The sequence below is a fragment of the Aquarana catesbeiana genome, linkage group LG05 (assembly GCF_042186555.1).
Source record: "Aquarana catesbeiana isolate 2022-GZ linkage group LG05, ASM4218655v1, whole genome shotgun sequence".
NCBI lineage: Eukaryota > Metazoa > Chordata > Amphibia > Anura > Ranidae > Aquarana > Aquarana catesbeiana.
The window spans coordinates 16,832,302-16,904,390 of NC_133328.1; the positions used below are offsets into that span (position 1 = coordinate 16,832,302).

General features: G+C 44.3%; 2 protein-coding genes across 2 annotated transcripts in view; one reads left to right on the plus strand and one right to left on the minus strand.

Moving 5' to 3' along the window:
• The first annotated feature begins 7,287 nt into the window (after positions 1-7,287).
• KLHL40 (kelch like family member 40) lies at positions 7,288-27,225 on the plus strand. Its single transcript, XM_073629482.1, has 6 exons — positions 7,288-8,578; positions 18,817-18,977; positions 21,161-21,268; positions 22,347-22,532; positions 24,090-24,236; positions 27,058-27,225. The coding sequence occupies exons 1-6, from the start codon at positions 7,301-7,303 to the stop codon at positions 27,167-27,169; spliced, it is 1,992 nt and encodes a 663-aa protein (XP_073485583.1). The 5' UTR covers positions 7,288-7,300; the 3' UTR covers positions 27,170-27,225.
• Positions 27,226-62,163: 34,938 nt separating this feature from the next.
• ZBTB47 (zinc finger and BTB domain containing 47) overlaps positions 62,164-72,089 on the minus strand; it is a 49,457-nt gene continuing 39,531 nt past the window's right edge. The window contains exons 4-6 of the mRNA XM_073629483.1: positions 69,923-70,038; positions 67,091-67,235; positions 62,164-63,657 (exon numbers count right to left, since the gene is read on the minus strand). Coding sequence (XP_073485584.1) covers positions 63,260-63,657; positions 67,091-67,235; positions 69,923-70,038 — 659 coding nt within the window. The 3' untranslated portion in view covers positions 62,164-63,259. The remainder of the gene's footprint in view (positions 63,658-67,090; positions 67,236-69,922; positions 70,039-72,089) is intronic.

Genomic DNA, 72,089 nt, shown 5'->3' on the forward strand with positions numbered 1-72,089 from the left:
ACCCATCACTTCAAGGAAGCCTATCCCACCTCCACCTAACAACTCAAATTTTGATTCTTCCATCAGCTCCTCCCTCACAGTTATAACCTTTTGTACCACTTGCCCCACACTATTAGATTGTAAGCTCTTATGAGCAGGACCCTCTTAACCCTCTTGTATGTTATTGCATTGTAACTGTACTAACTCCCTTTATATTGTAAAGCGCTGTGCAAACTGTTGGAGCTATATAAATCCTGTATAATAATAATAATAATAATAATAATAATAATGGGAAACCTATACAGTATATAAGATCACATATTGGAGTAAAGTTTCCACTGGGACAGTTAATGATTGAATAGCCTTTCTTCTGGTTGTCCCTTGAGGCTCTGGCCGGCAGTGGACAGTTGGGGTCATACACGGTTGACAGACACCATAAGGTTTTTATTGTGAGTGGCTTAACCGCTTAAAGTGGAGTTCCACCCACTTTTACAACTCTTCAGCATCCCTCACTAAACTGCGCACTGTAAACGAATTGGATATTTTTAAATTTATTTTCTCAGCACTTACAGTATATCAGCTGTATTCATTTTTCACTTCCTCCTCCCTGGCCGCGGCCCATCGCATCATTTCCTGTTTGCAATGCCTTCTGGGAAGGGGTGGCAACTTCCTCTGACACTGCCGTTGCTATGGAAACCTGACCTGAAACCTATTACACTGCTTGTGCTGCACTGAGCATGTGCGAGATCTGCAAGGATGAGATCCAGGAAGAAATACAGTCTGGCTTCAGATGCCCACACTTAAGATGGCCACGGCCTGCTGTAAGTTTATAAAATAACAAACTACTGCTATAAACTAACAAAACAGACCTTAGTTTACAGACTAACTTTACTAGAATACATTAAGCTTGTGTATTATAGGGGTATTTTTATTTAAAAAGTATAATTTCGGCCGGAACACCACTTTAAGGACCTTCCAACGTACATGTACTGTGGCAGGGCGGACCTTAAGAGCGAAACCACATACCTGTAAGTTATTTCCTCTTCTGGGTCTGGGGCGCGCATGTGCACCACCGGCGACCCGCTCCCGCTGTAAACAAGGCAGATCGTCGTTCTGTAACAGGAGAAGTCAGAGATATTGTGTTTCTGCTAAGCAGGAACACTGATCTCTGTCTTCTTACAGTGCAAGCACCCCCTCCCCCCCACACACACAGTTAGAAAGCACCCCCTAGAGATACATTTAACCCTTTGATTGCCCCTGATGTTAACCCCTTCCCTGCCAGTGTCAGCACAGTGACAGTGCATATTATTTAGCACTGATCACTGTTTTAGTGTCAGCGGTTCCAAATAAAAGTGACACTTAGTGTCCGATTTGTCCGCCGCAATGTCCCAGTCCCGCTATAAGTCGCTGATCACCACAATTACTAGTAAAAAAATAAAACATTTTAATGATAAGACCCCTTTCATACTGCAACCGCCCCACGCTAGCGGTAAAGCGCTGCTCGTTTTAGCGGCACTTTACCGGCGCTGTGTGGGCGGGAGCGGGGCGCTTTTAACCCCAAAGAAGGTGTTAACAAGCGGTTAGAAGTGCCCATGTCGCGGCGCAGCCCATTGATTTCAATGGCAGGGGCGATTTAGGAGCACTGTATACACGGCTCCCGCACCGCCCCAAAGACGCTGCTTGCAGGACTTTTTTTTTCCGGTCCTGCAAGCGCACCGCCCCAGTGTGAAAGCACTCGGGCTTTCACACTGGGGTCGCTTGAGAGGCGCTTTTCAATCGCTTTATGGGTGCTATTTCTATCCCTAAAACGCCTGAGTGTGAAAGTAACCTAAGACCCCTTTCACACCGGTGCGCTTTTCAGGGGTTTAAGCCCTAAAAATAGCGCCTGAAAAGCGCCTCTTAAGCCATCCCAGTGTGAAAGCCCGAGTGCTTTCACACTGGGGCGGTGCGCTTGCAGGACAGGAAAAAAAAAATCCAGCAAGCAGCATCTTTGGGGCGGTGGGGAGCGATGTATACCCCGCTCCTCCACCGCCCCCGCCAATTGAAATGAATGGGCAGCACTGCCGAAGTGCCGCAAAACGGGCACTAATAAGAGTTAAGAGCTAAAAGCACCTCACTAGCGGCCGAAAATCGCCGCTATAACAGTGGTAAAGTGCCGCTAAAACTAAAACTGTTAGCTTTACCGCTAACAGATCCACCCCCAGGGTGAAAGGAGTCTAATAAATAAGTATATTAATTTTATGATAAAATATTTGGGTAGGTAATTTTAGCTGGAAAAAGTGTAATTGTGTATTTTTCTCGCCTTACAACATGCTGGATCACTAAGGATGCATTGGAGTAATGATGCTATCTATGGAAATAGCTGTGGAATCGAAGCCAGCTAGGTGTAGGAGTTGTCATTAGTGATGGTTCAGTAAATGTGGGGTTCACCGAGTCACCTGGGGTACCAGCTGGGCCATCTGTGTGTAGCATGGGCTCCGGGTGTGTCCACTTATAGACTGGTCCTGGAACCCTGGGTATAGCAGAGACTTCTGCAGTTAAAATGTAACTCCACTTTTGTTGATAAAAATATAATCCACTCTAGATGATCAATGTACATTGCAAGGATTTTAACAAATTTATAGCCCTACATTTTTGTGTTTTTTTTTTTTTTTTTTTAAAAGAAATGGTTGTTTGTTTTACCATGTCCTTTCCAGAGTCTTTTGCTGAATGGGGGTTCTGGTTTATTATAATCATCTGATGCACTCTCAGTGTTTTAGTGAGGAAAGTTGCAGTGTCTGCAATCTTTTAGAAGTACCTTTATACAACCAGGAGCGCTTGGAACTATTTTGGACTTTAGTGCCTAAAATTGCTGTTATTAAGCTTTTAGAAGGGCCTAATCCTTAGGGAGTATTTTATGAAATTTATTTAGTAGGGGATGCTTAAAATTTAACTACTTCAGTCCCTCGGAAGATTTGGCTGCAGAATGACCAGGCCATTTTTTTGCGATTCGGCACTGCGTCGCTTTAACTGACAATATCGCGGTCGTGCGAGATTACACCCAAACAAAATTGACATCCTTTTTTTCCCACAAATAGAGCTTTCTTTTGGTGGTATTTGATCGCCTCTGCGATTTTTATTTTTTGCGCTATAAACAAAAAAGAGTGACAATTTTGAAAAAAAAAAAAACACAATATTTTGTACTTTTTGCTATAATAAATATCCCCGTTCATTTTTTTTAAAAAAAAAAAAGCAAATTTTTGCTCAGTTTAGGCCGATATGTATTCTTCTACATATTTTGGTAAAAAAAAAAAATTCGCAATAAGCGTATATTGATTGGTTTGCGCAAAAGTTCATCTACAAAATAGGTAGATAGATTTATAGCATTTTTATTATTATTATTATTTTTTTTACCAGTAATGGCGGCGATCTGTGATTTTTATCAGGACTGCGACATTATGGCGGACACATCGGACACTTTTGACACATTTTTGGGACCATTGGCATTTATACAGCGATCAGTGCTATAAAAATGTACTGATTACTGTAAAAATGTCACTGGCAGGGAAGGGGTTAACACTAGGGGGCGATCAAGGGGTTAGCTGTGTTCCCTAGTGTGTGTTTCTAACTGTAGGGGGAGGGGACTGACTAGAGGGGATGACAGATCGTGATTCCTAGCTATTAGGAACTCATGATCTGTCTCTCCTCAGAGAACAGAACAGGGATTTGCGTGTTTACACACACACACACACACACACACACGTCCCTGTTCTGCCTCTCGTGCTCGTGGCCGGCGGTCATCGTGACCGTCGGCCACGAGCATCAGCTCCCCTGCGCGCGCGCCTGCTATCCCGCTTAAAGGAGCCAACGTACAGCTACAACGGCTCGCGGGACCGTGCCGACCTGCCGCCGTATAATGACGGCGGCTGGTCGGCAAGCGGTTAAAAAACAAAGAGGAGAGCAGCGCCATCTAAGTGCGGCGTGATAAAAAACATTTTAATATAGGACAGACGATTTTAAACTCACAAGATTGTAGAGATTACAGCGCATGTGAAATGGTATAGGAAGTTCATCCACTCCTGGGGGGAGAAGGCGGTCGGCTCGCAGGTGGAGAGGCAGCTGATGGTTCCCGGCTCTGTTGGTGGCTCCCAACACTTCCTGGTTCTCAGATTCGGCCCGGGGGGGGGGGCGGCTGGACACGTCACTTCCAGATGATGAGAGAGTAGGGAGGAGCGCGCGTTCGGCGCATGCGTGCTCCTTCATCAGGCCAATAGTTGCAGCCATGTTTGGAGAGGTTTTTATAGTCCATTCAGCCAGGGGATGTTGATGCGGCGCCATGGCAACCGCTCTGATTACAGAATGGGCACTGGTGTGTCAGGCTGGATTGGACTGATCGAGGTCATGTGACCAAAGATGAGCTTTTTATACATAGCAATGAAGATAATACAGGGGTAGAAAAGAAGGGGGGGGAGGTTGGTAAGAGTGCATCAGATGATTATAATAAACCAGAACCCCCATTCAGCAAAAGACTCTGGAAAGGACATGGTAAAACAAACAACCATTTCTTTTTAAAAAAAAAAAACACAAAAATGTAGGGCTATAAATTTGTTAAAATCCTTGCAATGTACATTGATCATCTAGAGTGGATTATATTTTTATCAACAAAAGTGGAGTTACATTTTAACTGCAGAAGTCTCTGCTATACCCAGGGTTCCAGGATCAGTCTATAAGTGGACACACCCGGAGCCCATGCTACACACAGATGGCCCAGCTGGTACCCCAGGTGACTCTGTGAACCCCACATTTACTGAACCATCACTAATGACAACTCCTACACCTAGCTGGCTTCGAGCCGGGGATTCCACAGCTATTTCCATAGATAGCATCATTACTCCAATGCATCCTTAGTAATCCAGCATGTTGTAAGGCGAGAAAAATACACAAACAATTACACTTTTTCCAGCTAAAATTACCAACCCAAATATTTTATCATAAAATTAATATACTTATTTATTAGACCCCTTTCACCCTGGGGGTGGATCTGTTAGCGGTAAAGCTAACAGTTTTAGTTTTAGCGGCACTTTACCACTGTTATAGCGGCGATTTTCGGCCGCTAGTGAGGTGCTTTTAGCTCTTAACTCTTAAGGGTTATTAGCGCCCGTTTTGCGGCACTTCGGCAGCGCTGCCCATTCATTTCAATTGGCGGAGGCGGTGGAGGAGCGGGGTATACATCGCTCCCCACAGGAGGGGCACCGCTGGGGACATCTGATGTAAGGGGGGCTCCGCTGGGGACATCTGATGTAAGGGGGGCTCCGCTGGGGACACCTGATGTAAGAGGGGCACCGCTGGGGACATCTGATGTAAGGGGGGCACCGCTGGGGACATCTGATGTATGGGGGGCTCCGCTGGGGACACCTGATGTAAGGGGGGCTCTGCTGGTGACACCTGATGTAAGGGGGGGCTCCGCTGGGGACACCTGATGTAAGGGGGGGCTCCGCTGGGGACACCTGATGTAAGGGGGCACCGCTGGGGACATCTGATGTAAGGGGGGCTCCGCTGGGGACGCCTGAGAAAAGGGGGGCTCCGCTGGGGACACCTGATGTAAGGGGGGCTCCGCTGGGGACATCTGATGTAAGGGGGTTCCGCTGGGGACACCTGATGTAAGCGGGGGGCACCGCTGGGGACACCTGATGTAAGGGGGGCTCCGCTGGGGACATCTGATGTAAAGGGGGCTCCGCTGGAGACACCTGATGTAAGGGGGGCTCCGCTGGGAACACCTGATGTAAGGGGGGGGCTCCGCTGGGGACACCTGATGTAAGGGGGGGTTCCGCTGGGGACATCTGATGTAAGAGGGCACCGCTGGGGACATCTGATGTAAGGGGAGGCTCCGCTGGGGACATCTGATGTAAGGGGGGCTCCGCTGGGGGCACCTGATGCAAGGATGGACTCTGCTGGGGGCACCTGATGCAAGGACGGACTCTGCTGGGACACCTGATGCAAAGACGGACTCTGCTTGGGGCACCTGATGCAAGGACGGACGGCTGGTGGCAGGTGACACGATCAGGGACCCCACTGATTCGGCATTATGGTGAGTTAAATGATTTCATTTTATATTACAATGTAATAATAGAAATAATGCACTTCAATCATCCTGACACCATAACAACCATGGTGCAGGGATGATTGAAGTGCTAACATTTGCTGATTGTTAAACTTTCGAGAATACACATATTTCTATTGTTGTGTAGGATCTGGGGCTGCTGTCCCTTCATCCCTTTCCCCCCTTTCCCTCTCCATCCCTCATTCATCTCAGACTCTAACCACACCCCCTTTCAGCCACGCCCATTTAAGACACGCCCACTATTCTGTGTAAACCATGTCCATTCTTCGTGGGCTTTGCGCGCCGCATTTTTACTTTCCCCATGTGCCACGCACACAAACGCATGCCCCGCCCCCTAATTATAATAAGACTCCTCCTACAGCCAAAAATATGTCCCTAAAATTTTTTTTACAATGTTGGCAACTATGGTAGAGGCAGGTCTCCTGTCTCTTCTAGACGAGAGGGGAAAGCTTAGGGCTCACACTCTCCTTGGACATCTTCCCGTTTGGGTACAAGACAGCCAAGCCACATTCTGCCCTTCCAGACAGACTCTGTCAGTTTGGCTGATACCTGCTGTGGTGCACACTGTTGGCATTTTCAAGTGTTCCCGGTTGGGCCTTCTCCCAATGGGTTTGTTGTTAACTGTCTTGCGTTTACTACAATACAAGTTCTACTAATTTCATCTGGACTGTGTGTATGTGTAATTGCCACCACTCCGCGCTGCACCCACACCCAGATTTCCACAGCTCCAGATTATAGGGGTCATTCAAGCAAATAAACATAACATTGGAATTATTGCCAGCAGGACCAATCGTATTTTTTGTTTATATTAGGACATTGTGGCCAATCACTTTGCTTTTCATAGCCTGGCCCAACTTTCAGGCACATCTGATGGAACATTCAGGATCTTAAAAGAGCATTCTATAAGAGGCTTCTGTTACAAAAGGTGAGAACAGAAGACGTTTCAGCCTTTGAGTCATGAATTTTGGATCAGATCCCTAGAATACTTTAAATGTGAAAACTTGCCACAGCCCTTCTTGGTAACAAGGAGCTGGGTAAGGATGGGGACTTCGAGTGATGAGTCACGCTTGAACAGAGTATGCCTGGTGTTCTCTCCTGCCCAAGGCAGCTGTCCCCTCTAGTTGTCCAATGTGTCACGTCAAGTAGCGATCACGTTACAGTCATAATTCCACTGCTTTGTAATGTTGTTGCTATATATATATATATATAGACAGGCAGCTGATGAGAGTAGTCAGCTGTAAAAGCAAGACTTGGCGTTGGAGTGTCGAGTTAGAGGAAGGAAAGTGCCTTCTGATATTCATTCACATCAGTGGAAAGACCTGTCTGCCCAGGCTCTGTGGGCATAGAGAAGATAACGATCCTTCTTTGAAAATGGCACTTCCCGTTCAACAAGCCGAAGAGCTGAGGCTCTACCAACAAACTCTTCTTCAAGACGGGCTGAAGGATATGCTAGACCACAATAAATTTATAGATTGTGTTTTGCGGATCCAGGGAAAAGAATTCCCTTGTCACCGTCTGGTCCTGGCAGCCTGTAGCCCATACTTTCGGGCCATGTTCCTCTCGGACTTAGAAGAAAGCAAGAAGAAGGAAATCGACCTTGAAGATGTGGATCCGGATGTCATGGGGAAGATCCTTCACTACATCTACACCTCGGAGATCGAGATCACTGAAAAAAATGTCCAGGATATATTTTCGGTGGCAAACATGTTTCAGATTCCTTCCATATTCACTGTGTGCGTATCATTCCTTCAGAAAAAACTGTGTCTTAGTAACTGCTTGGCTATCTTCCGACTGGGCCTTATGTTGGATTGTCCTCGCTTGGCGGTCTCCGCACGGGACTTCTTGTGCGATCGTTTCAACCTGATCACTAGGGACGAGGAATTCAGCCAGCTCTCCCCCGATGAAGTTATTGCTGTTATCTCCAGCGACTCCCTTAATGTGGAGAAGGAAGAGGATGTATTTCAGGTGGTCATGAAGTGGGCAGCTAAGGATAAAGAGAACCGGGTCAAGGCCTTGCCGGTCATCTTTGAAAGCATTCGGTTCCGTCTGATGCCAGAAGACTACATCAAAAACAAGGTGGAGAAACATGAATTAGTCAAGTCAAACTCTGAACTCTTGAAAAAGCTTCAGATGGTTAAGGACACTCCGAAAGGTACACTACCAGTGGTCAAAAAGAAAGCAGCAGAGCAGGGCAAAGATGGGGAGAAAGTTGTTAATGGTGACGTGGAGGAGGAGGAGGATGAAGAAGTCCTACCAGGAATTCTAAATGATACCCTGAGATTTGGCATGTTCCTGAAAGACCTCATATTCATGATCAGTGACACAGGAGCAGTGGCCTATGACCCAAATGCCAACGAATGTTATTTTGCCTCGTTGTCAGCTCAGATCCCAAAGAATCATGTCAGTTTGGTCACAAAAGAGAACCAGATTTTCGTGGCTGGTGGACTTTACTACAATGAAGAAAACAAGGAAGATCCACTGGGATCCTACTTCTTGCAGGTAAGCTTTACAGTGGTGTGCAATGTGCGATGAACTGAAACTCATGATTCTCTGCAAAGCCATTGTCTCTTATACACCCTGGGACTGCATACATGCTCATTGCTCAGTACACATACTTGTGCTTGTGAAATCCCAGTGAACTCCAAAAGTATCCAGAATAAGTTGTGGTACAGGCTGTACTTGTGAGCAGGCATGTGCTGCACAGGAATAATCAGGGTCAATAAGGAACTGAAATGAAAGTGGTTAGAACAGGGTTTCTCAACCAGGGTTTCATGGAGCCCTAGGGTTCCTCCAGAGGTTGCTGGGGTTCCTTGAGCAATGGGCTATCTGTTAGAAGGTTATTCTTCCCAATGACCACAAGTGTAAGGAGCATTCTTCTTCCACCAGAGTTCCATGGAACCATTGGGTTCCTCCAGAGGTTGCTAAGGGTTCTTTGAGCAATGAGCAATTTCTGCCTCTCAGATAAGTTCCTATTGACATCACTGATCTTTTTGGCTATCTGCAAGGGAGGAATTCTTCCCAAGAACCACAAGTGTAAGGAGCATCATTCCCACTGACCATCACACTAATGTATCATGAGTTGTAGATATAGTCATTTTTTAGTAGGGGTTCCCTGAGACCAGAAAGTTATTTCAAGGGTTCCTCTGTGTTGAGACGGATTAGATCAACTGGGTTAAAATATGAGCATGTACAACACCACACAGCAGGCATCATATTTATCCTTCTAATAATTATCGGGGTCCTTTATAAAAGAAGGAAATAAACATAAAGTATAGTTGTTGTCCACAGCAACAAACCAGATCTTAAGCTGACCATACACATGTCAATTTATTAGAACGGTGGAACTTTCAATTCCATTTTTTTGTTGAAATCAAAAAGACAGCAAAACCTAAAATAGTGGTTTCTACGGACCACAAAGGGTGGGATTAAAATCGTTCTGGTAAAATCTGGTTGCTTTCAACTAAATTGCCAGTTTTTTTTCTGTTTTCAATTCATATTGATTCATTATTGCTTAGTTTAGACTTGACAATTGATTTAATTTTGCTGGTCGATTGAACTCATGAATGGTAGTTTCTGGATGAAATTACTTGCAATCATATTTGCAGTGAAAACTGCCATGTGTATGGTCAGCTTCAGTTCCTGTTTTCTGAAATAGAAGGCAACAGAAATTGAGAACCAAGAGATTTTCTGAATCTTTAATCAGCCTTAAAATAAAGCTACAGGCAAAACCTTTTTTTTTTTTGGATAGAGTAAGGATGGGTCATAACATAAGTTTATTTTTGCCATCTGTGTCCCATTGGGGAGATTTCCCTTCACTTCCTGTCCCATAGCCAAAACAGGAAGTGTGAGGAAATCCCTAAAAATTAAGGGAATCCCTTGAGGACCCCCAGGTCACCAGAACTAGTGTCCCCATTGGAAGAATGCTCTCCTTTCAGTGGTAGTGAGAATGCCACCCATGGACAGCTAAAAAGACCATTGGTGGTTTTCAGCTGACTCTACCAAGTGGTGTTGACCCCAGAACCATGTAGGCACCATCAGATGGGAGCTCAGTCAGCCACATTGAAAGGAACCCTTAGCAACCTCTGGAGGATCTCTAGAGTTCCACAGAGCCTGGTGGAGAATGGCTGCTCTAAACATTGCATCATAGAAAATACTACAGATGTGTTACATAATTGCCGGTGTTTTAATATTCCAGGGACACTTTGCTGTCAAGTCTTAGGTCATGTTCAGTAACATTATGGAAGATGGCTACATACTAGAGCGTGGAAAATCTATTTGCATTCCAATCGCTGCCCTTCTTTAAAAGTCAGTTTAAATGAGATATACAGTATCTCACAAAAGTGAGTACACCGCTCGTATTTTTGTAAATATTTTCTTCTATCCTTTCATGTGACAACACTGAAGAAATGACACTTGTCTACAATGTAAAGTAGTGAGTGTACAGCTTGTATAACAGTGTAAATGTGCTGTCCCCTCAAAATAACTCAACATACAGCCATTAATGTCCAAACCGATGGCAACAAAAGTGAGTACACCCCTAAGTGAAAATGTCCAAATTGGGTCCAAATTGTTAATATTTTGTGTGGTCACCATTATTTTCCAGCGCTGCCTTAACCCTTTTGGGCATGGAGGTCACCAGAGCTTCACAGGTTGCCACTGGAGTCCTCTTCCACTCCTCCATTACGACATTATGGAGCTGGTGGATGTTGGAGACCTTGCACTCCTCCACCTTCCGTTTGAGGATGCCCCACAGATGCTTAATAGGGTTTAGGTCTGGAGACATGCTTGGCCAGTCCATCACCTTTACCCTCAGCTTCTTTAGCAAGGCAGTGGTCTTCTTGGAGGTGTTTGGGGTCGTTATCATGTTGGAATACTGCCCTGTGGCCCAGTCTCTGAGAGGAGGGGATCATGCTCTGCTTCAGTATGTCACAGTACATGTTGGCATTCATGGTTCCCTCAATGAACTGTAGCTCCCCAGTGCTGGCAGCACTCATGCAGCCCCAGACCATGACACTCCCACCACCATGCTTGACTGTAGACAAGACCCACTTGTCTTTGTACTCCTCACCTGGTTGCCCCCACACACGCTTGGCACCATCTGAACCACAGGAAATGGTTCCAGTAATCCATGTCCTTAGTCTGCTTGTCCTCAGCAAACTGTTTGAAGACTTTCTTGTGCATCATCTTTAGAAGAGGCTTCCTTCTGGGATGACAGCCATGCAGACCAATTTGATGCAGTGTGCGGTGTATGGTCTGAGCTCCGACAGGCTGACCCCCCACCCCTACAACCTCTGCAGCAATGCTGGCAGCACTCATACGTCTATTTCCCAAAGACAACCTCTGGATATGACGAGCACGTGCACTCAACTTCTTTGGTTGACCATGGCGAGGCCTGTTCTGAGTGGAACCTGTCCTGTTAAACCGCTGTATGGTCTTGGCCACCGTGCTTCAGCTCAGTTTCAGGGTCTTGGCAATCTTCTTTTAGCCTAGGCCATCTTTATGTAGAGCAACAATTCTTTTTTTTCAGATCCTCAGAGAGTTCTTTGCCATGAGGTGCCATGTTGAACTTCCAATGACCAGTATGAGAGAGTGAGAGCGATAACACCAAATTTAACACACCTGCTCCCCATTCACACCTGGGACCTTGTAACACCCAATCCCAAGTATGGAGATAGGAATCCAGTCATGAGGTATATATGATGTATGGAAGTCCAAAAAAAAAAAAATATATGGTATGTGATGTACGGCCCTCGGACCTAAGCAGCCTGTAGTGGGAATATTGATTAGGGTGATAGCACTGGATCTCTTCTATCCTCATGTAACATGTTCCCTAGTCTCGTATTGACTTCTGCGGTGTCCCCTCCCCCCCCACCAACAATGTATCTGTCCTCTCTCTGACCCTCATTTCCTCTATTAGGGCTGCAGTCTCTATATTGAACATTATGTGCAGCCCTTTGGTGATGTCAGGGGCCGCATTTGAGCCCCCCCTTTTTTGTACACTCTTCCCCGCACACTCTGGCCCCACCCACTTTTCCGGCTTGTTTTGTGCTCTAATACAGAACTCTGAGAGTTGCTTAGTAGACATGTGCGGTTTGTTTCATTCCGAATAAATATTTGGACAAATTTTTCGACATTCGGAGATTCAGATATATCCAAATACCCAAGTTACAGTATAAACAAAGTTTTACCGAATGCTCCGAATAATGAAACGAAATTCGTCCGAATTTCCGAAATCGGAATTGAAATTCGAATCAAATTTTACAGCGAATTCCAGTCGCATTTGAACTGTAAACATGTTACTGAAATCAAAGACTGTGTGTGTTATTAGAGTACCATTTCAAAATAATGCTGTTTTAGTCAAGCCAAAGGTGATTTAACCGCTTCATCCCCGGAAGGATTTGCCCCCTTAATGACCAGGCCATTTTTTGCGATTCGGCACTGCGTCGCTTCAGCTGACAATTGCGCGGTCGTGCGACGCTGTACCCAAATAAAATTGATGTCCTTTTTTTCAAACAAATAGAGCTTTCTTTTGGTGGTAATTGATCACCTCTGTGATTTTTATTTGTTGTGCTATAAACAAACAAAGAGCTATAATTTTAATTTAAAAAAAAAAAAAAAAAACAACATTTTTTACTTTCTGCTATAAAACATATCCAAAAAATATATATAGATAAAAAATGTCTTCATCAGTTTAGGCCGATATGTATTCTTCTACATATCTTTGGTAAAAAAAAATCGCAATAAGCCTTTATTGATTGGTTTGCGCAAAAGTTGAAGCGTCTACAAAATAGGGGATAGATTTTTGGCAATTTTTATTATTTTCATTTGTTTTACTAGTTACGGCAGACAGATCGGACATGTTTGACACTTTTGGGACCATTGACATTTATACAGCGATCAGAGCTATAAATAGCCACTGATTACTGTGTAAATGTCACTGGCAGGGAAGGGGTTAACACTAGGGGGCAATCAAGGGGTTAACTGTGTTCCCTGGGAGGTGTTCTAACTGTAGGGGGGATGGGCTGCCAGGGACATGACAGAGATCACTGTTCCCGATTCCCTGTCATGCCCCCTGTCAGAACGGGGAATCGCAGTGTTTACAAACGCAGTTTTCCATTCTGCCTCTGTAATAGGCGATCGTGGGTCGCCGGCGGACATCGAGTCCGCCCGAGCCGCGGGCACGCTCCTGCCCTCTATCACTCCTGTGCGAGCCGCCGTACAGCTACTGCAACTTGCAAAGGAGAGCCGACCTGGCGTCGTATAGCGACGGCGGCTGGTCAGCAAGAGTCATTGTAATCGTTTGATGAAGATTTTTCTTTTGTTTGCTCAGTTTGCCACATTCGAATCGGAAAAAAAAACAAAAATAAAACGAAAGTTTTCGATTCAGCCGATTAAAAATGTATTGATTCAAATGTTTTGAATCTAAAAAATCGTTAAATTAGAAGAAAATTCGAAAAAGACCTAAAACTGAATTCAGAATACGAATTCAACGAATCAACCGAATTTAACAAACCTAAATAACTAGATTAGCGAATCTAAACTAAACTAAATTTTTTTCGTCATGCACATGTCTACACAGTAGTCTTAGCAAAGCAGTTTATTTTGGGAATCACCCGAAAAAAATGTATAACAAAATACAGACTTGTTGGGAAACCACTTTGATTTTTTTTTTTTTAACCTCTTGCTTACTGAGCACCTAAACCCCCTTCCTGCCCAGACCAATTTTTAGCTTTTAGCGCTGTCACTCGTTGAATGACAATTGCGCGGTCATACAACACTGTACCCAAATGAAATTTGTATCTTTTTTTTCCCACAAATAGAGCTTTCTTTTGGTGGTATTTGATCACCTCTGGGTTTTTTATTTTTTGTTAAAAAAATCAAAAAAGACCTAATTAAAAAAAAAAATACAAAACCGTTTTATATTTTGTTAATAAATTTTGCAAACAGGTAATTTTTCTCCTTCATTGATGTACGCTGATGAGGCTACATTGATGGACACTGATAGGCTGCACTGATGGGCACTGATAAGGCGGCACTGATGGTCACTAATAGGCGGCATTGGTGGGCACTGATGAGGTGGCACTGGTGGGCACTGATAGGTGGCATTGGTGGGCACTGATGGGCATTGATAGCTGGCACTGATAGGCGGCACTGATAGCTGGCACTGATGGGTGGCAGTGCTGGGCACTGATCGGCACTGCTAGGTGGCACTGATGAGGCACTGTTTGGCACCACTGGTGGGCATTGATAGGTGGCACTCATGGGCATTGATAGGTGGCACTTTTATGTACTGGTGGGCACTGATTTGTGGCACTGTGGGCACTGGCAGGTGGCACTGGCAGGCGGCACTGGTGGGCACATATGAGGCGGCTTCAACAGAAGCCAATGATCGGCTTTTTTTCTCCTCACGCTGTCAGCGTGAGAAGAAAAAATAACGATTACCGATCTTCTGTTTACATCACGTGATCAGCTGTCATTGGCTGATAGCTGATCACGTGGTAAGGGGCCGGGATCGACCCCTTACTCCGATCTGTGATCAGTCTCATTGACTCGGTGATCACAGCGCGTGCCGCGCACGCCGTCCGGGGTGGCATGCGGAGCGTGAAAAGGGGAGGACGTCTAATGACGGCCTCCCGGCAAAGCAGATCCATGCTGTAGCTGTCATTCTGCTATAGCGCGGATCTGAAGGGGTTAAGAAAGAACTGGGCTTTCCCTTTAACTGCTTGCCAACCAGCTGCTGTCGTTATACGGTGGCAGGTTGGCTCTCCTGCAGGAATCGCTATAGCTCTACATCGGCTCGAGCAGGCTCGGGCGGGGGCGTGCCCGCGGGTCGAGCAGACTCGATCTCCGCCGGCGACCTGCGATCGCCTAGTAGAGAGGCAGAACCGGGATCTGCCTTTGTAAACAAGGCGAATCCCTACTCTGACAGGGGACATGACAGGGATCTACTGTTCCCAGTGATCAGGAGCAGTGATCTCTGTCATGCCCCTGACAGCCCATTCCCGGCAGCCCCCCCCCCCCCACACAGTTAGAACACACCCAGGGAACACAATTAACCCCTTGATCGCCCCTTAGTGTTAACCCCTTCCTTGCCAGTGTAAATTTTACATTGATCAGTGCATTTTTATAGCACTGATCAATGTAATAATGTCACGGGTTCCCAAAAAGTGTCATCTGGGGGTCAGATTTGTCCGCCGCAATGTCGCAGTCCCGCTAAAAATCGCAGATCGCCGCCATTACCAGTAAAAACAATAAAAATACAAAATCTAAATCTATCCCATGGTTTGTAGACGCCATAACTTTTGCGCAAACCAATCAATATACTAGTGTTTTGGCTTTTTATTTTACCAAAAATCTGTAGAAGAATATATATTGGCCTACACTGATGAATAAATTAGTTTTTTTTATATTTTTTTGGGATATGTATTATAGCAAAAAGTAAAAAAAAAAAAGTTATTCTTTTTCAAAATTGACGCTCTTTGTTTGTTTATAGCGCAAAAAACAAAAACCGCAGAGGCGATCAAATACCACCAAAAGAAAGCTCTATTTGTGGGAAAAAAAGGACGTACATTTTTGTTTGGGTACAACGTCGCACAGCCGCGCAATTGTCAGTTAAAGTGACGCAGTGCCGTATCGCAAAAAAAACCCTGGTCATTAAGGGGACAAATCCTTTTGGGGCTGAAGTGGTTAGTCTGAAGCGAGAGAAATATGGAGGCTGCCATGTTGCTTGGCTGTCATGGTGATCCAATGGCCTTGGTACTTCCTGAGTTGCTGTCCTAGAACAAGCCTGCAGATCAGCCGTCCTGACTTCACTGTCATTTTGCATGCCACATGCCTGTTCCAGCTCAGGACTTGCTGAACTCAGGGGGCAGCCAGGAAATTGGCATTTTTAAAAAGAGGTCTGCAACTGTGATTCATATGTATGCTTGAGTGCAGCTTCCCTTTAAGAGATTCTTTTTTTACATGGAAATCTTTAGCCTTGGGGAGAAGTTGGGAATGCTGCGAGGTGTCAATGCTTAGTCAGCGGATTTGAGACCCATGGAGCAGAAGCGCTGGCAGGCGGCCATGATGCACATTCAGCTTTCTGTGGAACGAGGGGGAACTCTTGATCCCTTGCAACAGCTGAGACCGGGGCGCGGTGACAATGAGCACAGCATGGGAGGGGTGGGGGGGTGGGGTCACAGCAGTCACAACAGCTGCCAAAATACAGGCCAAATTCTTCTCAGCGTCTAAAGGGTTAATCTTTTCATAACCATGGAAATGAATATTCCAGCTGCCACTAAATAACAGATTTAGCGGGGACGCGAATGATCATGTGGTTGCGCAATTTCTTCTTCATCTGGTCAGCTGACATGGGTCAAAGGTCAGATTTATAGGCACACACCTGACCCCTATCCAGGATCCACCATCGGTAAACCTCACCCATGATGACCTGTGTCTAGATCCTTTGCCATATTACATCAGAGGGTGACTGGAGATGTCACTATGTACAGATGTTGCGTAGAGAATTCCTTCTAGACCTTTTCGCTCCCGATATACTGAGCAGGCGGCACGTGGTTTAATGGTGGCCTGGTCTCGCAAATTGTTTCATAACCACTCTGTCTCCCAGACTACAGGACACGGCAAGGTGCATGTTGCTATAGGCTGCTGCCATGTTCCAAAATAGAATTGGGTACTGCTTTCAAGGAACAGAAGACTGCTAGAGACTGCTTTCGTTACAGAAGACTGCTAGGAATGTCTTTCAATACAAGAGGCTGCTGGAGGCTGTTTCCATTACAGGAGGCTGCTGGGAAATGTTTCCATTACAGGAGACTTTCAGAGATCTTCCATTACAGGAAGCTGCTATAAAATTCTATTACAGAGGATCAAAGGAAAAAGGAGACTGCTAGAGAAGGCTTAAATTACAGGAGACCACCAGAGACTTCTTCTATTAGAAGAGACCGCCGGAGACTTCTTGCAATGGAGGAGACCATCAGAGACACCTTCCGGCAGATCACCAGAGGTTGCTTCCATCACAAGAGACTGCCATAGACTGTTTTCATCACAGGAGACCACCAGAGACTGCTTCCATCCAAGAAGACTGCCAGATTGTTTCCATCACAGGAAAGAGACCCCCAGAGACTGCTTCTATCCCAGGAGACCCCCAGAGACTGCTTCCATGCCAGGAGACCACCAGAGACTGCTTCCATCCCAGGAGACCACTTCCATTACAGGAGACCACCTTGAGGCTGCTTCCATCACAGGAGACCACCAGAGACTGCTTCCATCCAAGAAGACTGCCAGATTGTTTCCATCACAGGAGACCTCCAGATACTGCTTCTATCCCAGGAGACCCCCAGAGACTGCTTCCATGCCAGGAGACCACCAGAGACTGCTTCCATCCCAGGAGACCACTTCCATTACAGGAGACCACCAGAGACTGCTTCCATCACAGGAGACCACCAGTGACTGCTTTCATCCCAGGGGAACATTAGAGACTGCTTTCATTACAGGAGACCGCCAGAGACTGCTTCCATCCCAGGAGACCACCAGACACTGCTTCCATCCCAAGAGACCACCAGAGACTGCTTTCATTACAGGAGACCGCCAGAGACTACTTCCATCCCAGGAGACCACCAGAGACTGCTTCCATCCCAAGAGACCACCAGAGACTGCTTCCATTCCATGAGACCCCAAGAGACTGCTTCCATCCCAGGAGACCCCCAGAGACTGCTTCCATCCCAGGAGACCACTTCCATTACAGGAGACCACCAGAGACTGCTTCCATCACAGGAGACTACCAGTGACTGCTTTCATCCCAGGAGACCACCAGAGACTGCTTCCATTACAAGAGACCACCAGAGACTGCTTCCATCCCAGGAGACCATTAGAGACTGCTTCTATTCCAAGAGACCACCAGAGACACATTCCATCCCAGGAGGCCACCAGAGATTACCTCTCTCCCAGGAAACCACGAGAGACTGCTTCCATCCCAGGAGACCACCAGAGACTGCTTCCATCTCAAGAGACCATCAGAGACTGTTTCCATCCCAGGAGACCACCAACAACTTCTACTCACATAAGACTGCTCATAATACAAGACAGTTCTATAACAGACAGTTCTTTTTTTCGACTTGCCATGGGGATTCATGCCAACTAGCGAGTTGGAGTGTTTTAGGAAGGCGGCCATGCTGTTTTTTTGAGGTGTAAAAAAACCTGAGTAGATTACACCACTTCTGTGTCAGTACAAGAGCAAGGCTGTACTTTGTAAGTGTATCACCCCAGGGCAGGGCCTGCAGAACACCTCCTCATCTCCATAATATAGTGGAAGGTGTTCTGTAGCACCTGGAACAGACTATCAGAGATGGTTGAGATAACACTGCAGAGTGTATAGGACATCACTGGATTTTTGATAGGTTCAACTGTTTATTTTTAACCTATATAACCTATATAACAAAATACTTTCATCAATATTTTTCCTTAATCAAAAAGGGGTAAATAAGAGAAGTTTATTGTTTGGGTTTACAAACCTAACTATTTGTTCAGTAAAGGTGCTGACTATACTGCTTTTCATAGATATCCACACTTTTATATGAAATGCTATAATTATACAAATATAAAACAACAGAAATGTAAAAATGTGTGCCGGCAATTGTTTGAGGTGTTAAAAAAAGGAAGTTATTGGGGAAGCTGTATTGTTGCCTACCTGATAAATATCTACGTGGTTCCATTCTAACTCTGGCTCTCTTCTCTGACAGTTTGATCACCTGGACTCGGATTGGCTGGGAATGCCGCCCGTTCCATCCGCGCGCTGCCTCTTTGGTCTTGGGGATTCGGAGAATTCCATCTACCTGATTGGTGGGAAAGAGCTGAAGGAAGGAGAGCAGACCCTGGACTCGGTCTTGTGTTACGACCGCCCGTGAGTAGTCATATACGAGTAGCCGTCGGTAGTTATCAGTCTATAGAGTGCTGGAAGGATGTGAGCGCCACAACTGTAAGATAATTCTAGCAAAATATTTTATTAAACACAATGCAAACATAGAATGCCAACGAGTTTCGGGTGCTCACATCTACTTCATCAGTGGTTGTTTGCTGGAAGTGAAAGAAAAATGTGTTCTGGATTTCAAATCTGTGCTTGGACGTAGCTCTCTGTTTTTTGAGATATCCCAAGAGGTCCCTGGGGGATCTATGGAGCACTGGAAGGATGTGAGTGCCACAACAATAAGATAATTCTAGGGAAAGCTTTTATTAAATATGATACAAACAGAATGCCAACGTGTTTCAGGTGCTCACATCTCCTTCATTAGTGGTTGTGTGCTGGAAGTGAGAGAAAAATGTGTTCTGGATTTCAATTCCTTGCTTGGACGTAGCTCTCTGTTTTTTGAGACATCCCAAGGGGTCCCCGGGGAGGGATCTATAGAGTGCTGGAAGGATGTTAGTGCTACAACATTAAGGTGTTTCTAGCAAAAGCTTTTATTAAACACCATAACCAACATGTTTTGGGTGCTTACATCTCCTTCATCAGGGGTTGTGTGCTGGCAATGAATAAAAAATATGTTCTGGACTGCAATTCTGTGTATGGTGGTAGCTCTCTGTTATCTGGAACATCCCACGGGGTCCTCTGAGGAGATCTATAAAGTGTTTGAAGGATGAGAGTGCCACAACTATTAGGTAATTCTAGAATTCTAACGTGTTTCGGGAGCTCATATCTCCTTCATCAGGGGTTGTGTGCTGGCAATGGTTAAAAAATGTGTTCTGAACTGCAATTCTGTGTATGGTGGTAGCTCTCTGTTATCTGGAACATCCCACGGGGTCCTCTGAGGGGATCTATAAAGTTTTTGAAGGATGAGAGTGACACAACTATTAGGTAATTCTAGAATTCTAACGTGTTTCGGGAGCTCATATCTCCTTCATCAGGGGTTGTGTGCTGGCAATGGATAAAAAATGTGTTCTGAACTGCAATTCTGTGTATGGTGGTAGCTCTCTGCTATCTGGAACATCCCACGGGGTCCTCTGAGGAGATCTTTAAAGTGTTTGAAGGATGAGAGTGCCACAACTATTAGGTAATTCTAGCAAAACTTTTATTAAACACGATGCAAACATAGAATTCCGACTTGTTTCGGAAGCTCATATCTCCTTCATTAGGGGTTGTGTGCTTGGCAGTGAATGAAAAATGTGTTCTGGATTGCAATTCTGTGCTTGGACGTAGGTCTCTTTTTTATTTGGGACATCCCAAAGGGTCCCTGGGGGATCTATAGAGCACTGGAAGGATGTGAGTGCCACTACAATAAGATAATTCTAGGAAAACTTTTTATTAAACACAATGCAAACATAGAATTCCAACGTGTTTCAGGTGCTCATATCACCTTCATCAGGGGTTGTGTGCTGGCAGTAAAAGAAAAATGTGTTCTGGATTGCAATTCTGTGCTTGGACGTAGGTCTCTTTTTTATTTGGGACATCCCAAAGGGTCCCTGGGGGATCTATAGAGCACTGGAAGGATGTGAGTGCCACTACAATAAGATAATTCTAGGAAAACTTTTTATTAAACACAATGCAAACATAGAATTCCAACGTGTTTCAGGTGCTCACATCTCCTTCATCAGTGGTTGTGTGCTGGCAGTGAATGAAAATGTGTTCTGGATTGCTAATGTGTAAAGAAAATAGGTGGTGGAGCAGTCGGGCGTCAGTGTGATAGCTTTACCACTGGCGCCTGTCCACTCCACTATCTGTTTCCTTCACAGAATTGCAATCCAGAACACATTTTTAATGCATTGCCAGAACACCCGGTGAAGGAGATATGAGTCTGTGACTGTAGGGGGGGACATTAGAGTGTAAGCTCCTTTGGTGCAGAGAGTAATGTGACTGGCTTGGTGTTCTTTATACAGCACTGTGGTATATGCCAGAGCTATAGAAATGTATAATTATAATAGTGTGTGACTGTGTGGGAAAATAGAGTGTAAGCTCCTATGGTGCAGAGAGTGATGTGATTTGTCTTCTGCGATATATACTTAATACATTTTTTTGCAGTTATAAAAATGTTGCCTTTAAATAATTCCATTTATTTTTGATGTCTCATTAATGTCTCTGTTAATTATTTTCAGGTCCTTTAAGTGGGGGGAGTCGGACCCCCTGCCCTATCAGGTGTATGGACACTCTGTGGTCTCCCATGAGAATCTGGTCTATGTGATTGGAGGGAAGGGGAGCGATAAGTAAGTAACACATTGATATCCGGCACAGGCTATGGGAGGCTCCAGTGTTATACAGGATCAGCCTGCTTTCCTTCCAGTCTTGTACTTCACATGCCTCTGCCAATGGTTCTCACCAACAAATGATATTCCATTTTGGGTGGGGACCTGTGAGAGGAGCAATGCAGAAAATGTCTGCAGTTTCCCTGCTGGAGCTTGTGTGCCCATCCCCCGAATAGCCATATTGAAGTTTGCGCTCTTTCGCAGCAACAGAAATTGTGCGAGGGTGACACCATCATTTGGCTTTGTTGCGGCCTCAGTGGTTGGGGGGGGGGGGGATTTCCAGGTATACTGGTGGACACCTCACCATCAGGGTCCCCAAGAACTGAAAGGAAGCAGTGTTAGAACTAACGTGATGTGAAATAACAGTTCTGGCATACGGTATAACTGAAGACAAAAGAATAAATAAAAACATGACAGGGGTTATAACCCTCCCTTACTCTATCCAAAATGAGGGGAAAAGATATTTTGTCTATAGTTCTAGCATCTGCTTTGGGAGGAAGTGAACAGGCAGCAGCTTCAGCTGCCCACAGTTAAAATGGTTGCAGCCAGCCTCAGTGGAGGGAGATTTCTGACACATATTTGGCAAGTACAGAAATCACTAGTATGCAAAGTGGTTGGAGGGAAGCTTCAGAATGGCAAAAGTTATTCCAAATTATGTGAGCAGACTAAAGTTCCTCTTTCAGCTCCCCACCCCCTGATTTCTGAAAGCTCAGACAAGCTGTATAAATTCTGCACCTCAAATGGCTGTAGAGAAGAGAGGGCTGCAGATAAACAGGTGCAACTTACGTAGGAGGATTTGTTTCATCTCTGTGTATCACCTGAGGCCGGTCACTTCACTGGATGTATGGAAGGGTTTACATCCACTTGAATTGCACTCCTCTGCAGTGCAGGTACTGAGGCACGGTGTCATCCTCTACAGGGGAGTGGAATTCCGCTGACCTGCTACTTTGTTGCTCTCGGTTCCTGACCCCCCCCCCCTCCCCCGTTGAACAAATGATACAAAAACTCTGCTGACCTCGGCGCTCTTCACTCTCTGCAGGAAATGCCTGAACCGTCTTTGTGTCTACAACCCCAAGAAGTTTGAGTGGAAGGATTTGGCTCCCATGAAGACGGCGCGCTCTCTGTTCGGTGCCACCATTCACAACGGGAAGGTCCTCATCGCTGCCGGAGTCACCGACACGGGGCTCACCAACACCATCGAGGCCTACGATATCAAGACTAACAAGTGAGCGACACCAAACCATCATTCTATGTCTAAAGAGACCCTGTGGCCAAACTAAAGCAAAAAAATGTCAGCCCCGCCCTCTACCGGCGCCGCCATCATGGCACATGCGCCAAAGGGCTCTTCCATGGCTTTGGGGGGGTCCTGGCAGGAAGAACCCTTTGGCACATCTGCAAGTGATTTTCCACGCATGCGCAAAGACGGGAAAGGTTCGGGACTTCCATGGTAGATGCTTTTGCGCATGCGTGGGAAACCCAGTGCGTATGTGGATGGTCACGGGGCCACAGGGCTCACTTGGGACCCGAATCCCTGATGGTACAATTATACCATCTGCATATTAGTTGGGCAACTAATACACAGATGGTATAATTGTACCATGTTACAAATTCTTTGTGTGACTAGAGCTAATATATTTTTGTCTCTGACTATTTTAAATACCTTTTGTAATAATAAAAAATATTTTTCTATATTGAGATTGTTATCCCAAGTACTTATGGTACCATTAAAGTCCATTATTTTTATTATTTATCCTTTTATTATATTTATTTTATTATTTATTTATTATATTTTATTATTTATTATACTGTATATGTTTAGGTATTATATAAATTGTTATTATTTATTATTATTTTATTTCTATATTATATTTTATTTTGCTGTTACCCTGTTTCCCCGAAAATAAGACCTAGCGTGATTGTTGGTGATGGCTGCAATATAAGCCCTACCCCCCAAATAAGCCCTAGTTAAAGTCCTTGTAGGTCTTATTTTCAGGGTAGGGCTTCTTTTCGGAGAAACAGGGTAGGGCTTATTTGGTGGGGTAGGGCTTATATTGCAGCCATCATTGACAACCATGCTAGGTCTTATTTTCGGGGAAACAGGGTATGGGAAAGTTCCCCCAGAGGGGTTTTTTTTAGCAGCGAAGTTAATAAATAGTAGATGTAATTGGAAAAATACGTTCTTTATTAAAAAATTAATGGCGTATAGTGTTTCCACAAAAGTTAAAATATGAGCTCTAAAGGGGGCATGCTCCAAAGTGCAGAGAATGCAAACACAAATTTGTACATAATATTTTATGACAACATGTCTAATGTAAGACAAAGACTGACACGTTTCGACCCATTTTGTTGGGGTCTTCTTCAGAGGATAGGTTTGCTGCAAAGAGACTACATTTAGCACATCAGGTTGAAAGATGCATGAAAGGCTACATGTGCATAAAGTGGCCATTTCACATAGTTACCAATATATGCGGTGGGGACCTCCCAACCAAGATTTCCCCACCGCATATGGGTTGCAAGACCCCAACAAAATGGGTCGAAACGCGTCCGCCTTTGTCTTACATTAGACATGTTTTCTAATTGTAGACATGTTGTATTTTTTCCAATTACATCTACTATTGATTTACTTCGCTGCTAAAAAACCCCTCTGGGGGAACTTTCCCATTGCATATTATCCGGGGTGCGCAGCACTACTACCTCTCCTTATATGTGCCTTTCCCATGCTATATTTTATTTTGCTATATATTTAAGAGTGGTCTGTTGCTGACCCTCTCTGGTTCCTCAGGTGGGAAGATTTCACGGAGTTCCCCCAGGAGCGCAGTTCCCTCAGCATGGTCAGCATCGGTGGAACGCTATTCGCTATCGGAGGATTTGCCACGGTGGAGAATGAGAGTGAAGAATTGGTGCCGACAGAACTGAACGACATCTGGAGGTGAGAAAAAAAAAAACTGGTGGGGCAATCTCCGCCATCAACATCCCCTGAAACAAAAATGTTTTTTTTTTTTTTTGCATACGGTCATCTTTTTTTCTTTTTGAAAAACATATTTGTTCTATATTATACAGGATTTATATAGCAGCACCAACAGTTTGCGCAGCGCTTTACAATATAGCCTTTTACATCCAGTTTTGTCGTTTTTGGGTGGATATGCTCTCATTGACAGCTATTCTTTTAACCACTTCAATACCGGGCACTTTCACCTCCTTTCCTGCCCAGGCCAATTTTCAGCTTTCAGCTTTGTCACACTTTGAACGACAATTGCGCCGTCATGCAACACTGTACCCAAATGAAATTTACATAGGCGGGCGTGACTTACATATGCCTTCGTTTCTGTGCACGAGCACGGCGGGACGGGGCGCTTTACATTTTTTCATTTCTTTTTTTCTTATTTATTTTATTTTTTTATTTTTACCCTGTCCCTTTAAAATAATTATTTTTGGATCACTTTTATTCCTATTACAAGGAATGTAAACATCCCTTGTAATAGAAAAAAACATGACAGGTCCTCTTAAATATGAGATCTGGGGGTCAAAAAGACCTCACATCTCATATTTACACTTAAAAGCAATAAAAAAAAGTATTTTTTTCTTTTCAAGAAAAAAAAAAAAAAAAAAATGATCCCTTTAAGGCCGTTGGGCGGAAGTGACGTTTGACGTCGCTCCCGTCATCCAATGGCATAGAGTCGAATGGGGGCTATCGTTCCCTCACTCGACTTCCTGCCTATCAGAAAGCATCGGATGGTTTCCGCCGCTACCGACGGACTGGGACGCGACGGGAGGGGGTGGGCATCTCTCCCGCCACCGATAAAAGTGATTTTGTGGTGATTGCGCCACGGAGACCACTTTTATCATAAAGAGGACCGCTGCCATAACAGCGGTATTTAACATCAAAGTAGTGATGTATATCCACGGTGGGCGGTCCGTAAGTGGTTTTAAGGGTCCATTTGCACCTGTGCGTTTTGTCATGCGACCCTGAACATCAAAGTCACATGACACGTCGCACCCCATTCTTTTCAATGGTACCCATTCAAACCAGCGCGACTTAGAAAAGGTGCCGGCATTACTTTGGTGAGACTTTAATCCACAGAATGGAAACTTGGATCAAAATCGCACCAAAAGTCGCATCAAAGCTGCGCTGGAAATCGTGAATGGAGCCCAAATCCATTTTAATTTCACACTAGAAAAGGTTTAAGAGAAAGCACTGCGTTTCCCCTCTATCATCTGTTGCAGATTAACCACTTGCCGACCGCGCAAAAGCCGAATGGTGGCTACAGTGCGGACGGCTAGTTCTGGGAGGCCGTCATATGACAGCCTCCCATGATTGCACCCGCCGCATGCCTGCTGCAGGGCACAGGCGGCGTGCTCTGTGATCACTGGAGGACACTGCTGCTCACAGATTGAGGTAAAGAACCAATCAGCGGCTCTTTACCACGTGATCAGCTGTGTCCAATCATAGATGTAAACACAAGCCGGTTGTCGGCACTCCTTTCCTCACGCTGACAGCATGAGGAGAGGAGAGGAACCAGCTTCTGTAAAAGGGACATGTACACTGATTATCAGTGCAGTCCAATCAGTGCCCACCAGTGCTGCCAATCAGTGCCCATCAGTACCCCCTCATCAGTGTCACCTATCAGTCCTCAATATCAGCGCCCATCAGTGCCACCTATCAGTGCCCACCAGTGCTTCCTCATCAGTGCCCACCAGAGCCACCAAATCAATGCGGTCTATCAGTGCCCATTAATGCCTCCTTATCAGTGCCCACCAGTGCCACCTCATTAGTGCAGCCTATCAGTGCCCATCAGTGCAGCCTATCAATGCCCATCAGTGCCACCTCATCAGTGCTTCCTTATCAGTGCCACCTCATTAGTGCAGCCTATCAATGCCATCAATGCAACCTCATCAGTGCAGCCTCATCAGTGCCCATCAGTGCACCTCATCAGTGCTTCCTTATCATTGCCCACCAGTGCCGCCTCATTAGTGCAGCCTATCAGTGCCCATCAGTTTAGCCTATCAATGCCCATCAGTGTAGCCTCATCAGTGCCACCTCATCAGTGCTTCCTTATCAGTGGCGCCTCATTAGTGCAGCCTATCAGTGCCCATCAGTTCAGCCTATCAATGCCCATCAGTGTAGCCTCATCAGTGCTTCCTTATCAGTGCTGCCTCATTAGTGCAGCCTGTCAATGCCCATCATTGCCGCCTCATCAGTGCCCATCAGTGCAGCATCATCAGTGCTTCCTTATCAGTGCCCACCAGTGTCGCCTCATTAGTGCAGCCTATCAGTGCCCATCAGTTCAGCCTATCAATGCCCATCATTGCCGCCTCATCAGTGCCCATCAGTGCAGCCTCATCAGCGCAAATCAGTGAAAAATTACCTGTTTCCAAAATTTTATAACAAAAATTTGTTTTTTTTTCATAATTTTCAGTCTGTATTCGTTAATTTAGCAAAAAAATAAAAACCCCAGTGGTGATTAAATACCACCAAAAGAAGGTTTTATTTGTGTGAAAAAAATGATAAAAATGTCATATGGGTACAGTGTTGCACGACCGCGCAATTGTCATTCAAAGTGTGAGAGTACTGAAAGCTGAAAATTGGCCTGGGCAGGAAGGGAGTAAAAGTGTTCCGTAGGCAAGTGGTTAAAACAGGTCAACATTACCAGTTGCCACCGGGGGGGGCACTTAGCACCAGCCCAGCGTGGAAGCGTCAGTTCCCCGCACCGCGCCCACATTGACATGTTTTATGTATGTTGCCCCTCCAGGTATAATGAAGATGAGAAGACGTGGGAGGGAATGCTGCGCGAGATCCGTTACGCTTCTGGAGCGACTTTCCTCCCCGTGCGCCTCAATACACTGCGGCTGACAAAAATGTAACGGGATTCCGCCATCAAGAGCTGGACGTGATGCGTTAAGGAAAACGGGGGGAAAAAGATAAAAGATTGAAAGAGCTGAACTCAGGACGTTACACGGCAAAGTGAACCTGACCTCGGAATGAGGGGAGGGGCCACAGAAAGTTTATTGAACGTTAATATTTGAAATACATAATTTTACTCATTATATAGTGCCAACATATTCCACAGGACTGAACCATTCACACCCATCTGTGTCCCCAGAGGAGCTTACAATGCAGTGTCCGCAGCACACTATTGGCTCCTGTAAACATGACCGCACCTTGCCTTAGATCTTCTTTCACAAGCCCTTGCGTAAAATTGAAGAACACATATCTGGCATCCCTTTAGCTGTGCATGCTCTTCCCTGCTGGACGCTGGGTGCTGCAGACTTTAGCTGCTGTACAATCTGCTGGTCAGTTGCTTGAGTACAGTTTATTACAGTGTTACCAAGCAACTGATCAGCCGATTGCAGAACTAAAGTCTGCACCACCCAGTGGCCATCAGAGAGGAGCATGTATGACTAAAGGGACGCTGGGGATGTGTTCTTTCATAATGCTCAGGAATAGCAGTACAGTAACTGACACCAGCCCCAAAGATCATGCCCATACATAATGAATGATAGAAGTAATTATAGGCTGAGAAAATGAAAGTCTCGCTCCTCCAGGTGAAGAAGACAATTCGTGCAGGGACATTGATGGCAAGGAGTGCTGTGCTCAGAAAAATAAAAAGGTTTTAGGGATGGGCCGTGGTCACTATGTCTTTATAAATGTATTTTGAAGGGTGATACAAGAAGTGTCCAGGTGTCTGATCTTAGTTTAGGGAAGATCCCCGTTTTCGGAAGGACAGGACGAAGTTCCGGCTCTGCAATCATTCTTCAACAAGAGGACTTTGCCAAGAAAAGCAATGAAGGTGTTCTGTGACCATTAGATGTCTATGTATGGTGTAGAATGGACATAGCTCACCTCAGCTTCATTCTTCAATGGTTTTCCAGAAGTAATAATCCGATGATGTCTACTAAAAACATATTTTTTTTCTAACACAATCAAATTGTATGTTGGGGGGGGGGGGGGGGATGTGATTTTTGTCAAAATGTTTCTGCTAATAAAATTAAAACTTGTTTTGGAAAAAAAAAAATATTTTAGAAGTGCAATTCCATTATTTAGTAGTTAAACACAAAGAGGACTGAGGGGAAAAACATGCAAAACAAACTCAAACATAGACGGGGATAATGCCGCGTACACACGAGCGGACTTTCTATCCTACTTGGTCCGGCACACTTTCCGACGGACTTTGTCCGCCAGGTGCGCCGGACTTTAAAACGGACGGACTTGCCCACACACGCCGGGACTTTCCGGCGGGCTAAGTCCGCCCGTCTTTCCGACGGACTTTCGCCGGAGTTCCGGCGGACTTTCAGAATGAACGGACTTGCCCACACACGGACAAGTCCGTTCATTTTGAACGTGACTCAGGTGCGACGGGACTAGAAAAGGATGTCAATCTTGCCGCTTTTATCGGCGAGATTGACACCTTACTAGCCCCGTCGCGGGGCATACCAGGCCCTTAGGTCTGGTATGGATTATAAAGGGGAACCCCGCTACGCCGAAAAAACGGCGTGGGGTCCCCCTAAAATCCATACCAGACCCCGATCCGAGCACGCAGCCTGGCCGGTCAGGAAAGGGGGTGGGGACGAGCGAGCGCCCCCCCCCCCTCCTGAACCGTACCAGGCCGCATGCCCTCAACATGGGGGTGGGTGCTTTGGGGGAGGGGGGCGCCCTGCGCCCCCCCCCCCCAAAGCACCTTGTCCCCATGTTGATGAGGACAAGGGCCTCTTCCCGACAACCCTGGCCGTTGGTTGTCGGGGTCTGCGGGCGGGGGCTTATCGGAATCTGGGAGCCCCCTTTAATAAGGGGGCCCCCAGATCCCGGCCCCCCACCCTATGTAAATGAGTATGGGGTACATGGCGTAGGGGCTTCCCTTTATAATCCATACCAGACCTAAGGGCCTGATATGCCCCGCGCTCGCCGCAATAGGAAAATGTGTTTTTCCTATTGCAGCGAGCGTGAGATGCAATACCCTGCCCTCGTGTTGCATCTGGTCCGTCGGACCAGCATACACACGAGCGGGCTTTCCGTCGGACCAGCACACACACGAGCGGACTTTCCGCCCGAAACTGAGTCCGGCGGAAAGATTTAGAACTTTCTTCAAATCTAGGTCCGGCGGGCTTTTGGGAAAAAGTCCGCCGGAAAAGTCCGCCGGTGCCTACACACGGGCGGATTGTCCGGCACACTCTGGTCCGCCGGACCAAGTATGCCGGAAAGTCCGACCGTGTGTACGCGGCATAACCCTTAGTACACCTTTGTTGCAGCTACAGTGTTAGGATTTCACTATACTGGGACCCCAAGTGTTAGGATTTCACTATACTGGGACCCCTAAGTGTTAGGATGTCATTATGCTGGGACCCCTAAGTGTTAGGATTTCACTATACCGGGACCCCCAAGTGTTAGGATTTCACTATACTGGGACCCCTAAGTGTTAGGATTTCACTATATAACGGGACCCCCAAGTGTTAGGATTTCACTATACTGGGACCCCTAAGTGTTAGGATTTCACTATACCGGGACCCCCAAGTATTAGGATTTCACTATACTGGGACCCCTAAGTGTTAGGATTTCACTATACTGGGACCCCTAAGTGTTAGGATTTCACTATACCGGGACCCCCAAGTGTTAGGATTTCACTATACTGGGACCCCTAAGTGTTAGGATTTCACTATACTGGGACCCCTAAGTGTTAGGATTTCACTATACCGGGACCCCTAAGTGTTAGAATGTATGTATATTGTTGGCAACTTCAAGTGTTAGGATGTCAGTATACTGGCCCCAAAGTGTTAGGATGCTACTATGCTTGGACCCCTACGTATTAGGATATCATTAGGCTGGGATCCCCTAGTGTTAGGATGTCACTATATGGGGACCCTCAAGTGTTAAGATGTCATTATATTGTCCCCCAAGTCTTAGGATGTCACTATACTGGGACCTCCAAGTGTTAGGGGCCAGTATAATGACATCCTAACACTTTAGGGGTCCCAGCATAGTTACATCCTAACACTTGGAGATCCCAGCATAATGATGTCCCAACACTTGGGGGTCCCAGTATAGTGACATCCTAAGACACGAGGGTCCCAGCATAATGACATTTCAACACTTTGGGGTCCCAGCATAATGACATCCCAACACTTGGGGGTCCCAGCATAATGACATCCCAACACTTGGGGGTCCCAGTATAGTGACATCCTAGGACTTAGGGGCCAGTATAATGACATCCCAAGTCCTAGTGTTTGGATGTCATTACACTGTCCCCCAAGTGTTGGGATGTCATTATGCTGGGACCCCCAAGTCTTAGGATGTCACTATACTGGGACCCCCAAGTGTTGGGATTACATTATGCCGGGACCCCAAAGTTTTAGAATGTCATTATGCTGGGACCCCCAAATCTTAGGATGTCCCTATACTGGGACCCCCAAGTGTTGGGACGTCATTATGCTGGGACCCCCAAGTGTTAGGATGTAACTATGCTGGGACCCTCAAGTGTTAGGATTTCTTTATAATGACCCCCAAATGTTAGGATGTCACTAACCAGGACGCTCAAATCTTAGGATGTCACTATACGGGGACACTCAAGTCTTAGGATGTCATTATAACGGGACTCACAAGCGTTAGGCTGTCATTAAACTGGGACCCCTAAGGGTTGCGATGTCTTAATGCTGGGACCCCCAAAGAGTTGGGATGTCATTACACTAGGACCCCAAGTGTTGGGATGTCATTATACTGTCGCAAGTGTTAAGACGTCATTATGGTGGGACATATTTGAAGAACACCTGTACCATGGAAGATGTACCCAAAAAAATTCAAACGGAGAACAAAGGTCACTAGTCACCAGTATTGTCTGTGGGCAACTTACAGCTGATCTTTTCTCTAGTATTGGTTTAACATGCCCCTTTCTACACTGTGTGGAGGTGGCAATCTTGGTGGAGGCAAGGCTTTACTTCCTCATGTCTCCCTGATGACCGGTAGGGTAGTGATTAAGCAGCAGGAGGGGAAGAAGCACAGATCCACAGAATGGATGAAGCAGAATCAGGGAGATCATTGCTCTGCAGGTCCTCAGATACAGCTTCCTCTCCAGCTAAGAGAACAGTTATCAACACAGCAGTGACCTACCCAGAGCTCTGGAAACTAGCAGTCAGAGGCAGTGCCTTAATGCCTTAATCAGGGGTCTCCAAACTTTTCAGCCCGAGGGCCACATTGTAGATTTTACAAATATTCGCGGCCCAAAAATAATTAGTTATTTACAAATGAATAAATAAAATTTAATTGTCCCTATCAGAGACTTTCTACGCATCTGTGTCCCCATCAGAGTCTCCTTGCACATCTGTGTCCCCGTCAGAGCTTTCCACACATCTGTGTCCCCATCAGAGCCTTTCTGCACATGTGTCCCCATTAGACATGTGCAATTCGTCTCGTTCCGAAAAAGTTTTTTAACAAATTTCGACAAATTCGTTAATTCGGAAATATCCGAATTAACGAAAACCCGTTTGACAAATTTTTCCAGAAATTCGAAAATCCAAAAATCGGAAATAATAACTAACTATAAAATTATAGGTATTGGAATTTCCTTTCAAGTTTGGCTGCGAACGCAACGAATACGAATTTATCTGAAGTTACGAATTATGCGAAATAACAAATGCCGCATCTAAATGAATGGATTTAATGCATTAATAATAAATAACAATAATAATAATAAAAACCTTTTATTATTATTATTTATTATTAATTTGTTCGGTTCCATTTTGTTTAGAAGCGACATTCATTATTTCGGATAATTCGTAACTTCGGATAAATTCTTATTCGTTACAATCACTAACAGCCAAATTTGAAAGGAAATTCCACTACCTATAATTTAATAATTAGTTATTATTAGTTAGTTAGTTGTTATTTGTAATTTTCTTTCTTATTTTCGAATTTATGAATTTTTGAATTTACATATTTACGAATTTTTTAATTTACGAATTGCGATCATAACGAAAGACCCAAAAAACGAAAAAAGAAAAAATGAATGAAACGAAAAATATTTTTTTGGCAGTGCACACGTCTAGTCCCCATCAGAGTCTCCTTGCATAACTGTGTCCTCTATTATAGTCTCCCCCACATCTATGTCCCCTATCATAGTCTCCCCCACATCTACGTTCCCTATCATAGTCTCCCCCACATCTATGTCCCCTATCATAGTCTCCCCCACATCTATGTCCTCTATCATAGTCTCCCCCACATCTGTGTCCCCTATCATAGTCTCCTCCACATCTATGTCCCCTATCATAGTCTCCTCCACATCTGTGTCCCCTATCATAGTCTCCTCCACATCTATGTCCTCTATCATAGTCTCCCCCACATCTATGTCCTCTATCATAGTCTCCTCCACATCTGTGTCCCCTATCATAGTCTCCTCCACATCTATGTCCCCTATCATAGTCTCCCCCACATCTATGTCCCCTATCATAGTCTCCACCACATCTATGTCCCCTATCATAGTCTCCACCACATCTATGTCCTCTATCATAGTCTCCCCCACATCTATGTCCCCTATCATAGTCTCCACCACATCTATGTCCTCTATCATAGTCTCCCCCATATCTATGTCCCCTATCATAGTCTCCACCACATCTATGTCCTCTATCATAGTCTCCTCCACATCTGTGTCCCCTATCATAGTCTCCTCCACATCTATGTCCCCTATCATAGTCTCCACCACATCTATGTCCCCTATCATAGTCTCCTCCACATCTATGTCCCCTATCATAGTCTCCCCCACATCTATGTCCCCTATCATAGTCTCCACCACATCTATGTCCCCTATCATAGTCTCCACCACATCTATGTCCTCTATCATAGTCTCCCCCACATCTATGTCCCCTATCATAGTCTCCACCACATCTATGTCCTCTATCATAGTCTCCCCCATATCTATGTCCCCTATCATAGTCTCCACCACATCTATGTCCTCTATCATAGTCTCCTCCACATCTGTGTCCCCTATCATAGTCTCCTCCACATCTATGTCCCCTATCATAGTCTCCACCACATCTATGTCCTCTTATCATAGTCTCCCCCATATCTATGTCCCCTATCATAGTCTCCACCACATCTATGTCCTCTATCATAGTCTCCCCCACATCTATGTCCCCTATCATAGTCTCCACCACATCTATGTCCTCTATCATAGTCTCCACCACATCTATGTCCTCTATCATAGTCTCCTCCACATCTGTGTCCCCTATCATAGTCTCCTCCACATCTGTGTCCCCTATCATAGTCTCCTCCACATCTATGTCCCCTATCATAGTCTCCTCCACATCTATGTCCCCTATCATAGTCTGTGTCCCCTATCATAGCCTCCCCCACATATATGTCCCCTTTCATAGTCTCCTCCACATCTATGTCCCCTATCATAGTCTCCTCCACATCTATGTCCCCTATCATAGTCTCCTCCACATCTGTGTCCCCTATCATAGCCTCCCCCACATATATGTCCCCTTTCATAGTCTCCTCCACATCTATGTCCCCTATCATAGTCTCCCCCACATCTGTGTCCCCTATCATAGTCTCCTCCACATCTATGTCCCCTATCATAGTCTCCTCCACATCTATGTCCACTATCATAGTCTCCTCCACATCTGTGTCCCCTATCATAGTCTCCTCCACATCTGTGTCCCCTATCATAGTCTCCCCCACATCTATGTCCCCTATCATAGTCTCCTCCACATCTGTGTCCCCTATCATAGCCTCCCCCACATATATTTCCCCTTTCATAGTCTCCTCCACATCTATGTCCCCTATCATAGTCTCCTCCACATCTATGTCCCCTATCATAGTCTCCTCCACATCTGTGTCCCCTACCATAGTCTCCTCCACATCTGTGTCCCCTATCATAGTCTGTGTCCCCTATCATAGCCTCCCCCACATATATGTCCCCTTTCATAGTCTCCTCCACATCTATGTCCCCTATCATAGTCTCCTCCACATCTGTGTCCCCTATCATAGCCTCCCCCACATATATGTCCCCTTTCATAGTCTCCTCCACATCTATGTCCCCTATCATAGTCTCCTCCACATCTGTGTCCCCTATCATAGCCTCCCCCACATATATGTCCCCTTTCATAGTCTCCTCCACATCTGTGTCCCCTATCATAGTCTCCTCCACATCTGTGTCCCCTATCATAGTCTCCTCCACATCTATGTCCCCACTGGCACAGTACAGAGCACCTGCACCTCCCAGCTCCCGCCCGCTGCTATACAAGCAGGCTAAATGCAGAAGGATCACTAATATAAAGTGCAGGCGGAAGCTGGGAGGTGCTGCACTGATGATGTCAGCACAGCATGACATAGCGGGAGGGGGGAGTGGTTTTGACTGCTGTTTGCTGGGACTTGCTGTTGAGAACAGTGGGGGCTTAGAAAAGCAAGCCAACCGGCAGTATCTGAGCGAGTCGGATGTGGCCATTGGGCCGGGGTTTGGAGACCTCTGCCTTAGATGATCTCACTCTGCAGATATACAGCTATGGAGGTCCAAGACAGGAGTGTCCAAGCACAGTCAAACAATGAAGGGCACTGCTATTTTCCAGGAGGGATTCAAAGTAAAGGGTAGTGCTTAGCCACAATTGTTATTTCTATAGGTTTCATATAACAAAGCAAAGCTTCATTTATTCTGTTCAGGTCCACTTTAACTGATACCACCAGAATAAACCCCTTTCCAAAAACGAATGGTAAACTGGGTAATCTCTGTGATATGAGGAATCCGTCTTGCTTTGCAGGCAATGTTTAAAGTGGGAGTCCACCTTAAACAAAAAATATTAAAAGCCAGCAGCTACAAATACTGCAGCTGCTGACTTTTAATAAATGGACACTTACCGGTCCCAGGGTCCAGCGATGCCGAAGCCGATCGATCGCTCGTCTCTCGGCTGCCCCCACCGCCATCCTCGGTCAGGGAATCAGGAAGTGAAGCGTTGCGGCTTCACTGCCCGTTTCCCTACTGTGCATGCACGAGTCGCGCTGTGCGTCTACACTGGTCCCCGTTGTGTTGTGGGAACTGTGTGTTTCCCACAACACAACGGGGGGGGGGGGGGGCATTTGCGGCTAGCTATTCCCGGAAGTGGGTGCAGATACCTGTATTATACAGGTATCTGCACCCCCCTCCCCCCTGAAAAGGTGCCAATTAAGGCACCAGAGGGGGGGGGGGGGGGGAATCCGATGAGCGGAAGTTCCACTTTAGGGTGGAACTCCGCTTTAACCAGTTGCCGACCACCGACCGCAGATGTACTGCAGCAGGTCGGCTCTATTAAGTGAAACCACTTACATGTGCTTCATTTCATGCAATAGATACTAGGGGGTACGCGCGTAGTGCGCTGATTGGACACAGGGGATGTCAATCATCGGGTTCGGCGATCGTTCCCGGAGAGGCAGAACGTGTATCTGCCTATGTACACAAGGCAGATTGCAGTTCTGACGGGAGAAGATGGAGATCTTGTGCTCCTGCTAGGCAGGAACATTGATCTCCGTCTTCACCCAGTCAGAGCCCCTCCCACACAGTTAGCAAGCCCCCACTAGGTACACAGTTAACCCTTTGATCGCCCCTGGCGTTAACCCTTTTCTTTGCCAGTGTCATTAGTACAGTGACAATGCATATTTTTAGCTCTGATGTGCTAGGTGACACAAATGTCAGTTGAGTGTCCAACTCGTCCGTCGCAATTTCGCAGTCCTGCTAAAAAATCGCTGATCGCCACCATTACTAGTAAAAAAAATAAATAAATAAAAATGCCATAAAATTATCCCATAGATTGTAGATGCGATAATATACGCTTACTGGGTTTTTTTTTTTTTACCAAAAATATGTAGCTGAAAACATATTGGTGAAGAAATTAGATTTTTTTACATTTTTATATTGGGTATGTTTTATAGCAGAAATAAAAAAATGTTTGTTTTTTTTTCAAAACTGTTGGTCTTTTTTTGTTTATAGCGCAAAAAATAAAAAAAACCCAGAGGTGATCAAATACCACCAAAAGAAAGTTCTATTTGTGGGGGAAAAAAGGACGTCAATTTTATTTGGGTACAACGTCGCACGACCGCGCAATTGTCAGTTAAAGTAACGCAGTGCCGTATCTCAAAAAACGGCCAGGTCATTAAGGGGGTAAAACCCTTCGGGGTTGAAGTGGAGGAAATCTTTTGGCTGGCAACCCTCTGACTTCAGTACATTAACCACTTGCCGACCGGGCCATAGTCGAAAGACGGCTGCAGCGCGGTCGGCTAGTTCTGGGTGGACGTCCGTGGGACTGCTCTTTCGGCGCGCACCCGAGAACTTCCGTGACCGCCGGGTCCATAGGACCCGGCGCATCACAGATCACGGTAAACGGCCGCTAATCGCGGCCGTTTACCATGTGATCGCTCCGTCAAATGACGGAGCGATCACATGTCAACAGACCGGCGTCATGTCATGACGCCGGTTCATCCCTCCCCTCTGTGTACCGATCGGTACAGTGTGAGGGGAGGGGGGAGGGATCGGATGGCAGCACCGCTGTGGGCTGCATGTGTAGTGCCCACAGCGGTGCTCAGTGACAATTGCTGTCACATCCATCCATCCCTCCATGCTCAGCCATCCCTGCAATACTCTGCATTATACTCTGCATAATACCCTGCAATACTCTGCATAATACCCTGCAATACTCTGCATAATACTCTGCATAATACTCTGCATAATAGCCTGCAATACTCTGCATAATACTCTGCATAATAGCCTGCAATACTCTGCATAATACTCTGCATAATAGCCTGCAATACTCTGCATAATACTCTGCATAATACTCTGCATAATACTCTGCATAATACCCTGCAATACTCTGCATAATACTCTGCATAATACTCTGCATAATAGCCTGCAATACTCTGCATAATACTCTGCATAATAGCCTGCAATACTCTGCATAATACTCTGCATAATAGCCTGCAATACTCTGCATAATACTCTGCATAATACTCTGCATAATACTCTGCATAATACCCTGCAATACTCTGCATAATACCCTGCAATACTCTGCATAATACTCTGCATAATACTCTGCATAATAGCCTGCAATACTCTGCATAATACTCTGCATAATAGCCTGCAATACTCTGCATAATACTCTGCATAATAGCCTGCAATACTCTGCATAATACTCTGCATAATACTCTGCATAATACTCTGCATAATACCCTGCAATACTCTGCATAATACTCTGCATAATACCCTGCAATACTCTGCATAATACTCTGCATAATACCCTGCAATACTCTGCATAATAGCCTGCAATACTCTGCATAATACTCTGCATAATAGCCTGCAATACTCTGCATAATACCCTGCAATACTCTGCATAATACTCTGCATAATACCCTGCAATACTCTGCATAATACCCTGCAATACTCTGCATAATACTCTGCATAATAGCCTGCAATACTCTGCATAATAGCCTGCAATACTCTGCAATACTCTGCATAATACCCTGCAATACTCTGCATAATACTCTGCATAATACCCTGCAATACTCTGCATAATACTCTGCATAATAGCCTGCAATACTCTGCATAATAGCCTGCAATACTCTGCATAATACTCTGCATAATACCCTGCAATACTCTGCATAATAGCCTGCAATACTCTGCAATACTCTGCATAATACCCTGCAATACTCTGCATAATACCCCGCACTACTCTGCAATATACCCGGCACTACCCTGCAATATACCCTGCAATACTCTGCAATTTTTAACCAGTTCCCGCCCACAGTCATATGACGTCCTTGACTTTGTGCGGGGATATCTGAATGATGGATGCAGCTACAGGCATCATTCAGATATCAGCTTTTTCAGCCGGCGATTCCCTACACCATAAGAATGATCATAGCGGCTGTTCCACTGCTTGATCGTTCTTATGGGAGGCGAGAGGGGACGCCCCCCCCCCTTCCTGCCACCCTCCGGTGCTTCTACCGACTCACCGCTAGATCGAAGCCAAGATCGTTTTTTTTTTTTGTTTTTTTTTCAGGCTTCCCAGCCTAGAGGTGAGATGTGGGGTCTTATTGACCCCATATCTCACTGTAAAGAGGACCTGTCATGCCATATTCCTATTACAAGGATGTTTACATTCCTTGTAATAGAAATAAAAGTGATCAAAAATTTTTTTGGGGGGAAAAAAGTGTCAAACTAAAATAAATAAAGTAAAATAAACAATAAAAAAAAAAAAAAAAATTTTAAAGCGCCCCTGTCCGTTTGCTCGCATGCAGAAGCGAACACTTACGTAAGTCCCACCCACATATGAAAACGGTGTTCAAACCACACATGTGAGGTGTCACTGCGATCGGTAGAGCGAGAGCAATAATTTTGGCCCTAGACCTCCTCTGTAACTCAAAACATGTAACCAGTAAAAAATTTTAAAGTGTCACCTATGGAGATTTTTAAGTAGCGACGTTTGGCACCATTCCACGAGAGTGTGCAATTTTGAAGGGTGACATGTTAGGTATCTATTTACTCGGCGTAACTTCATCTTTCACATTATGCAAAAACATTGGGCTAACTTTACTGTTTTGTTTTTTTTTAAAGCACAAAACAGTTTTTTTTCCCCAAAAAAAGCGTTCGAAAAATTGCTGCGCAAATACCGTGTGAGATAAAAAGTTGCAACAACCGCCATTGTATTCTCTAGGGTCTTTGCTAAAAAATATATATATATAATGTTTTGGGGTTCTATGTAATTTTCTAGCAAATAAATGATTATTTTTACATGTAGGAGAGAAATACAAGAATTGGCCTGGGTGCTCCAGAACGCCTGGAGGTGTTCCGTGCATGTTGGGCCTCTGTATGTGGCCACGCTGTGTAAAAGTCTCACACATGTGGTATCGCCATACTCGGGAGTAATAGCAGAATGTGTTTTGGGGTGTAATTTGTGGTATGCGTATGCTGTGTGTGAGAAATAACCTTCTAATATGACAATTTTGTGAAAAAAAAAAAGAAAAAAAAAAATCTTGATTTTGCAAAGAATTGTGGGAAAAGATGACAATTTCAAAAAAACTCACCATGCATCTTTTCAAATACCTTGGAATGTCTTCTTTCCAAAAAGGGGTCATTTGGGGGGTATTTGTACTTTTCTGGCATGTTAGGGTCTCAAGAAATTAGATAGGCCGTCAGTACTTCAGTTGTGATCAATTTTCAGATATTCGCACCATAGCTTTTGGACTCTCTAACATTCACAAAGACCAAATAATATACACCAAGTTGTACTTATTTTTACCAAAGATATGTAGCAGTATAAATTTTGGCCAAAATTTCCAAAGAAAAATTACTAATTTGCTAAATTTTATAACAGAAACAAAGAAAAATTCATTTTTTTACCAAATTTTCAGTCTTTTTTCTTTTATAGCGCAAAAAATAAAAAACCCAACGGTGATTAAATACCACCAAAAAAAAGCTCTATTTGTGTGAAAAAAAGGACAAAAATTTCATATGGGTACAGTGTTGTATGACTGAGTAATTGTCATTCAAAGTGTGAGAGCGCTGAAAATTGGTCTGGTTAGGAAGGGGGTTTAAGTGCCCAGTGGGCAAGTGGTTAAAGGGGTTGTAAACCTTCGAGGTTTTTCAAAAACCTCCTCTAATGCTGCAGCCCTGTTTTACTTACCTGTACCCCCTCTATCACGTCCCGGGGACGAGCACACCAGCAAAAGCCGGTGTCTCGGGTCCTGATTGGATGGATTGATAGCAGGGTAGCCATTGGCTCCCGTGGCTGTCAATCAAATCCAATGACCCGGGGGGGCCAAGTCATTCATTCCGCTTCTATGGACGCCGAATGAATGACTCGGGAGTGCACCTGCAAGGTAACCCCTCGGGAGATCGCTTCTCCCAGGGGGTTATCTAATGTGGGGAGGAGCGGTGAGAGCCGCCAAGGGCCCCAGAAGAGGATGTTCAGGGCCACTCTGTGCAAAACGAGCTGCACAGTGGAGGTATGACATGTTTGTTATTTAAAAAAACAAAAAATGAAGCTTTAGTGTCACTTTAAGTCACTGACCCAAAATAAGGACTTCTGGCTTTGCTCTGACTTTCCTGATCTTAGTTGCTTGGTCCAGGTCAAGGCCTCAAAGTATCGAAGCCTGAGGATTAGTACAACAGCCAGAGAGCTAGGATCTTTGGAAGGTCAGGGAAGGTTTCCTATAGAAAACTAGTCTAGTCCCGCCTTTTTCAACCTCTTTAACATGAAGGAACCCTTGAAATAACATTCTGGGCTCAGCGAACCTCTAATAGCAGTAATTATATCTACAGCTCATGATATATTAGTATGATGGTCAATGAGAAAATTGCTCCTTACATTTGTGGTAATTGGGAGGAATTCCCCCCTTACAGATAGCTAAAAAAGATCATTGGTGACAGAAGTTACTCATCTGAGAGGCAGAAGTTGCTCATTGCTCAAGGAACCTCTACCAACCTTCGAAGGAACCCTAGTTGAGAAAGGCTGGTCTAGTCTATCAATTTGCTTAAAGCTGGTGACACCGGGCCTTGTTTGTTATACCCCTATTAAGTAAACTTGACTCTTCCTCATCACATTGCAGAGAATTAATCACATCAGTTCTGCTGCCCAAAAAGGTCTAAAAATAGAATAAAGGGCTCATAGCAGTCAGGCACTTTCCTTCCCCTGATACTTTACTATGGGGCAACACGTGCAGCTGTTACGCCATTCCCTTCTATGAGGGCAAATGTGGCATCCACTTGGCCAGAAAGTAACCCGTGCTCAGCCAGAATGGATCACATTTCGAAGACTAAGCATGAGAGAATTATAAAGGATAAATGACTTGGGTGACATTTATCAGGATTCTGTGTGGCCAGCTTAGGGCATCGATCAGTCACACCCGACCTTTATCAACATACACCGAATGAAAAAAAAAAAAAAACCCTAGCCTGGTCATCCGGGAGAGAACTGTTTCTCCTACAACCCCTGCTCCCACCTTTCCAGAAGGTTGCTAACCTGATTTTTCATGTACAGTCATGGCCAAAACTATTGGTACCCCTGTCAGATAACGCACCACTTCACCCAGAAAATTGCAATTACAAATGTTTAGGTGTTCTCATGTTTATTTCTTTTGTTTGTATTGGTATGACACAAAAAAAGTGCAGAAACAAAAAGCCAAATCTGACACATTCCACGCAAAACTTCAAAAAAGGACCGGACAAAATTATTGGCACCCTCAATTTAAAGCGGAGTTCCACCCAAAAGTGGAACTTCCATTTTAAGCACTCCTCCTTTGGCATGTCATTTTTTTTTGGGGGGGGGGAGTGTGTACCCTCTTTTTAGTGGAACTTCTTGTTCCACTTCCTCCTTCCTGTTCTCGGGCCGCCTAGGCGACTCCTCCTCTTGCCTTAGGCGGCCCCTCCCTGCCAGCGATCTTCTGGGACACAGGTCCCAGAAGATTGGCTGGCCAATAGCAGAGCTTAGCGCGTCTCGCACATGCGCAGTACGCGCCCGGCCGTGAAGCCGTAAGCTGTCACGGCCGGGTGCCCACAGTTGCTATGATGGCACCAAGGAGAGGAGGGGGAGAGGAGCGAGGCATCGCTGGACTGTGGGACAGGTACGTGTCGCTTTATTAAAAGTCAGCAGCTATGCTTTTTGTAGCTGCTGACTTTTAATAAACTAAAAAACGGGTGGAACACCCCTTGAAAAAAATAACTGAAATCAATGGTTTCCTGTAACCATCAATGAGTTTCTTGCACCTCTCTACTGGAATTTTGGACCTCTCTTCTTTCGCCAACTGCTCCAGGTCTCTCAGATTGGAAGGGTTCCTTCTCCCAACTGCAGTTTTGAGATCACTTCATAGGTGCTCTATGAGATTTAGATCTGGACTCATTGCTGGCCAGTTCAGTACTCTCCAGCGCTCTGTCCTAAACCATTTCTGGGTGCTTTTTTGACGTGTGCTTTGGGTCATTGTCCTGCTGTAAGACCCATGACCTCTGACGGAGACCCAACTTTCTAACACTGGGCTATACACTGCACTCCAGAATTCTTTGGTAGTCTTCATATTGCCATGCACACGATGCACGGCATGCACACTGCGCATGGAGGTGCGGTGTGTCAGTCTGACACACCGCATCTCCGATCGTGGTATGGAGCCTCTGACGAAGGCTTCTTACCACGTGATCAGCTGTGACCAATCACAGCTGATCATCGCGTGAACCAGGAAGTGCCTGTAAACTTCTTTTCTCAGTTTATGCTGACAGGGAGAGCCGATCAGCAGCTCTCCCTGGCAGAGGGGGGGGGGGGGGGGGGTCTGCGCTGATAATCAGCACATTGATTATCAGTGCAGCCCCCATCAGAGGTGCCCATCAGCTGCCAATCACTGCCAGCCTGTGTCCCATAAAAGTGCCCATAAATGTGTCAATCAGTGCCCAAAAAAGTGCCAATCAGTGCCCCATCAGTAATACCTCTCAGTGCCCTTCAGATGCCACTCAGTAATGCCTGTCAGTAGCTCCTCATCAGTGCTGCCTATCCAGTGCACTCTATCAGTGCCCATCAGTGCCACCTATCAGTGCCGCCTATCAGTGCCCATCAGTTTTTTTTTTCAAAAATTTTAGTTTGTTTATCAAAGCAAAAAACCCCAGTGGTAATCAAATACAACCAGAAGAAAGCTCTACTTGTGGGAAGAACGTGATAAAAATTTTGTTTGAGTACAGTAGTACATGACCGCACAATTGTCATTCAAAGTGCGACAACACAGAAAGCTGAAAATTGTCCTGGGCAGAAAGGGCTGAAAGTGTCTGGTATTGAAGTGGTTAAAGGCCTCATTTCTTTTTCTGAAAACAGTAGAAAGCTGTCATTTCGTTTTTTCTGTCCACAGCACATTCTCCCAAAAGGATTTTGGCTTCCTCAGGTAGATTTTGGCAAACTCGATCAATTTTTCTCTTCCGTCCATGTCCAGGGAAATCAGCTGCAGTGCCATGAGCTGTAAACTTCCTGACAATGTTGCGTACAGCGGACAGAGGAACATTAAGATCTCTGGAGATGGACTTGTAACCTTGAGATTGTCCATGCTTTTCCACAAGTTTTGTTCTCAAATTCTCAGACAATTCTTTTCTGCTCTCTCTCTCTCTTCTCCATGCTCCGTATGGCACACAGAGACACACAACAGAAAGGTTGAGTACATTTTTCACCATAACTAGTTGCCGGTGTGATTTCTATATTGTCAGAACCTGTAAATTGATACAGATGAGTTTAATTACAAAATACAGGCGCATCACAAACTCAGAATGTACTTACTTCTTACAATTTTGAGAAGGTGCCAATCATTTTGTCCAGTCCGTTTATGGAGTTTTGTGTGGAATGTGTCAGATTTGGCTTTTTGTTTCTCCACTTTTTGTGTCATACCGATACAAACAAAAGAAATAAACATGAGAATGCCTTAACATTTGTAATTGCAACATATTTCTGGGCGAAGTGGTGCATTATTTGACAGAAATGCAGGGGTGCCAATTTTTTTGGCCACGACTGTATAACTCAGGGACACCCCACATTTTACCACACACAGTTCTGTATCAGAATTACTCCCTGGGGGGGGAGCACAGAGCTGATCCCTTGCATTGAGATCTTCTAATGGCAAGGCTGCTCACCTGCATGTGAAAGTTTCCTTCACCATGTGGGTGTCCTTTCGGGTAAAAAGGAAGTGAAGTGTCAACATGAACCAGCAATGAGTTGGTCAAGTGTATCAAATTCATTAAAACGGAACTAAACCCTCCTGTCCTTTTCAGCCAAGGAAGCTGCCATTTTACAGTAGCTTCTGTTTGATCTGCGACTGCCATGGTGCTCCACATGTGATCCGTTATGACACCAGCCCTTTGATGGTTTGAGCGTTTGGTTGAGAGCACAACCAATGTGACAGTTACATTCCCGGCATACCAGCAATGTATCTGTTTTTTCAAACCGTTAAATCGATGGGTTTAGTTCCGATTTAGCAGTTCGCAGCCAAGACATTGAAGAAGTCCTGTTTAAGATGTATACATTGATCACCGATTCCTTTTAGCACTCGACTTTCTTCTACACCTTACTCAGGATCCCTCAGTATGTAGAAGGCAACCACGGTCTAGGGCAGCGGTCTCCAAACTTTATAGATACTTCTATACAAACCCCCTGGCTATAAATTAATCATAAGCAGTAGACCACAAGACCTGATGCAGCCCTTTGCTCGTCTTTATCCGGCACTTTGGACACTACACCTCCCACTGATACAAATCACTATTATTCCTACCACTGGCATCAGTGGAGCAGAATTCTTCCCTCTGACACCAATGATGGGGGCACCATTCTTCCCACTGACACCAACTGTGGGGCAAAAATCCTTCTTCTGACACAAATGATGGAGTGTAACTGCTGCCTCTGAGACCAATGACATTATTCCTCTCACTGATACCAATGATGGGGGAACTATTCCTCCGACTGTCACCAATGATGAGGGCACTTTTTCTCCCAATAATACCAATGATGGGGGCACTATTACTCCCAATAATACTCACGGGGGCACTATTCCTCCCACTATTACCAATCACGGGGGCACTATTCCTCCCAATAATACCAATGCTGGGGGCACTATTCCTCCCAATATTACCAATGATGGGGGCACTATTCCTCCCTATGAAGGGGGAACTATTCCTCCCAATGATGGGGGAACTACTTCTCCCAATAATACCAATGACGGGGGCACTATTGCTCTCAATAATACCAATGCTGGGGGCACTATGCCTCCCAATATTACCAATGATGGGGGCACTATTCCTCCCAATAATACCAATGATGGGGGAACTATTCCTCCCTATGAAGGGGGAATTATTCCTCCCAATGATGGAGGAACTACTTCTCCCACTAATACCAATGATGGGGGCACTATTCCTCCCACTAATACCAATGATGGGGGCACTATTCCTCCCACTAATACCAATGATGGGGGAACTATTCCTCCCAATAATACCAATGATGGGGGAACTATTCCTCCCAATAATACCAATGATGGGGAACTATTCCTCCCAATAATACCAATGATGGGGGAACTATTCCTCCCTATGATGAGGGAACTATTCCTCCCTATGATGGGGGAACTATTCCTCCCAATGATGGGGGAACTACTTCTCCCAATAATACCAATGATGGGGGCACTTTTCCTCCCACTAATACCAATGATGGGGGCACTATTCCTCCCACTAATACCAATGATGGGGGAACTATTCCTCCCAATAATACCAATGATGGGGAACTATTCCTCCCAATAATACCAATGATGGGGAACTATTCCTCCCAATAATACCAATGATGGGGGAACTATTCCTCCCTATGATGAGGGAACTATTCCTCCCTATGATGGGGGAACTATTCCTCCCAATGATGGGGGAACTACTTCTCCCAATAATACCAATGATGGGGGCACTATTCCTCCCAATAATACCAATGATGGGGGCAGAATTCCTCCCAATATTACCAATGATGGGGGCACTATTCCTCCAAATATTACCAATGATGGGGGCACTATTCCTCCCACTAATACCAATGATGGGGGCACTATTCCGCACAATAATACCAATCATGGGGACACCATTCCTCCCAATAACACCAATGATGGGGCACTATTCCTTCCCCTGACACCAATGATGGGGCACTATTCCTCCCACTAATAGCAATGATGGGGAACTACTCCTCCTCCTACCGACCACAAGTGCTATGTAGTGTTTTTACTCCCACTTACGACTAGCCCTTTGTTAAGAAAGTTTGGAGACCCCTGCAATAGACAAGTTAACATTTTTTTTTTTTTTTTTTAGAAGGGGTGCTCCTATTCTTTAATAAGCCTCAGTGCACAGCTGCAAATATTTTAATATGACATTCGAAATTTACAATTACACCAACGCAAATAAAAACAGCTCACCACTTGTTTTCAAATGTATGTTTTTTTTTTTTTTATTATTTTGTCAAAGATTTTTATTTATAGCTATTTAAAAAGGAGAGAACAGTTTTGTCTTTTGCGAGATTGGCAATAGGCAAGTGGTAGAGTCTGGAAACCTCACACACGTCTCTTTTTTTTTTGTCTAAATTGTGCTCTGGACAAAGATTAGCTCACTAACAAACTTCTACTACTAAACAGCCATCTCCTACCATTTTCTAATTAATTTTGTCTTTCCACTTGAAAGCACTATAAGACATGGAAACTGCAATGTCCGATAATACAGTGAGAAGCTGTAAAAATGTAGGCGTACGATATAGCTTGGAAAAGAAAGTTTCATACAGTAGGGAGATGTTGACAAAAAAAAAAAAGTCTCTTATTCAACAAGATCTAGTGTCACCGATAGTTCAATATCTACAAAAGAAAGAGAGGAAGTCGGGTTCAAACTCCCTCCCAGAATGCTTTGCATTCAGTTATGCCAAGTGTCCTGGAACCAGCTTCGAAAAGATTGCATGTGGGCTCTGAAAACACTCCGAACCATCCATTGACAGAAGCGGCTTTGTAGGTCTCTTCTAATGTCCAAGGACAGTAAAGCTGATAGGAATTGACAACCTCTGAAGTTGGTCTAGTACACCATCACAACTACCCTTCCAGTTCCTCCAGGGCTCCGGCCTAGCCAGTCCATGAACGTCCAACTACAGCTTTTTGTTTTCCATTTTGAGAACTTTCAGCGAATAACAGATGAGCAAACTCACTGACCGCACTGCTGACAATTCACTTTTGTTGTCTGGACAAAGCAAAATAAAAACAAAAAAAAAGGTGCCACCTACCTACCAAGGTTGCGGTACCACTCAACACACTCACAGTGAACATACAATATTTACACAGGAAAGACCAGCATTTCCTCTTAGAGTTATCAGCAATTCAAGGTGAAGAATTCCTACAATGGGGGGGGAAGGGGTGGCTGGGTGGTTTGGGTATATGGCCAACCTTCAAAACTAGAGGGGCCATTCAAATATAATAGTGCAATAGATACAAGCAATCACCATACAATGATTTTTTTTTTTAATCAAGGTCAATAAATGAACACAAGTTTATTTTGCTGGAGACATGCAGATACAGGTTTTAAATGCCTGTTTTAACTTATGTATTTATTTTTGCTACATCAGGCTTAAAGGGGTCGTCCAGTTTTAGAAAAAGCAGCAATAAAAGTGGGGAACCCGTCCCCGAGAAATTGCTGCAGCAGGCGAGATCTGGAAAAGCAAGCAAGTGGTGAAAGATTATATATATATATATATATATATATATATATATATATATATATACACACATACATATACATACATACATACACACACACACACATATAAACAGTTGCAAACGATACATGCAGCCTGGCTGAATCACAGTATTGAATACAGAGGTTTCAACTGTGCCTTAAAGCTGAACTCCTAGTCTGATTTAGCTTTATATAAGGGTTGTGCCAATACCAAGTACTTGTACTCATGCAAATGCTCCGGTTATGGTCAGTACTCGGTATCGGAGAGTACTTGACCAAAAAGTATCGGTACTCGTACTCTCGCCAGTAAAAAAATAAAAATGGTATCTTTGCAACCCTACTTTAATTAATTAGTTTGGACCATACAAACTATTTCTTTCACTTATACATGCTCCTGCTGTTAACGCTGTATAAAAACTGTATTCAGCTTTAGCTACATACAGTAAACAGCGCCGTTCCAAAAGTGGTAAGAGGTCTTCCTGTCCCCAGAACAAAATCAAGTCTGGCTGAGCACCGCTCAGCCATTCAGAGGAAGCTTTGTATTTTTCCACCTCTCCAATCGGAGTAAGCCTCGTGTTCATTCATAAAAACGAGCAGGTGCATCGGTTATTGAAGGAAATAGCTCATTTGGATCAGCTTTTTTTTTCTCTAGGACATCACTGGTCTTTATCTGATGAACTGTATAGAATATTGAAGTTTTCTTTTTGGATAGAGTGGAGAGGGATTAGAACACTTGTCAGGATTCTATTGCTGTCTGTGCCCCCGTTTAGGAGATTCACCCTCTCTTTTTGTTCTGTTTACCATTATCAAATTACGAAAGTAAAAGAAAATCCCAAATTTTGGGTTGTCCCCAGAACAGTAATAGAGGGCAAATCTTCCAATGGGGGCACTAGTTCCGCTGACCTGGGGGTCCCCAAGGAATTCCCTTAATTTCCAGGAATTTCCTCTCACTTCCCAATCTCCCCAATGTGACAAATATTGCAAAAATAAGCCTTACAGGGGTTATAGTCCTACCTTAGTCTACCCAAAAGGAAAAGAAAAAAAATAAGAAGTTTTGCCTATAGTTCTACTTTAACAGCCATGTCTGAACCAGGCAACATAATTAAATGGAATTCTTTTTTCCAAGGTTAAGCTTGTTTTTTTTTCAGTTTTGGATGCAGTTGGAAGAGGGTTAGAACCTTAGCTCAGTTTTTACTGCGCTCTGTATTTCTGCTGGAAAAATATTTCATTTTCCTGGGGTGTGACCAAGTCAGGAGATGACAGGATAAAGATTTTTTAAATTTTTTTTTTGGTGGGAGAGGAATGGTTAAAATTTGTCAGTTTTTGTATTTTTCTTCGTGTGCCTGTTGAGATCCCCCCTGGTTTTCTTCTGCCAAAACTGTTGGCTTCCAGCCCAGCAGCAATTTTTTGCCTTCTTACTCCTTTGATGACTTTAGAATAATAAAGATACAGTTGAGTAGAAACAACCCCCAATACATGCATAACCCCTTCTACAACCAGGCATGCCTCAGTTTTTTCAGCAAGTAGTACCGAGAGCATGATCTTTTTCTCCATTGGAGGAACACAGGAAGTCACTCATCGTCAGGACATCCAAAAGCAGTCCAACTAAGGGGTGGGCAAAACAACAAACACTAACAGCTCCAGGAAAAAAGAAAAAAATGACAGCTGGGGACAAGCTGTAGCTCAAAGAGTCACCTGAAGCTGGCATCAGATGAAGTCGAAAGGTCCACCTGCTAGAACTTAGAGAATGAAGACCATGCTATGGCATGACCTTAAACAGGCTGTTCATGCTTGAAAACTCTCCAATGTGACTGAATTAAAACAATTCTGCAAGAGTGGGCCAAAATTCCTCCACAGTGATGTGAAAGAACTTTAACAAAGTCATCTTCAAACAAGGACAAGGTTGCCAAGCACTTTAAGGGAGCAAACATCTTATCGGGGGGTTTCCAATCTCCAAAAAAGGAAGACTTGAAACTGTAGGTACACCAAGAAAGCAGTTTTGGTCTTTGGGGCACTAAAGGACCCAAGACTAGGAATAGCACTGGTGGATGCAACAGACTGATCCTCTAGTATCAGAGTAGTGTGCACAACATCAATAAGAGCCGTAACAGCCCACTTTAATTTTGGAGTAATAGCAGGAGATTGTGACTCTCGGGAGGCAAGCTTGTCAGGCAGATTGCTATGACTCGCAATCAGACAGAATCTCTGTGGTCAAGGGCTTAGGAGGGGGCCAAAGCTACTGGTAGGTCAGATCGAGAATTTTCAAGTCTTTCTTGGCAAAGGTTTTCACTTCAGCCATGAGAGCAGAGGAACATGCCACACCCGACAGAGCTAAGGAAGACTCAGAAAATGGGATAGACTGTAGGAACAGAGAGCAATATGATTTCATTAGGAGTGTGAGCAGAGGGCACTGGATACAGTGACGCTGTTTTCACTCTGTGTATAGATTCAGGTATGTTGTGACCATGTGGCAGTTAGGCAATGTAAGGCTCAATGTACGAGGCAAGGCCTCAGGTACTCATGAAACCCAAACAGCTGGTAGCAGATATCGGACAGCCAGAGTTGGCCACTGTCACTGTAGATGGGCATCAGAAATTAACCAAAATTCTGATTTCCACATGACTCTTTGCAAAGCAGCAGGGAGACTCTTCCAATGCTGAGTGGTGGGAAAGATCGTGTCACTTAACCCAGAAGATGTCAGCCTGATCCTCCTACTTACAAAGTGGATCTTTGGAGACATGGGCTGTGCTCAGGAAATGCCAATGATACTGGACCTGGAAGGCACTCTGTGGCTAACCAGTTAACAGAGTCTAGAAAGCACCTTATGATGAACCCAGTGCCTGAAGGCTCAATTCCAGGATATGTTGGTGATTTGCAGTCCAGCAGGTAATCCAAAAGCCAACCTGAGGATGGCGAAGCCGGATAGCTGCAATTGAAGAGACCAGCTCTAACAGCAATATAGATAAGAGTGTTAATTGAAGAAATAAAATGGTGCCATCACATATAGGCAAGTCTTTAATACAGCAGAGCTGAAGAAAAGATGTCCACCCTCTGAGGACAATAGCAATAATCTAATTTTGTCTAAGAAAATTGGATTATTTTAGTGCGTCTGTAGGGAAAACAAATTAAATTCAGGCAGGGGAAAAACTCTCAAGTGCTTTGGCAGCTGCAATGATTATGTACATATCCCAAAAACTTGCCATAGGGATTTTCAACGTTATCGTTAGCTTAGCAGATAAAGGTTAGTGACAAACGGCTGACTTAGGTTAACTGGTGAACAAATTTGGTGTCAGTACAAAGTTCATGAGCTTATTAAAGGGTCAGTTCGCACAAACGTGACAATTAAATTATAAGCAGAATATGGTAAGGCAAGTCTCTTGTTAGCTCTTGGTGGTGGCACAAATATGCTATAATTCCTGGCTTCCTGTCTACCTTGGGGCTTTCAAAAGCCAAACTTAGATTCTTTAAGATTTAAAAAAAAGGGTGTGTGTGTGTGTGTGTGGGGGGGGGTTAGGCATCAGTGAGCGTGGAGGCCTCTCATAATATCCACAGTAGGGGTTCAGGGATGGTAGTCTGAGTATTGCGTTTTCACCAGTGGCATCTCCGAATGACATAAATGTTAGGTAGTAACTGTTCCAACAACTGCTTCACTTTCTGTCTAGTAAAACATCAGCAGGTCAAGAAGGGGGGGGTGGAAATCTCCAGATAGCAGTAAAACCTGACAAGAATTCTAATCCTTCCCCACGTCTTTCAAAAAAAAGAAAAAAAAAAGTTGGTTTCATATAAAATTTAAAAAGTGAGCAGCATATACGGACAAGATTCAGCTGTGCAATGCTTTGGCCAAGTGGCTGGAAAATCTACCTTTCCATCAGAGCTGGGTAAACACAACAAATTTAGACAGTGCTTGACTTATTGATCTTTGGGCGCATCATATGAAAGTCTCATGAATTTCTCTGGACCAAAAAGTTTTGTAGTATGAAGCTGTGGCTAAGATGCTAATGAACACTGAAGTCAGATATCTGCTCTCCACCCCATGGTGGAGGTAGCCATCTCAAACTGAACACATTTATGAGCACATATACCCCGTTTCCCCGAAAATAAGACCTAGCATGATTCTCGGTGATGGCTGCAATGTAAGCCCTACCCCCCAAATAAGCCCTACTTAAAGTCCTTGTAGGTCTTATTTTCAGGGTAGGGCTTATTTTTGGGGAAACAGGGTAGGGCTTATATTGCAGCCATCACTGACAGTCACGCTAGGTCTTATTTTCGGGGAAACAGGGTAGTGCTCATGATTACTGTCTGGAATTTTGAGTTGTCAGACAAAAATTCCAGATTAGCAACATTTGTTCAAACATCAGACTTTTCATGGGCAGTTCATCAGTTTATGTAGCGCCAAAAGGTTTAAATGCAAGGTGGGAGATTTTGATGGTGAAGTTCTATTAATATAAATCCCCAGGAGCAATCTAAACATTAAAAATTCAGATTTTGATAGAGGCTGGAAGCATTATCCTTCAAATGGTTTCTTGTATATCTTGGGGACTCCAGTGGTGCAGCCTCTTGAGTTTCTGGGTCTACACAGCTACCATTACCACCAGGACAGGGTCCTGCCCTTGCAGGATTTCCATTCACAGCCAAGGGTCTGTGGACTCCTGACCATCACATCTACTGTATGGCCAAATGTATGTAAAAATCCCTCCAAATGTTTAAACTCAGGCACTTCCAGTAAACTGTTACAGCACAGAAAGCACATTTCAGACAATCGTGCGCTTCCAACCTTGTGGAGTTCGGTGGAGGCTCTTTTCTATTCCAGCATGACTGTGCCCCTGTGTACAACCTGCGAACCCATGTTGTATGTGTGTGCGTCACATACAACATGGAAACATAGTCCTATGCCCACTTCTGTAAGTGCTGTCCAGGAAACTAGCCTGCCTACGTTCCAAACAATGATAGATGAGAGGCTCAATGTCCCAGAAGAGGCATGTCACGGACTTGGGGCTCCAGGAGAACCATTACCCAGAGAACTCTGTTTTAATGTGTTCTTAATGTATCCAGAAGGCACTGGTCACTAATTGGCTTCCTATGTATAAGGTATTCCTATGGGGAGCCAGACTGTCTGAGGTGGCCATTGTCCATGATAATAGGATTAGCTCTACTGTCTGAAGTGACCATTGTCTAGATAATGGGAGTAGCCCTTATCTGATGGTTTTCTATATAAATTCAGTGTGTTTCTCTAATGAAGCAGTTCTACTTCTGGATTGCTCCAAAACTGGTGTTGCCTAGTTCTTTGGGGGTAACTACAGCTATATTCACTGGCCTCATGTTCCAGAGCTTGGAAAGCAGCTTCTTGGCAGAGATACCCGGTCAAGTGTCCAGAATCCGTCACACCACACAAGACAAGACCTGCAATCTCAGCCTGGACCCCCGCCAGGCCACACCCACGTGGAGGTCCAGGCTGAGACTGCCACTTGTCTGCACACAGTGGGTCTGGTCTTGATGTGTTGCTTCTGGGACATCTAGCCTCTCATCTACCCGTGTACAAAGCCAGCTCCATAACGACACGGTTTGACCAGTGTAATGTGGAGGAACTTGAGTGGCCTGCACACAACCTCAACCCTACTAAACACATTTGAGGTGAATTATAACACCGATTGTAAATCAGGTCTTCTCATCCAACTATAGTACCCGACCTCACAATTTCCCCACATACACACTTCAGATTCTATCCAGAAGAGTGGAGGCTATTATAGCCTTAAAGGAGGGCCAACTCTATAATAATGCCCATGGTTTTGGATTGGTGTGATGGTCATGTGTCCACAAATTTTGACCAATATATTGTATTTTAGGTTATGCTGTGGTTGAGAGATTGATCATCCTAAAATGTGAACACCAAGAAGTAAATCAAGCGTGGAGACTGGTATCGTGGCAGAGAAATCTCACAATCATCCAACAACATAACAAGCCACCAACTTGCTCAGTCCACCAGATCCCACCTACAACTGAACTGTAAAACGGACCATGCAGGTTACCACCCTACTATACAAACTTTAGATCTACAAAAAAAAAAAAAAATGTTGTTCAAGGGTCTGCCTGACTGCATACAAGTTGAAAAGATCGATTAGCCATGCCCCCCCCCACATGAACTGGAAGAGATTTTGTGGGAAAAAAAAAAAAAAAATCAGTCAATAATAATAATTTTGCACATGTATACAAGAAAGTTACCCATCAATATCTTTGATTCATCTTTTGGTCAGCTTATTAAATTAACATCTCTGGGATGAAATGGGGATTTTTTTTCTGCAACAATGCAACTAGGCCTTCCACCTAATCTTTCAAGTATTTGTCTTCAGCAGTTTTTGCAGCCCATGACCAATCATAGATAAGGTGATGAAGGACTTCTTAGTAGGTTTATGCCACACCACAAACTCCTAGGAGCACAGACTTCCAAGGTCTTACATATCAGAATACAGTAACATTTGAAGAATTCTTAATTTGCAGATGATTGACTTGAACACCGAATGTTGTCTGTAGGACATGTTTACTAATAAAATGCAACTTTCCTCAATAACTAAAGCTTGGTTTCATATTGATGTTCATCTAGAATTTTGTGAGGGGGGGAAAGTGGTGACCAGCCACCCTCTCCTTTTTCTGCACCATCCACAGATGATTTATAAAGATGGCAAAAGCAAGGGGTATCCATTGCACTAAACAAGCTTTGGAACATAAAAAATATTGTTAAAGTGTACGTGCCACATCAAGACAACAGGAGGACCACATAGATGTTAAGAGTATAAAAGACTCACAGTAAAAAACAAAAAACACAAAAAAACAACCAAAAAAACACCAACAATAAAAACAAAACAGTTTTTACCTTTTACTAGTGTGTACCAGATACACGGAGGCTCTAACACACAGGCAATGTTTTAAAGCTCATCTCCAGCCATTTTTTATTTTTTTCGCCATGGGGGTTGGATAGAGTAGAGAAGAGTTAAAATGTCCGAGATCTCTATGAGGCATTGGGGACTCTAATACTTATGTGTTTGAAAAATGAAGGCAAACATTAATTTGAAGAGCTTATTGGCTTTGGTGAGGCGGCTCAGACAAAAACAGGACTCCCGTCCAACAGTCCCCAGAATGAGACTGAAAATTGAACAGAAGAACCAGACCCATCGATGTTTTGGGGGGGCCAACTCAATCCCTCCTTCATTAGGGCTACAACAGTTAGCTCTTTATGTGCATATCTACTGTAGCCTTGACGGAGGACTGTGTTGGCCTTCAAAAAGGTGTTGGAGCAAGAGCAAAAAAGACCAAGACTCCAAAAGGTGCCTTAATAGTTCAAAGTTCAAATCACCTAAAACAGCCAACGCATTTTGGGGGTCAAAACAATCTTCCATCAGGGCCCACAATTTGTTGGCCGTTTTGGGTGGTCATACTTTGTACTTATTAAAGCAGTTTGGACTCTTTCAAAGTATGTTCACCCAAAACAGCCAATGTATTTTGGGGCCCAAAACAATCCTGCATGAAGGCTACAATAGATATGCAAATCAAATATATCGGTTTTAGCCTTGGAGGATTGTTTTGGCTCCCAAAATGAGTTGGCTGTATTAGGCGATTGTACTTATTAACCATATATATATACACACACATTATATGTGTATATATATATATATATATGTAATCACAAATATATAATCCTGCACTTCCGCCTGCAGGGGGCGCGCACACACCTCTGGTGCACCGCTTCTGCTGTAATTATTCACAGCAGAAGTCGATCCGTGGGTGTCGGGCACTCAATGTCGGGGTCGACAGGTAGAGACTCAGAACGGAGCTCTGCCCATGCAAACAAGGCAGAGTTCTCTTCTGAGGGGGAGGGGTGGATTCTGTGTTCCTGCAACCTAGTGTGTTCCTCGTAAAAACAGCACACACAGTAAGCACAAACACTGGCTAGGCACACATTTAACCCTTTGATCCCCCTAGATGTTTAACCCCTTCCCAGCCAGTGTCATTAGTACAGTGACAGTGCATTTTTTTTTTTAGCATTGATCACTGTATTAGTGTCACTGGTTCCCACAAAGTGTCAGTTAGTGTCCGATTGTCCTCTGCAATATCGCAGTCCCGCTGATTGCCGCCATTACTAGTGTAAAATAAACACAAATCCCAGTATATATCCCATGGTTTGTGGGCGCTATAACGTTCGCGTAAACCAATGTACTCTTGTTGGGATTTTTTTTTTTATTTTTACCAAAACATATGTAGCAGAATACATATTGGCCTAAATTTATGAAGAAATTCGATTTTTTTTCAATTTTTTTATTACATAGATTTGGGGCTAAAACAATCCTCCATCAGGGTTTACAATAGATATGCACATAAAAAAAAAAAAATCTATTGTAGCCCTGATGTAGGGGAGGGGGAGGGTTGAGTTGCCCCCAGAAATGAAGACTTTATGTGAGTGGACTTTGAACTATTAAAGCAATTTGGAGTCTCATTGGTCTGGTGGCTCCTGTTCCATTTCTCTTGATTTAGGACCCCAATGGGGGAGATTTTCTCTCATGTCTTTGTCCTTGTGACACCCTTATAAAAAAAAAAATATCACCAAAAGACCAAAAAGACACAGGGCAGCAATAAGAAATGCTGGCCAATGTCTGGATGTTCTCCCACCACCGCGTATTTCCCACGTCTGGTCCTGATAGGAACTCAAAATATGGAAATAACCCGGTAGAAGCTTCAACTCTTCCTTGCTCTATTCAATTTGGCTGGAGTTGGGCTTTACCTTTAGATTATAAACTCTAGTCTAAAGAGCGTGAGCTTCATCATGCACGTGCAAAGCATTTAACAAGCTTTAAGCAGCTTTCTTGAAGACCTCAAAAGCATCCTTCAGCTCCAGCTTATAAATGAGGAATACGGCTTTTACTTGCCTGCTAAAAGCTACAGCCTATGACTCCATAAGACTGGAGCTGTGGGGGGTGCTCTAAATGGGAAATATAGCATTCTGCAAATAATGATGCTCAGAGATTATATATATATATATATATATATATATATATATATATATATATATATATATATATATATATATATATATATATATATAATTTTATTTATATATTTTTTTGGTTGTCAAATGTAGCATAATATTTATTGCATGGTCTTCTCAAGACCAAGTTGACTGGCTGCTTTGCTGTGATAGTGTGTGAAATGCCTTAATGCAGGAAATAAACTCTCCTAATCAACAGTGTAAGTGCAAGTGTCCTTCGCGCTAAAAGTAAATAATAGTGAAAATGTGTTTCTTGTTAAAAAAAAAAAAAAATAGTGAAAATGTGTAAAAGTAAACACATAAATAATTAAAATGATGGAAAAAGTATATAAAAAGATGTATATGTGTGATGATGTCTAAAAAAAGATAGCAGCAAAATCTAAAAGTGTTCACACCACACTTTCTTACATTCTCCTAATCAACAGTTTCCTGGTTTCTGGCCTAGGGAAAAATTAGCGGTACACCGAAAACGAAAATTCAGGATGCGAAAACAAACTGAAATGGACAGTTTTATAAAATTTAATTAATGTGGCTGGTGATTTTGCACTGAAGTCAACAATGGGCGCTTCTGCGCCAAAGTCAACAGGGGGCGCTTCTGCGCCAAAGTCAACAGGGGGCGCTTCTGCGCCAAAGTCAACAGGGGGCGCTTCTGCGCCAAAGTCAACAGGGGGCGCTTCTGCGCCAAAGTCAACAGGGGGGCGCTTCTGCGCCAAAGTCAACAGGGGGCGCTTCTGCGCCAAAGTCAACAGGGGGCGCTTCTGCGCCAAAGTCAACAGGGGGCGCTTCTGCGCCAAAGTCAACAGTGGGCGCTTCTGCGCCAAAGTCAACAGGGGGCGCTTCTGCGCCAAAGTCAACAGGGGGCGCTTCTGCGCCAAAGTCAACAGGGGGCGCTTCTGCACCAAAGTCAACAGGGGGCGCTTCTGCACCAAAGTCAACAGGGGGCGCTTCTGCACCAAAGTCAACAGGGGGCGCTTCTGCACCAAAGTCAACAGGGGGCGCTTCTGCGCTGAAGTCAACAGGCCGTGCTTCTGCACCGAAGTCAACAGGCCGCGCTTCTGCGCTGAAGTCAACAGGGGGCGCTTCTGCACCGAACTCAAAATGGGATGCGATTTTGCACTGAAGTCAACAGAGGGCGTTTCTGCACTGAAGTCAACAAGGGATGCAATTTTTCACTGAAGTCAACAGGGGATGTGTTTGCACTGAAGTCAATAGGATGCAGCAAACCATTATCGGCACCTTTGTTTTTTTTTCAATCAGCAAAAAAGCAGATCACCCCATTTTTGGCGGCCGACATATCGGCGCATCCCTAGCCAAAATGATGTCATATATCCCAGGAGTCTTCCTGGACGTTTTCTTTTTCTTTTTTGAAGAAAGGAGGGGCTTTCTCTGCTAAGCACACCCCTCCTGCCTGCACGTCTGAGCCAAGGGCAGATGGATTCCAGGAAGTAAATGCTCCATGAATCATCTGCCCCTTATTTAGGATGGCCTCGTCTAGTGGGTGGGGGTGTTTTTCAAAGCATGGAAACATGGATGGGTGGGGGGAGATTTTGTTACGAATATAAAAAATGAATTAAAATAGCGTTTTCAGTTTGTGGCGCTCAGTTTAGTTCCGGATATCAGGCTATACACACACACACACAGCCGCATTATTCAGAGGAGACACACACAGCCTCCACCTCTCTGCTAGCAGATCCAAACTATGTGATATTTCAATTAGACAGAAGCAGTCAGCAAGTGAGCAGAAGAAAAAAAAAAAGTGGATTTTTATATAAAAATAATAATAAAAGATCAATTTATACACTTAAATGGTCACAGAAAAATGTAAAACGCTAATTGAACAAAAACCTTTCTAGTTCAGCAACGGTGCTCAAAGCTTGTCAGGTGCTAAACAAACGCTTGTTCTTTAGACGGACGTTTGCACGCCAAGGTAATAAAAAATGCCTTATGTGTAAAAAGGGCCAAATCGGCTTTTGTGCTCTGGTAACACCGGCAGTATTCTCAGCTTATAGGCTGCAAAACATTTGGAAACATAACAGAGTCTAAAAACTTCTCCTAATCTGTAGACTGCGCAGGAGAAATGTTAGGATGCGTCCCACACATTTTACAAGCTGGCTTCAAGGTGCCCAGGTGTCCTGTGTTCGCTGCCAGTGACAGGAGGTCCTTTAAAGTATAACTAAAGGCATTTTTTTTTAGTACTGGACAGAGTGGAGAGGAATTAGAACCCCTGTTAGTTCTTTATTACAGTGTGTACCCCCCCCCCCCCTCCACTTGTCTTATTTACCGTTACCAATGAAAGTGAAAGAAATTCCAAAATTTTAGGTTGTCCCCAGAACAGCAATAGAGGCTAATTCTTCCAGAGGGGAACCAAAGATTATCACACCAGGAAGGGATTTACTCTCACTTCCTGTTTTGGCTATAGGAGAGGAAGAGAAGGGAAATTTCCCCAAATGGGACAAGGATGGCAAAAAAAAAAAAAAAACACGACAGGGGTTATAACTAGGGTTGCATGGATACCGTTTATCATTATATCTTATTATACAAGTACCGATACTTTCGGTCAAGTACTCGCCAATACCGATTTTTTTTTTGCGGTGCAATTTGCGTGAATACAGAAAAAAAAAAAATCGACACAAACGATTTGAACATGAATGCAGTGCGATTCCTGTCCGAAATCACAAGTGATTTCCCCCACTGCAACTGTGTGTTTATCAATAGGGGAAAAGCGCCACCTAGTGGGCCCGTAAAAAAAAAAAAAAAAATGTTAGAACTCGCAGTACGTCTGGCCACATGCAAAATACAGCAGTACCTTGGATTTCGAGGATAATTCGTTCCAGAAGAATGCTTGTAATCCAAAGCACTCGTATATCAAAGCCAGTTTCCCCATATGAGTCAATGGAAACTCAGATCATTCGTTCCACAGTGACTTCTACTGGGCATATTACCGCATGTGGCTAGGGGTGGTAGGGGGGCGCAGGAGACACTCGGAGAGGCTCGGGAACGGAGTGTTTCCGAGTTACTCTGAGTGTCACCGGCCTCTAGGCCAAATGCGGTACTACACACCCCAGGGGCTTGAATCCTGCTCGTTTTGGGAGACAACGTTTGCAGACTGAGTCAGGATTTAAAAAAAAAAAAATAATAGCTGGTATTGCAAAACACTCGTTAACTGCGTTACTCGCAATCCGAGGTATTACGGTAATCTACATAGGAGTCCCGGCCCGCCGATGGTAGCAAATCAGGGCCGCCGCAGAAGTTCTGGGACCCCATGGATATAGGGGCGGAAGTGATGTCCACTTTGGGGGGGGAGGCAGATCGCCTTTATATCTCCTCCAGCACTGTCCATGCAGGCGCTATGTACTGTGAGTGCTAACTTTTTTTTCAAACCGCCCACTAGATGGCGCTTTAATCCCTTTCTATACACACACAGGAGTGGTGGGTGGGAAAATCGCACTGCATTCCTGTTCAAATCACATGCGATTCTTTACAGTGCAAGGTGCACCCATTCATTTCGTATTGACGCAAATCACACCGCAAAGTATCGGGAGCATTTGGGCGAGTACAAATACTTGCACAAATGCTTGGTACCCGGTATCGGTGCATCCCTAGTTATAACCCTCCCTTAATTTAACAAAAAAAAAAAAGTTTGCCTTTATTTCTACTGTAAGCCACCACCGGCTCAGGGTGGAGTATAAGAAAACTTGTGTGGACCGTGCAAATGAGGAAATGCATTGCTCATGAAATGCCAAACCCCTTCCTTCCCCAAAGCCAATTTTAAGCTGGCTATAGATAATAATAAAATGTAGCATATACAATTGCTACATAAACCATATTGTAATTAAATGTTGTTCAAACATTAACTTTCCTTTTCAATCTAAATTTTCTGTAAAATTGAATGCCGTATGGCAACCTGGAGGCGTTCTGTACACCACCGGTGTAGGCAACAGCCCCTGTAATGTAATCTCCGGCTTGTGTGATTGGCTCACTGGATTTTCCCAGAAGTCTGCACTGTAAAATACAAGTCCGATTTTGGGCATCCCCTGCAACATTGCCCCCCCCCCCCCGGCACACTTGTCTGTGTTGCGGGGGTCGTGCAGCGGCTGCATCCCATTTGCCAGGAACGGGACTGCCAGCACAGAGATGCATGGGATGCCTGCGCAACCCCCCCCCCATGTAGGCAAAACGCAGCGATCACATGGGTGTACATTGTAGTACGCGAATGTGAGCGAGGCTCCAGATCGACTACCTAGATAAATACGCTGGGCGAATATAAAATGTTTTTTTTTTAAGTGCAATTGCACAGCCACCATGATTTAAAGTCGATGTAAACCCTAAATGAATGTCAGTTTGTCAAAGTACTGTGCACTATATATTACTTTTTTTATTTTATTTAATAAATTACATTTTTCTCTTTTCATCCTTTGTTGTAAGAAAGGACTGCCGGTTTCCTGTATTTTACTTTGCAGCCACAATGGCTGCATAGCATTTCCTGGCAGTAACAGCAGAACATGCCTGCCTAATGTGCAGTGGCGCGTATGGCTACAGCCTCTATTGGAAGCCCATGTGACAAAACACAAGAGAACCATTCGGAGGAGGGGGAGGGGGGGGGGGGCAGCGCAATTAGGGTTGCCACCTGTCCGGGATTCAGCCGGACAGTCCGGGTTTAGAATCATGTATCCGGGTTTTCAAGTGGACTGAAACCCGCACACATTCTTTGACCAGGCTGTGGCTCCGCAAGTAACCAAGATAATCACACACAAATCCGTGGCCACCCGGGAGCTGCGGGCGGCTGTCTGGGTTGCAGGTCTGGCATCGCTAGGGGGGGGGGGGGCAGGGCGATGATGTCAGCAAGGGCAATTTGGCCCCACCCACTGTTTGTTGCGGCACGCTATGCGCACTGCATTACTACTCTCCTTGGGGGGGGGGCACCCAAAGGTGTCCTAAGCCGCTAAAGTGTTCGGGTTTGGCTTGAAGAAAAGGTGGCAACCCCAAGCGCAATCACTCTATATAAGAAGTGTCTGAACGGGGACCTCCATGCAATGGCAGGATCAACAGGCATTTCAAAGCGCTATGAAACCCAAAACATAATATATTGCGGCTTTAGCAAACATTAGATGTGGCGGCTGCATTTGTTTTCTTTTTTTTTGGCTTTTTTCCCCCCTCCTAGTGATCTGGCCAGTAACACACTCCATGCATTAGAGTGCCTCCAATCTGGATGAAGGAGCACAGCAGACAGCAGTATTGTCAATCTGGGGGGTGGGGGGGAGTTTTAGATGTAATACAACTCACACTTTATAATCAGTTACAGCAGTTTTTTTTTTTTCCTTTTGGGATAAAAGTTTTACATGAATAAATAAACGATAAAAGCCCCTGTCTGTGGTAAATGATTTGTCTCATCCCTGTAAACTGATACATTTTGAAAGGGAGCTTTGTTCTGTTCAAAAACAGGCCTACTGGCTGGATCACTAGATGAAAATAGAAGAAAGCCTAAAAAAAACCCCAAAAAAAAAAAAAAATGCAGCCATCGCATCTAAGAATTGCTAAGCTGCAATATAATAAAAATGTTCGCTTTTGGGTTTAATACTGCTTTAATAAAAGCACCAAATATTGAGATGTCAAGCTTATATGAAATGTTAGTGACCAGGTTTGCATCTAATTTACTTTTTTTTTTTTTCTCCTTTCTTTTTTATATTATCACAGAATATTTCGATTTTTGCATGACCCCAATTGTGACCGGTTCTTGAAAACAATGCATCTATTGCAATCATTTTTCCTGCAATTCCAAAACAGAATAACAAAAAAAAAAAAAAAAAAGCATAAAGCTCCAACACAACACAGATAAAAAAAAAACAAAAAATACAAACAGTAAAATAACAAAAAAAAAAAAAACAGTTAAAATGATCTTGGTTAGCATTGACAGGTAATGGGATACAACTCCTTGTATTGCAGCCAAGGTGAAATGTTGAGGACAGAATGTCTAGGAGCGAAAGGGGGGGACGGGACGTTACTTCCACGAAGCAATAGCTGGGGTGCAAAGACCTGTTTAATAAACCAACGCATAGCGTGAAGGAAAGAGATGGTCTGGATTCCTGGTCTCCACATTCCTCTTTGTGCCGGAACGGCGGTTCGGTCACAAGCGCACAGATTAGCCACCGTTGCTTAGCAACTGTCGGCAGGACACCTTCCAACTCCTTTGAGCGCGGGCATCCGCCGCCTGCAAGGATTCCTCGTATCTTCCATAAAAAAAAAAAAAAAAAAAATAGCAGGGACAGCTGACTTTGGTTTTTTCCCCTCATTTGCGTGACGGCTCCAGGTGGACAGAAGAAGACAAAAAAAAAAAAAAAGAACCCAAACCAGCTTCTGGTTCCGTCTCTCCTGACCTTTCCAGTAGAATACTTAAGAGGCAGTTTATAACATGAAGGACAAAAACAAGAGACGATGATATAAAAAAAAAAAAAAAAAAAAAAAAAAGGACCGACCATATTAAAATATGTACTAAAAACAAATAGAAAAAGCACAGTAGCAACAGGACAGGCTTGCAGGCCTCGGCCCACGCCCATTTTCAAACCGGAGGGTACGCCGTGTGCAAACATGAGCGCTAAAGAGTGTCACATGATGGCTTCCTTCTCCCCGTCACATCCCCGCGTGACAGAAGGACGCCAAGACAAAAAAAAAAGATGTCCGCAGTGCCACAGTCTTGTCTCGAGGAGCAGGTTGGTAATTTCCTGGGTTGGTCTAGTTGTTGTTTATGCGGCCGGCGGGGAAGAGCGGAGGCGGGGGCGGGAGGTGATGTGACGGGGGAGGCATGCTGGGAAGCGAATGGAGGAGGGGCAGGGAGAGGGGGTGCTGCGGCAAGGTCGGCGAGAGCCCCGGGCTGGACTGGACCGGTGAGTTGCCGCTCTGCGAGGAGGCGGAGAGGCTGGCCGCTGTTCCGGGGCTGCCAGGGGTCGGGGGGTTGCCGCCCTGGAAGCACTTTTCCCTGTGAGCCTTCAGCATGTTGGAGAACCGGAAGCGCTGGCCGCACACGCTGCAGGGGTAAGGTTTCTCGCCCGTGTGGGTGCGGCGGTGGCGCTTCATGTTGGGCCGGCTGGTGAAGCTCTTGCCGCAGATTTCACAGATGAACGGTTTCTCTCCTGCAACATAAAAAGAGAGAGGACCGCAGTCAACACCTACACCGGTATAAAACAAGTCAAGACGGGGAGAAAAAAAAAAGCAAAGAAACAACAAATACGAAATAAAATCTCCAGACATACCTTTAAAATAAACACGTACTTTACTTATACAGAACAAAGGCAACAGGTATAAAATAATACCACCCGTGCAGCAGCTTATACACACCTTCTCCTTGTTCCCCCCGCCATGCCGTTCAACCTCCGAGTACCTTCTGGCCCGGGCAAGCATGCAACTTCCATTCCTGTCACATGACAGAGCTGGTGCTTGGTGATTGGCCACTTGTACTCAATACTGTCACATGGGGAGGGTGGAGCGTTCTCAGCCCTGTGTACGCTCCGAGCTGCAATATGGAGCCAACACAAGGTTTCCTCTTATTTTAGGGAAGAGCTGGAAAAAGGGGGACTTTTATTGCTGCCACAGGTATAGCCAAAAGATATTTATTTTTGATAAAAGATTTTTTTTTATTTATATCCAAATGTTAATAAGATTGAACAATGTTAACTCTCAAAAAATAAAAGAAAAACATAAAATTATCATGGTAAGGAACAATAATATGCAAATAGGCTATATGTAGCGGTACAAATGCCTGTTTGGCTCTACATTAGAAGTTGCCACCTCACCCCTTTACACCCGAACACATATTGATTACACGGGTTCTGTGGCTGATTAAGGTGGTAATTAAACTCATTTGTTGCCTTATCTGCATTTAATTAGCCTCAGAACCTGTGTAATTCATATGTGTTCAGGTTTAAAGGGATGAGGTGGCAACCCTACTCTACATGTTTCGCTATGTGGCTTCTTCAGGAGATGCAAGGCATATATAGCTGATGAGGTGGCCACCCTACTCTACATGTTTCGCTATGTGGCTTCTTCAGGAGCTGTAAGGCATATACAGCTGCTGTTGAGAGTGGAGGGGCGCTGTCAATACATTCTTGGTGGGGTTTTTATCCCTTTGTAAGCCTGAATGTATCCTGGGCTGCACTGCCTGGAGTTATATCTCCAGCATTTCTTTCTTTGACCCTCTTCCTTTCCAAGGCTCTTTATATTGCCCTGATGCGATAGGCAGGTTTTACTAGGGCAAAAAAAAGTCTATGACAGGCTGCAGCTACAGTGGAGGACAACGAGGTTCTGGAATGTATAAGTCATGTGACCTGGAACAGAACCCTAAAACTCCATACCATTCAGTACAGCGTCCAGCCGCAGCCTTCCATTAAACTTTGACAGGCTGTGTACAGTGGGGCTGGATGCTACACCTGTCCCCTTCCTGTGTGCCTTAAAGCTTCTAAAAAAAAAAAAAAAACGGACGCACTGCAGCTGGACAGCCCTGTGTGCAAGGGGCCTTAGGTGTGGTTCACATTCATTATACAGTATTAAGTTAAAGGGAAAAAAAAAAAAACATCAAAATTCCATTAAGTTGCATTCATTGTATACCGCATGAAAAAAAAAAAAAAAAAAAAAAGCATGCTAAATGTACAGCAACAAATTTAAAACTAGAGATGTGAATACGCTCTTGCAGAAAAAAAAATAAAAAAACATTAGTTACATAGTCTGGTTGGAAAAAAAAACAAAAAACACAAAAGTCCATTTAGTTCAGCCAATAAAAAGGGAAAGAAAAACAAACAAAAAAAAAAAAAAAACAAAATCATACAAATCCAGTATACAAAATCCTATACCCATAATTTATCCAGAGGAAGGCAAAAAAAACCCCCCAGCAAAGAACGATCCAATTTGCTCCAGCAGGGGAAAAAAAATCTGAGAGGCAATTGAATATTCCTTGGATCAACTTTACCTATAAATGTTAGTATCCTGTTATATCATGTACATTTAGGAAAGAATACAGGCCCTTTTTATTTATTTATTTTTTCTTTAAAAGCAAAGGGTCTGTATTCTTTCCTAAATGTACATAATATAACAGGATACTAACATTTATAGGTAAAGTTGATCCAAGGAATATCCGACTGCCTCTCGGATTTTTTTTCCCCTGCTGGAGCAAATTGGATCGTTCTTTGCTGGGGTTTTTTTTTTTTCGCCTTCCTCTGGATAAACTATGGTTATAGGATTTTGTATACGGGATTTGTATGATTTTTTTTTTCGTTTCTCTTTCCCTTTTTATAAGCTGAACTAAATGGACTTTTTTTTTTTTTTCAACCAGACTATGTAACTAATGTTTATTTTTTATTTTTTTCTGCAAGAGCGTATTCACATCTCTGCTTTTAAATTTCTTGCTGTACATTTAGCATGCTTTTTTTTTTTTTAAAAAAAGCAATTTACTGAGCTGGACAGAATCAGCTCTTGCATGAGTCTATTCCACATTTTCACAGCTCTTACTGTGAAGAAGCCTTTCTGTATTTGGAGATTAAATCCTGAATAAATGTAATTTGCCCAAGCTATGAGAAAAGTTTACTATGAGCAAAACTACACAGGAGGGGACACAATGGTCATGACACACAATGCTGGGGGGGAGGGGTGTAACCATACATTTGAAATGAGTATTGCAGCAACCTGGAGAGAAATGATATATACAGTATATATACCGTACTTATTCACTTTTACAATTTTTTTTTTTTATTGTTTTTGTGTGGATCTGGTAATTTGGAGAATTGATTTAGACTCCTTAATGCAGTGGTGCAGCAACAGATCCCTCCTAATAATGATCTACTGCTGGCTGCTTTTGGAGATTTGATAATTTGCCGCGTCATGAATGGTAATTCTCCATTACGAACGCCAGTTTATAAGACCGACCGCTTCCGGCTCCTCCTTGCTTCCGAGCATGCGTGTTTGTACTTTGGACTTTTGTCCGACGGACTTGAGTACACACACTCGGAAAATCCGACAACAGACATTTGTTCACTGAAAATTTTAAAACCTGCCATCCAACATCTGTCCGCGGAAAATCCAACAACAATTGTCCGATGGAGCGTAAAAATCCAAAACGGTTGGATTTTCCGTCATCGAACATTTCCCGTCGGAAAGTCCGATCGTGTGTAGGAGCCAAGAGACACACACAGAGCACAGCTCAGCCCCATCCCCAGGCTGTGACTGACAGCAGCGGAGCCAATGGGGGGGGGCTTTCTGTTCTCGTACACATCACTGGATCGGAATGGGGCTCAGGTGAGTATTAGGGGGGAGCTGCACACTGAAGATTGTTTACCTTCATACATAGAATGCATGAAGGTAAAAAACATCAACCTTTAGAACCACTTTAAGTAAAATTTGTGCGCCCGGAGCTCGTTCAGCTTTAATAGATACATGGCACAGACAACCACATGGGTCAGGACTCACAAGATGGTGTGACACCAGCATGAGGAATGATTAAGGGCATGGAGGGGTGGGTGTGATATGATGGGAAAGGGGAGAAAAACAATATTAAATGAATTTCCTTACTTTCCTTACCGGTATGGGTCTTCATATGTTCATCAAAATACTGTTTCATGTTAAAATCTTTCCCGCACCACTGACACATGAACTGCTTGTGGCCGATATGTATGCTCATGTGTGACCGCAGCTGGTACTTGTACTGAAACCGCTCATGACAATTCTGGAAGGAATTGAGGAAAAAAAAAATAAAAAGGGGAAAAATTTGAAGCAAATATCTCCTAAAGCAGTGATCTCTAAACTGCAGCCCTTTGCTTGCTTTTATCCAGCCCTTGGGGCATTATTTCCCCAATTTTCAGGGGCATAGTTCCTGCCACTGACAGCGGGCACTATACTTCTTACTAACACCAGTGATGGGACACTATTCCTCCCAAAGACACGAGTGATGGGACACTATTCCTCCCAAAGACACCAGAGATGGGACACTATTCCTCCCAAAGACACCAGAGATGGGACACTATTCCTCCCAAAGACACGAGTGATGGGACACTATTCCTCCCAAAGACACCAGAGATGGGACACTATTCCTCCCAAAGACACCAGTGATGGGACACTATTCCTCTCAAAGAGACGAGTGATGGGACACTATTCCTCCCAAAGACACCAGAGATGGGACACTATTCCTCCCAAAGACACCAGAGATGGGACACTATTCCTCCCAAAGACACCAGAGATGGGACACTATTCCTCCCAAAGACACCAGAGATGGGACACTATTCCTCCCAAAGACACCAGAGATGGGACACTATTCCTCCCAAAGACACGAGGGATGGGACACTATTCCTCCCAAAGACACGAGTGATGGGACACTATTCCTCTCAAAGACACGAGTGATGGGACACTATTCCTCTCAAAGACACGAGTGATGGGACACTATTCCTCCTAAAGACATAAGTGATGGGACACTATTCCTCCCAATGACATTCCCATTAATACCAATGATGGAGTATTGTTTACTCCCACTGATGTCAGGACAGTTCCTGCTCCCGCTGGCCACAATCCCCCCCCCCCCCCCCCCCCTCTAAAGTTTGAAGGGCAGTAAACTGGCCCTTTGTTTAGAAAATTTTGAAGACCCCTGTCCTAAAGAAACATTGCAAGATAGTAACAAGACTGTATAAATAAAAATTGCGTTTTCAGTCTATCTTTCGGATTCTAGAAGGACCCTGTCACCAGACAACCAATAGGATGTGTTCACGTCACGGTGCCATGGACACCCAAAAAAGGGTCCCTGCCGCCTGCGTGCAGAAGATGAGAAAACGTGGGACTGCAATGTCATGTGATCAGGCATTATTGGAAGTAAAAGGGCTATTTAGTTTAATTTAATTAATATGCCCGTGATTAGTTAGAGGGAGTGAGGGGTGTGTGGGGGAGGAGAATCAGGAGTAGCTTTAACTCAATTCAAATCTGAAAGGGGTTATAACCCTACCACACTCCATACAAAATATAAAAAATGGCTATACAGTCAAAGAAAATCTATTTGATTTTTTTCTATTTATATAAAATATTTTACAAATAACTATGCAGGGAGCACCAATAAAATGAGAGATGGAGAGGGAGAGAGAGAGGGAGAGAAAGAGGGAATTAAGAGAAAGAAGGGAGAGAGAAAGAAAGATCACTCCTGTCTCATTTTAACTGTATGTGCAATCTGGGCTTGAGCTATTCAGGTCTGTAAATAGACAAAGCATATAGATTTGCTTAGCAAACTAGAGAAGTGTGCTGTACAGTATAGAAGTCAATCACAAAAAAACATTTGAATTTCACCCTGCTGACAAAACTTATATTTTTGTTTTGTTTGCACTGAACATATTAAAGAAAATGGCAATGGTTGTATATTTTTCTAGCCAGTATTTGTTGGATTTGAGATCTTAATTTTATTTATTTTTTTAACAGTTTAAGGATATGCATGGAAACATTTTAGCAGCAATTAACTAATGCTCACCTACCCAGCAATTTGGCTGCCATGCCCCCCCCCCCCACCTCAGCTGATGTAAATCCCTGAAGTTTCCAGGTACGGGGGAGCATATGATCTCCTCTCACTTAACAGCGATCATCTAGAGGTAATGGCCTACCTTTGTTATAGGGAACACCTAGAAATGTTCGTTTTGCCTACAGCAATATCCTGGAAAGTCTACCATTTGTCCCAATATCCCCATAAAATGTAGCAGTGTACTCTCCTGCTCTGTAGTCTCATAATTGTATTCCCACAGGGTGAGATCATGTAAGGCACTGCTGCCTCTGACTGCTAGTCTTACTAGATTTGGAGTGAGATTTGTTGAGGTCACTAATGTGCTGCTTACTGTTCTCCTGGCTGGAGAGAAAGTGGCACCCAAGGATCTGCAGTGTAAGGGTCTCCCTGCTTTTGGTTTCTTCATTCTTTGGATCCGTGCTTCCCCCCCCATCTCTCTTGCTGATTCTTTATCATTACCTGACCATTCGACAGGGAGGCAGCTCTTACATGAGGAAGCAAACCCCCTGCTTCTACCAAGATGTGCTGCCTCCATTCAGAGGCAGCACAGCGCAGAAAAAGACATCTTAAGTCAGCGATGAGGGAAAGATCTAACGGCAAGGGAGCCTATATGTCAGTGGTCATCAACCCTGTCCTCGGAGCCCACTAACAGGCCAGGTTTGCAAGATAACTGAAATACAATCACAGGTGATATCATTTGCTGCTCAGTGATTGCAGTATTCTTGTCTGCATCTCCCCCAAGGTAATACATAAATCCTGGCCTGTTAGTGGTCCCTGCGGACAGGGTTGATGACCTCTGCTATAGGTAATTTGCTTTTGAACCTCAACGTAAAATCTCTGCGCTAACTTCATACATATTGCTGGCTTAAATTCTGGACTCTCACCTCACACTTGAAGGGTTTCTCACCGGAGTGCTGCAAAGAATGGACCTTCAGAGACATGCTGCGTTTAAAAGACTTTCCGCACGTTTCACATGTGAATGGCATGTCCTTCGTGTGGGCTGTTGTAAAGCAGAAAAAAAAAAAAAATGTTAAACATCAATATAAAGTTCCTAACATGCAATCTGTAGTATGGAGAAAGAATGTAAATAGACCTTTCACTATTGGAGCCATTTTTTTCATTTGTTGCACACATTTTAGAGAGTTTTCAATTTTTTAATGAAACTACTTTTCAAAACTTTTTACTGTTGAGCTGATGAGACACAGACTGTTTCACTGAGCTTCTTCTTCCCCTTTACAGCAGACCAAATCACCTCTACTACACATCCAGCAGTCTGCAGAGAAAGGCCTTGTTTACATGGACAGGTGGGGCGGTAACGGCAGGCGGAAGAGCTGAATTTTAACTGCCCCCCCCCCACAGCCAAACCATGAATTAAGAAGAGAAGTCTGGGACTTGCCTAGGTGGGTGCATCTGTCCCCCGTCTGCTCTAAGAGCTGGGCTGTGGAAGGGGGGTGGGAGCAGCTTGCTCAGACTCTCAGCAGCTCGTCAGGTGCTGGTCCAGGCATGTGGGGGGTTCCCGACCATATGGTCACGATCTTTCCCGAGCCTGGACCGGCTGTGATATCAGCCGACAGTGGGCTTCAGCCTGCTGTCTGTTGAAAACGGGTCATAGGAGTGCAGAATAAACTGCATTCCTGTGATGAACAGGAGAAGTTCTCCGCAGGATGTGAAAACCTTGCAAAAAGATCTGAACAAATTAATGGGGTGGGCAACTACATAGCAGATGAGGTTCAATGTAGAAAAATGTAAAATAATGCATTTGGGTGGCAAAAATATGAATGCAATCTATAGACTGGGGGGGAGAACCTCTGGGGGAATCTAGGATGGAAAAGGACCTGGGGGTCCTAGTAGATGATAGGCTCAGCAATGGCATGCAATGCTAACAAAGCAAACAGAATATTGGCATTAAAATGGGGATCAACTCCAGAGATAAAACGATAATTCTCCCGCTCTACAAGACTCTGGTCCGGCCGCACCTGGAGTATGCTGTCCAGTTCTAGGCACCAGTCCTCAGGAAGGATGTACTGGAAATGGAGCGAGTACAAAGAAGAGCAACTGAGCTAATAAAGGGTCTGGAGGATCTTAGTTATGAGGAAAGGTTGTGAGCACTGAACTTATTCTCTCTGGCGAAGAGACGCTTGAGAGGGGATATGATTTCAATATAAAAATATCGTACTGGTGACCCCACAATAGAAATAAAACTTTTTCGCAGAAGAGAGTTTAACAAGACTCGTGGCCACTCATTAAAATTAGAAGAAAAGAGGTTTAACCTTAAACTACGTAGTGGGTTCTTTCCTGTAAGAGCGGCAAGGATGTGGAATTCTCTTCCACAGGCGGTGGTCTCAGCGGGGACCATCGATAACTTCAAGAAACTATTAGATAAGCACCTGATTGACTGCAACATGCAGGGATATACAATGTAATACTGATAATCACACACATAGGTTGGACTTGATGGACTTGTGTCTTTTTTCAACCTCGCCTACTATGTAACTATGCAAGTACAGCCAAATGAGCTTTGGGTGCACTTCTCCTTTAACAATGGCCAATGTCGGTAAATACTTCTACGGTGTGGTAAAACCTATACCACAGGTTGTGCTTGATGGGCATATATGGGTGAATGGGATGCATAAGGTCCATTCAGGTTTATAAAATCACCCCAGAGCCACTCTGCAAGCATGTGTAATTCATGTGGTTACGGTGCGGTGTTGCCGGCTTGCATTGGTTAACTCAGGCAACATATTAGCAGCAAATTTGCAACACAATTGTAGGAAAGCATATGCAACAAAATGAGAAAAATGAGAAGCACGTAGAACATTTCCCCAAACCCTCTGTAGAAAGACTTGAATGACAAGAATGGAGAGGCCAGTAGGGGAAACCCAAATTTATTGCGACAGTTTATTATCTCAACAGAATCCAATCTCGTTATTGCCATCAGCTGAATACAGCAACCTGATTGGCTGCTTAAAATTGCTGTGCTTTGTGCTTCTAAACAAACAAAGGTCCAGGCACACAGCCATTTGTTGGTGCCTCTGCGCTTCTGCAGGTTAT

Excerpts from the sequence above, each read along its gene's own strand:
- KLHL40 (XM_073629482.1), top strand. The coding sequence starts at position 7,301 with ATGAGAGTAGTCAGCTGTAAAAGCAAGACTTGGCGTTGGAGTGTCGAG. Across the intron at positions 8,579-18,816 it reads TGGGATCCTACTTCTTGCAG|TTTGATCACCTGGACTCGGA; the intron begins GTAAGCTTTACA and ends CTTCTCTGACAG. Across the intron at positions 21,269-22,346 it reads GGAGGGAAGGGGAGCGATAA|GAAATGCCTGAACCGTCTTT; the intron begins GTAAGTAACACA and ends CACTCTCTGCAG.